This window comes from Lolium rigidum, chromosome 2 (genome assembly GCF_022539505.1).
Source record: "Lolium rigidum isolate FL_2022 chromosome 2, APGP_CSIRO_Lrig_0.1, whole genome shotgun sequence".
NCBI lineage: Eukaryota > Viridiplantae > Streptophyta > Magnoliopsida > Poales > Poaceae > Lolium > Lolium rigidum.
The window spans coordinates 39,488,096-39,560,184 of NC_061509.1; the positions used below are offsets into that span (position 1 = coordinate 39,488,096).

A 72,089-nucleotide genomic window follows, 5' to 3' on the forward strand; every position below is an offset into this window, starting at 1 on the left:
GATCCTTAGGCAAATTTCCTACGTTGGTCATTTGGCTTGTACAATTCAAATTCCTACGAAGTTTACCTAGATCTCTTTGAAGAATATCTTTGTTTATCTATGGTGTAAAATTGAAGAAAGTATGCCACTCTAATTCTACCACTTCCGTGTTTCAGAATCTTGCGAATTAAAGAGACACTCAACACCGTCAACGGGTACGACACGACTTGAGGAGATTTCAAGGTGACTAGGGCTCCCAGCCGCCTCTCATCACCCGTCGTTCTGCCTTGCTTCTGTGGCCTTCAGGCCATGGAGGCGGGGTGGATCTCGGCTCCCGTAAGCGGGAGAGGTCCGCTCCCATTGTTTCTAGGGTTTTAGTTTGATGGGACGACGCTCAGGTGGTGGCGGCGACATCTTCTCCAATAAAGTCTCCTGGGCTTCAGCCCCATCTCGACCGCGGCATCGAGAAGTTTGTAGGAGTGGTGTGGTTCTCGAGGTTTTCTTCTGGCTGTGGGGGTGGGGGTTGGGGGGATCTCCGGATCTTCATGGAGCTTACTTGGCGGTTAGTCCTTCTTCTTCGCATCCGGGATGGATGTGGTCTTCTTGGCCCATTCGGCGACTTCCCGTCCGCAACCAACAACGTTAGGCCATCTCAGGGACGAGCGGTGGCGCGCTGTCGACACGTTTTAGAGGTTGAAGACGAATGACATCTTAAGGATTTCGTTGTAATTTTTGTTTTTCTTGAGGTGATTTATACTGTTCGATGCCTAGAGTTCTATTTGCAAAAAACAAAACATTCAGTAGAAATTTCCATGGCATTAATTAGCACTCAAAGATATGGGGGAAATTGGAAAGTGACAACACATTTTAACACGCCATGTGATCTGTTTCAGAACAGCGGCAGTGCACACCATCATGTATCCATATCTATATGCAACTGCACCTTGAAGACGTCCGGGGCAGTACACTTTTTTGGTTAACAATACTACTATAATAATGAAACGGAAAGTAGCACACTTGAAAGAAAAAAAAAAGTAAAGTAGCACACACAGTTTGAGTTTCAAGGAAAAGGAAACTCGAAGTTGAAGTGCAGTCCGGGGCACATGGAGACACAAACAAAGCCAAACCGGAGACTTTCTTCAGTTGGCAGCTTCTCCTCTCGTCTTCCCCCCTGCACTACCACTACAGTCTCTGCTTACTTATCAAGCCTGCCTCCCCCTTGACTTCCCCTCCCCCCTACTCGTCTTCCTCTTCCCCTTGTCTCCTCCCCAAGCCATCCTCGGTTTCTCGTCTCCTCCCCAGTTCCTCCTTGACCCGGAGTAATAGAGGGGAGGAGAGGAAGATGGGGAACATCTGCGGCGGCGCGGGGCGGGCTCATGTGGCGGCGGATTACAGGCCCTCTAGCCCAGGTGAGGCTTACATCTGGTCTTCTTCCAAGAACTTGAGTCTGGGTTTCAGGTCCATTCTCCTGTAACTTTTCTTGTGCCTTTCCGATCCCCGGATCCTGCCCTGCCAGCCCCGGCCTGTCCTAGGCGGATGGTTTTCTTGGTTCCTGCTCCGATGTTTGTTTTGTCGTCGCGGTGCAGAAAGCCAGGAAGGAACGCCATGGTTGTCTAGGCCAAGAGTCTGTTTTAGTTTAGTTGATTTTCAGTCTGAGTTAGCTCCCCTAGCTTAAAAAGTTTGTGTTGTTTTTTCCTGTGTCGGTCAGTCAGTCTGTCTTGCTGAATTGGTTAGGGGTGGTGTTAAGGAACCGGGGCAAGCTGTTTGGTTTACTAGTTTCAGATTCCTCCGTTCTTCGTTGAGGCAGTAGGGAGAGATGAGGGGAAAGGAATTAACTGAATTAGTATCATAATATCACAGAGCCGTACTTTTCCATTCTCCATGGTTAATGCTTGCTTTGCTAGCATCTACGAAACTTTAGTTTAGAAATACCCTGTCAGGGAAAAAGATGATTAGTTTCCCCCCATTCCATGGATCATATAGGCGGCAGCTACCATATACCACGGAATCAATCCTAAATGTTTCCTATGATGGGGAGAAAACAGTCCCCAACTTCAGTTGAACTCTCAGACAATCAAATTCAGTATGTTTATTTTCGCGACTGAAACAAATTCAGTATGCTAACAACGTGTGCAAACTGTACAACAGGGACGACGACCTTCAAGACGAGCGGCAGCGTAACAACCAGCAACAGCACCACGGGGAAGCTCTCCACCGGGAGCAGCGGCTTCATGGCCTCCTCTACAGGCAGCGTCGGCACGAACGGCGGGTTCGACGAGGGAGGGTTCCTCGAGGGCCAGATCCTGGAGGCGCCGAACCTCCGCACGTTCACGTTCCTTGAACTCCGGACGGCTACCAAGAACTTCAGGCCTGACAGTGTGCTCGGGGAGGGTGGGTTCGGGAGGGTGTACAAGGGGTGGGTGGACGAGAAGACGATGAACCCGGCCAAGAGTGGCACTGGCATGGTGGTCGCTGTCAAGAAGCTCAACTCGGAGAGCTTGCAGGGATATGAGGAATGGCAGGTAAAATCTGGCCCTTCTTCGCCTTCTTTGTTTTGTTTTTTTTTTGGGATTTGAGATTCCAAGTTTCCAACTTGATGAGTATGAGCACGGGAATCTTGGCAAGCTTGGGGGTTTGACTTAGTTTTATTTGCTGCTGATGGTAATTGGATCAGCCCAAGCGTGAGAACTGCTATGAGTTTAGTTTTGTACTGTTTGCTGATGACACAGCCCGCCTTCTGTCCGCACACCACTGGCAAGGTTTTTAAAAGATCACTTCAATTTTGAATATTTTCCTGGTCATTATATGCTCTTGGAGTTATGGATCTTTGTGCTTTGTTTAACTTTTGGTGACTTGTTAGTGTCATTTTTCCAAGTGCTGACCAGAAACATATTGTTGGGGAGTGCTATGATGAGCTTGTTCACACCTGTTGACAAGAAATACCCAATAATCCACATGTTTATCACAATGTAGTTGCTTCTCTTTGTTTGGTCAACTCTGTTACATACAAATGCTACCACTAGGCTGGCAGATGCGACTTGATGCTCCTAGTGTTGTCTTACAGAATCATCACTTCGAAAGGTTACTACAGCTGCCGTATCTAATTATCATTTCTGGTTACCGACTTGCAGTCAGAGATAAACTTTTTGGGAAGGCTCTCGCACCCAAACCTTGTCAAGCTATTGGGGTACTGCTGGGAGGACAAGGAACTATTACTAGTGTACGAGTTCATGGCCAAAGGGAGCTTGGAAAACCATCTTTTCCGAAGTGAGCTATTACTGCTGATAATTTTTTCATCTTTTCTTCTTTGTATTTTACTTCAAAATAGGTTCATGAGCAGCCAATTCACTTAAAAATACTGATATTGGAACCTATTGCATTTCCTTAGGAGGATGTGCTCCATTATCATGGGAACTGAGGTTGAAGATAGCCATTGGCGCAGCTCGAGGACTTGCATTCTTGCATGCATCCGAGAAGCAAGTTATCTACCGTGATTTCAAGGCTTCTAATATTCTTCTAGATGCAGTAAGCTTTCTAATATACAATTTACCTATCTGTTATCTATTTGTTGACTTCAAATGCTGACTGTATTCCTTTGGCAGAATTACAACGCGAAGCTCTCTGATTTTGGTCTTGCCAAGCTTGGACCAACTGGTAGCAACTCGCATATCACGACGAGGGTCATGGGCACCTATGGATACGCAGCTCCCGAATATGTAGCCACCGGTATGTGTCCTCATGAATGTCATACATAGATATATATGATTTTTTTTTTGAGGTAACAGATATATATGATCTGATAATGCTGTCTGCAATTGATATATACCAGTTATCGTACCAACTGAACTGAAACGCATGCCAGATAGGTTAGTTGCCCCATATGGAAAATGAATTCTCACATTTTCTTCCAAATTTAGAGTTCTACATTAAGTAGGCTTGTCAATCATTCACGGCAATTGCTTCTCTCTGCTGGATAGTTTATTCATGATGAGCCATGTCTTAGGACTTTAACTGTACTTTTTTTGCATTTGCATCCCTGTACAGTCAGCCTGTCACCTTCTTAAAAAGAGAAAAATTAATGCACATAAAATTGCACTTATTCGTACCAATGATTTCTATTTCAAGTTAGCTTTTCATCCCATAGCTCCATTCATCCTTGTAGAATTTTGAGTTTGGAAGTTGCTATGTGTAGTTGCTTTCTTAGATGTTGATGGCTGTTCTAACTGCATGCTCTGAACAATGTCCAGGTCATTTATATGTCAAGAGCGATGTATATGGTTTCGGAGTTGTGATGCTGGAGATGCTGTCCGGCCAGCGAGCGTTGGACCCCAATCGTCCCAACGGACAGCTCAGTCTCGTTGACTGGGCGAAGCCCTACTTGGCTGACCGGAGAAAGCTGGCGCGTCTCATGGACCCCCGGTTTGAGGGCCAGTACAACTCCAAACAAGCCCTCCAGTCGGCACAGCTGACGTTGAACTGCCTTGCCGGCGAGCCCAGGAGCAGGCCCTCGATGAAGGAGGTCCTCGAGACGCTCGAGCAGATCGAGGCGATGAAGAGCCGAACAAGGGAGGCAAGAGGAGGGAGTGGGACGTCATCACGGAGCCGCACCCATGGCCACTCTGCGGTGCACCAGCGGTCGTCGCCACACGGAGGCAGCGATGGGCGCCGCGGTTCGAGGGCCACCAATGGACATGCCACCAAGGCACGGTGATCCTCTGGCGGCTCTCGGAGCTGATGATGATGATGACATTCTTTCCTGTACATGGTCTAATTAAATTAGTAATTTTTCTCTGAGGTTGTGTTGGACGACAGTGTGTGTAGACTGTAGAAAAAAAGGAAATCAGAGATGTCTTGTAATTGTATATTGTGAAGATCTAGAAATAGCAGAGGTAATAATTCTTCCATGTTCTGCGATTTGTTTTGCATTTGGTTGGATAATAGTATATCATGATGTGGAGCTGCTAAGATACCAGAAGAGACTATGCAATTCAACAGTTTTGTGTTGGTAATTGTTATCATTTCATTTGTTTGTACTATGTATATAAATTCAACTACAGCATTGGCCAGAAATGAATCCAGTGTGCAAAATCCATTTGACCACAATAACAACATGATGACATTTTTTCTAAAATGGTGACTAAACTGGGCGTTCGTGAAATATCCGAAATATCCGTTTGATTTTTTCTAAATCAGTGTGAATGATGTGATGTGGCAACCTGTTGTGAACCCTATTATGAATTGGCCGGCAGTTTTGATATTTTGAAGTCAAAGCAAGCAAGAAGTCTACATACTCCTCCTGTCTCCAACCAACCAACCAATAAGACAACTACTGCTGATCTTAGGAAGAATTGACTCAAGAAGTTTGAGCTACCATAGTAGACAAGTGAATCTATCTTGTTCTTTTGCATTGAACGAGGTTGCTGGCCCAAACGTACACCTGTCATACACATACATGATTCTCCCTCCTATTATGTTTGCAAACTCTTCAGTTTGTATTAACTGATGAATGGAAATATCAAATAGTCTTCCTACATCTACGCTACATTGTCGTTTTTTTAGCACATAAAAAGTCATAAATAAAGTACAGATTACATGGCACTTGTCTCCGCCAAATAGATGACCAAAATTAATAAAATTTGAACTTGAGCTTGCAGTATGAAATTAGTCTCTTGCTCCGTTGGGTGGCCTGCTCTGGATTCATGCATTCAAAGCTCAAACCAGTAGGATGTAGGCTTCCCTCTCACCTGATCAAACCAAGGTTTTAACTGGATCAGATATACGACCATGCACCAGGGTTTAACATGTCACGATTTTACAGTTTCTTACATACTATGGCTGCAAATACTTTATTTGCCAAATCACACATGCTATTCGATGAACCCTTAGTTAAAGCAATGGCAAAGACAGAGAAGAAATACATAACCATCAGTTAAACCAAGGGAGTTATCAAGTTAAAGTTTCTCACTAACATTCGCGCCGTATCAAAAGTACAAACCAAGAAGAAAAGAACTGTGAGATACTGATATTGCTGGATGGGGAGAATATTAAGACTTGAAGCACGGTGCTAGCAGTAGTACCTAGAATGAAGCTCAGAGATGTGGCAGCAAAAAGTGTCTTTAGACAATGATCTCCTGGATATCACTGTCTACTTCATCTGTTGTTCCTGTCTGCGCTTTTTGTTCCATGTCTTCATCCCCTGCGCCCGATGTAGCTACTTCATGGTCCTCCTCTGCATCCACTGGGCTGACTAAACAGATGGATGATGCAATCAACAGGAGGAAATAAATATGAGAAATTAGTGACAGAGCAACCAAACGGAAAACTAAGATGTAGGGATAGTCGTGTTAATTCACCTCCTGATTCAGATGACCTGCTGGTCAAGAAGTACTGCGACAGCATATCCCTCGCCCTGACAGCGTTCTCATTTGCTAACAGGCGCACTTGCTGATGGTAATTCCAATCTTTAGCATTAGCGCTCGGCATCTCTGCATCATCCTCCATATCTATGACTATGTTATGCAACTTGCAGCACGCAGCGATCATCTTAAATCTAGCTTGCAGATTTTCCGGCCACCACACATCTTCCTGCAGGCACTTCCAATTTTCTTGAAGCATTGCCAGCGCCTTCTGCGCGCAGGTTGTGGCTGCAGAGTGTCTTCTGTTGAACTCTGCCCTGGGGTCTGAGAGGTTTTCTTCCTGGTATGGTGTGAGTAACCAGGGGAGAAGAGGGTATCCTGCATCGCCAATTAAATATTCCCCAACCTCTGATCCATCTGATGCTACCTTCAGCTTGCTACCATTCAGCCAGCCACCCTTCTCGCACTCCTTGAAGAGTGTTGATTTATGCAAAATGCTTAACTGGGTAATGCTATCCCTCGAATTCAACGCAAGGGACATGAACCTCATCTTTGGATCAATCACGGCTTGCATCAGAATCCGGCCATTCTCCCCATGGTCGCAGTTTGGTCCAAATGGGATGTGAGTTGTACATATAACACCGCAGCAGTTATGCAGATTGTGGATCTTGCCAAACGTGGATTTGATCTCATCCATTTTGCTGGAGTCTGGCCAGCGCAAGTGGTGCGGTACAGCATCAACGAACTTCTCAGCTACCAACAAGACGGTTGACTCGCTCACACCAACAGAGGATCCTAAGCTCTCTGATGGCCCACTGGAGTACAGCCTTATCAGAGCAAGTGCCACTCGATCCTCTAAACACAACACCCTTCCGTCAATAAATGTATAGTTGTTCATATCTTCCATTGACGGACCAAGCACCAAGCTGCAGATGTAGTCAAATGTTTTTCTTGTCATTCTGAATACAGACTCAAATCTTTGTGCGTCCTCAAAACAAGACAAGGTTCCTATATGAGTAGAAAATGTAAAAGTGGTTACACAATCCATAACTAGCAAGGCAAGAGCTCAACTCTGACAGGGTTAAAATAGTGAGATCCAGATATCACATCTAAGCTTTAACTATCACAGATATCACTTTTCATTTGTAGTCTCTATGTAACTTGGCGAACCAGTGAGAACAACATATAATTAGCAACATGAGGAAGTGCAGCCGAATAAGAAAGTAATGTAACAGTGGTCAACATACAACCATGACAAAAATAAGCTCATATAGAAAAAAGTAATTCCCCAGTTCTGATCTTGTTGGTCGCCTGTACGCATGCTCAACGATGGGCGGCGGTGAAGCGTGTCATTCCCGCGAGGGAGGCTGAGTGGGTTGCTCTTGTCTTTGTTGGGCAGGAGACGTGAGGAGCTCGGGAGCGGCGGCACCACGCCCAGCACGCCGATGGCGGCGCGATTCTCCTCGGCGAGCGCGAGCCTGAATAGCGCCCCCGTCGCGTGCTCGAGCGCCTCCGGAGGCGCCGACCCGCCGCCCGAGCAGCAGAGCGCCTCGACGAGCGCCAGGACCGCGCCCGTGCGGACGATGCGCACCTTGTTGGCTGGCTCGAGGGAGAGGATCACCAGCGCGGCGGTCGCGTCGATGCGCGCGGAGGCGTGGCGCGGGATGAGCAGCACGCGCCAGAGCGCCGCGAGTAGCCGCGCCGTGCAGAGCGCGCACCGCCGGCGAGTTCCCCTCGTTCCGCCTGGCTGGTTCCTCACGCGTCGCCGGCGCCCATGCCCGCAGATCGACGGCGGTGCTCGTGTTGCAGATCGTCGGTGGCGCATGCGCTCGCAGATCCTGCCTCCCCCGCGGTGGCGAGGAGCCTCGATGCCAGAACGGGCGCGGGTAGGTTCCATCGAGGGCAGCACCAGCCAGGGGCAGGCGGGGACGAACTCGCCGGCGAGGTCCCGCCAAGGCGGCGCGGCCAGAGGCTGGCAAGGGGCCGCGTGAGGTGAGCGCCAGCAAGGACGGGCGCGGGCGAGGTCCGGCCAGGGGCTGGGAAAGGGCTGGGTGGGGCGAGCGCCAGCCAGGGCGCCGGCCAGGAGCTGACCATGGTGCTCACGCGCAGCGCTGCCGCCTGGTGCTTCTCCGGCCTCGCCGCGCTGGTTATAGAGGCAGTTGTCATTTTTTTCATCTTAGCCCATTTTTTTCCACAAGATCTGCACGGGGTAAGAAAAGGATTTTGGTCAACGCCAGTTTTTGCTAACGGAAGTTAACAGAGACACGGCCGTTTGAGTGCCAGTTCAGCTCTGACAGTAAGGCCGTGATGCTAATCCGTTGTTTACCCAAGATTTGGTTGATTTGTTGCTCCCTGTCTTAGAAGTTGTAGTTTACTACTGCCTCAATTGTGGTAGATTTATGTAATTTACTCAAAGTAGGGAGTATATGCAAAATCAAGTGTAAGGTAGAACACATTTACAATAAATGAAATAAACAGAGCAAATGGATAAATTAAGATGAGCAAGCGGATCAAATTTACCTGCTGACATGAAAGAGCGGCTGATATTTGTCTCCAAAGTGTAGGGGTTGGCTGTGTACAAGACATACCATTTCTTTACCATATCTCCTTCACGTGCATATGCCTTCACACACTCAATGTGGCTGAACTTGTCCCATTCAGGGCCAAATGGTCCCGCGGCTATGGATGAGAGCAACGGTAGGCTGCAGTGTAGCTCCAAACACCTTGGACTTATACCTCCCATATATTCTGGGAGTGTCTCCATGTCTTCATCTTTGAGCGAGAGGCTCTGGAGTGCGGGAACACCCTCTAGCACCTTTAGCTTTGGGCAGTCCTTCATGATTAGTATTTGCAATCTGGCAAGATTAGTGACCCTCTCCAGATCAGGAAGTGTATTTACCTCCAGCCTGACCACGGTAGCAAAGTTCTTTATAGATGTGAGAGCCTTGACATACCCTATATCTAATTTATTTAAAGCCTTTGCCTGGGAGGATAGGCCAGCAGGAAGACTAGTCAATTTGCATGACACAATAAAGAGTTTCCGCAAGACAGGAAAAGCTTGCACTGCCCTCCACCCACTCCCACTCCTCCCATTCCACCATCCCTATTAAATTCATCTCATCCACTTTAGGAAAAGCAACTGGCACACGGGAAGGGGGCAGATTTTGGTGATGGTTGGACTGTAGGAATTCAAGTCCAACTCGCTTAATGGCTGGAGCACGTCTGATCTGAATGTACTCCAAATACGGGAGCTGACACAGGCCATCAGGAAGTAGTGTGCAACAAGCCAGATCTTCAATCATCAGAACCCTCAAGATCTTGAGCGGCACAACTGTTGATGACATCATCCATGTTGGGAACCGTCGGCCAAAATACCCGTCGATGAGAAGAACATCTATGTTGGGCGGAGGACACAGCTCATCAAACACCTTCTCAGTTTTTTCGTGCTCTTCCTCAGAGACACTGTCTTCCTCTTTAATATTCCCATCATCTCCCAGTCTACTATGCCATCTTAACACTACGGTGGCAAGATGCACCTTCTCGCCAAGCTTTGCCTTTGCTGCAGATGATGGCGTAGTTACATTCTCTAATCCGAGTAGTCCAATGGCAGTGAGCTGATAAAGAGGGCCCAACTCTTCCAGACTGCACCAATCACCATCCTCTATTGCCGGAAATCCATCTACTATCCTCAAATTTGTTAGACGACAAAACCCCCTAGGTATGCCAGCTATACTTGTATAACCCATGTTAAGATACCTTAGCTGACTTAACTGTACAATGCTATGAGGAAGTTCCACAAATTTCTCGCTTCCACAGAGGCTAATGAACTGCAATAATTTCATCTTTCCAAGGTTATCCGGTAGAGAAGATATATCAGAGTTCTCCAAGGACAAGAACCTCAAGTGCTTGAACTCATGCAAAAATTCAGCCAATTCACCAACCCCAGTTGAATCTGCAAATAATGTTCTTAAACTTGGAAAATGGGCCAGCAAATCTCCAGACTTCATATTTATATTGCCAACTAATATTAGTGTTCTCAACATTGTTTGTGTTTGTAAAGAACTCCAGTCTATCCCATCTGACTCCGATGATTTGTTCTCTAGGGATAACCTAAGAAACTTGTGTGCGCTAAATTTACTTCCAATATTTGTTTCTCCACTATGAGCCACTAGTGCCTCATCTCTAGACACAAATTGAGCAAATGAGCGAACAACATCATGCATGCTGCAAACAGATTGATCAACGTACTTTGGATTTGGCTCTATAAGGTTCCTCACTATCAGCTCCTTGTAGTACTTGGATCCTAATTCTTCCAAGTTGTTTGAGGTTCCGTGAACAAATCCTTCACCAATCCACATGGCGATAGTTACATTTTTATTAAAAAGTTTAGTTTTAGGGAGAAGGGAGAAGTAGAGAAGGCATTGTTTGATGCAAGAAGGCAAATCTTCATAGCTTAAATATATTGCATGGTTTAGCTCTTCAGGCATTTCATTGACCGACCATATAGAGTCATCCAGAACCATTTTCCACTCATGGTGTTTTTTTTCTTTCTGACACAGGAGTCCTCCCAATACTTTGATAGCAAGAGGTAAACCATCACATTTTGCTACAATTTGCAACCCAATATCCTTGAGTGTATCTATTTCATGTTCATCTGTTTCACAAGAGACTATCTGCGGAAGTTTAAACCAAACATGAATCAATAAGGAGTCGTTTGCCATAAGAAAAAAAAAAATACTGGTATGTTAGCATGGAGTCAGTTCAATTTTAGCTACAATAAGTTCCTATAGAAAAACCTAAAGACAAACTAGAAAATAATGCACTACCTAAACTTATTTGTCATTTGAATGAATTGGTGTCGGGAATAAGGCTGGAATTCTAACCACTCGTTCAAGCTCATTAAAATAGCGAGTTAGCTCGGCATGTGGTCATTCATTTATGGTATTTTTTAATGGAAAATTCATATCATGGTATTGATTTCTAGTTTACTCTATATCGAAATATAGTACATACTAGTTATATATTCGCATTTTTAAAAATAATTTTTTTTTCGAAAATCTAAAAAATGTTCAATAAAACATGTTTATCAATTGTTTTGGAAATATGTAATAATTACACAAGTTAAAAGGATATTTTTCTAGAAATACATTGACATAATTAACCCATGGTGGAATATATATTTCAAATATGTATAATTTTTTGCAATGCAGTTTTTTGGAAGTTGCATTCGCAGAACGCCATACATGAGAATTTCCTATACGGAAATGTGCCATGATCTGTGAGGGAAAAACAGGAACGGGATCCTCTGACTTTGCCTCCCTCTAACTTTCCTGACTTTGGGTCACTGACAGGCGGGTCATTTGGACCCGCCTGTCAGTGACCCAAAGTCAGGAAAGTTAGGGGAGGCAAAGTTGGGACCCACCTGTCAGTGACCCAAAGTCAGGAAAGTTAGGGGGTGGCAAAGTCAGAGGATCTGGTTCCGGCAAAACACTAGTGCTGGTGCAGGTTGTGCCAGTGGAAATGGTGAGGTCACGGTCAAATCAAACCATCTGACTACATTTTGACGTTTTCAATCGGTCTGTGAACAATTACGAAGTAAACACCAAAAGCATGTTTCATGGACAAGTACTAGTCATATTAGTCTCGCAGGATCTGTGAGGGCAAAACACTAGTACTGGTCTTCCTCGGAGCAAGATTTTTTTTTTGGGAAAGCAGGGCAAGAAATTCGAGCGTGCAGTGCTTTGCTGCTTTACTCTGGGCGCTGGTTTGCTCGGGGTTGAGTTCCCCAGGGCTGCCGATTCTTTCGGGACACGAAGAACGACGGAAGCTGGAAGGGAGGCCGAGGCGAAGTGTAGCAAGTATTTGGAGGAGAGGTTTGTAGCGATGTTAGCGGGCGACGAGGAGGGGTGCCGCGCGCGGGCGGGTGCGCCGCCGTCGGCGAACTCTCTGTCTCCGGCGGGATCTCGTTTCTTCTGCCTGCAGGAGGAAGACGATGATCCCGTGGAGGACGCTCGGGCGACGGCGGAGGAGGCGGCTTGGTCTGCCCTAGGCCTTGAGCCTGAGGTTCGGCAGATCGGGCGGTCGCCGGCGTTGACCCAGGAGGAGGTGGAGGCGGATTTTTGGACTAAGATAGGCTACCCGACCAGGGAGTCCAGGACTTGGTCGCGTGCGACGGCGTCGAAGGTAAGTTCTCCGTTTTGCAGGTCGACGGAACGAGCTAGGTCCTTGTCGCCTTCAACACGGATGAAGACCAAAGGAACGTCATCAAGGGCTGCGTCTTCTTCGCCTGTGGGTTTGAGGATTGCCCGCATGCCGCGGATCAAACCATGGCGAGGTCCGCTACCTCGCCGTCGTGTGACGCCGGCGCCCGTGTTCGGGGATTTCCTCTCTGCGGCCTCACCGCGGCGGCCGGCGGGGAAGGAGCTGCTGCGTCCTTCGATAGGGAGAGCACCTCCGCCCTGCCGTGTGTTGCCTTCGCGGCGATGTGGGGTGGCGGTGTCGAGCTCGGAGACGGCTGCGCGATCGTCGGAGGAGGAGGCGTCGATCAAGCCGCATTTCACGTCGCGTTTCGTATCGGCCTCGATGGCGCCCACAGCTTTCCTTGCTCGGCCGCGGGCTGAGTGGGTTGGGCTTTGATGGGCTGTCAGGGAGGCGCAGAGTAGAGGAAACGGGGGACACATGCAATCACGTACCGTGATCGATGCCCCCTGTCCCTCACATCGCGCCGCCGCCAGACTTTCCCAGTCGTACGCCGCTGCTGCCCTTTCGTCATCGTCGCCTTCGTTCGCAACGCCGCCGTCGACTTCCGCTGCTCCCACTTCGTCATCGTCATCGCCGCTCAGCTCCTCTTCGCGCCCCGCCGCTGCCGCATCATCGTCGCCGACTTCGTGCTCATCATCGCCGTGCTCCGTCTGGACGTCGCCGCCCGCGTACTCTGGGCAGCGGCGATCGTTCGCCGAGGTGGTCACCGGTTCCCCTTCGGCTGTGGAGATGGCCGGGGCTGCGAGGCCTCCGGCGCCTCCCGGGGAGACGGCGACATTGGCTACGCCCGCGTCTACGCCCGCGTCCTCGGCAGCTGGGGCGGTTCCCTCTGGGGCAGCGTCGGCCGTCGCTCCGAGTCCCTACATGGGACCCCCTGGCTTCCAGGGGTGGCCGGCGGGTGTGCACATGCCGCAACCCGCCCCTGCGCCGAGACAGCCTGCCCCGTACATGGGTTCTTCCGCGGGATATCGTCCGCCTTTTCGTCCACCGGTGCCTCAGCCGCCGGTGCAATTTACGCCGCCTCAGCAGTACCAGCACTTTCAAGGTCCGTATCAGTATTCTGTTCCTAACCAGCAGAATATGCTTCAGCCTCCCATGCAGCAGCCAGTACTCCAGCAGCCACTGCCGCAGCCTGGTCAGGTGAAGAAGAGGCGGAAGAACAAGCCTGCTGTGGCTCAGGGGCAGCCGGCGCCCCCGGCTGGACAGCAGCCGCCACCCTTGGTGCAGTCTGTACCACCCCTTGGACAGTTGGTGTCAGCTCCGATGGTGACCTCTGACCCTGTGCAGCCTATGGTTACTGCTCCTGAGGTCGTTGCACCAGTGGCGAAGCAGAAGAAGGCGGGAAAATGTTGGAAGTGTGATGTTAATACTCATGCTACTAAAGCTTGTAAGGCTATTCATTATTGTCTGATTTGTGATTCAGGGGCACATCCCACTATTCGGTGTCCGGTTCTGAAGTTGCCTAGACCCACGAGCTTCTTTGTTGGTTGCGGTAATGATGCCACACTTGATCTTCAGATTCCAGACTCAGTGTATAAGCCACAGTTGATCTCTTCTGGAGCACCCACAGCTTTAGTGCAGATGTCAGGGGAAGGGGTTGTATCTGCAGCTGATGTTCAGAGTCTGATGGCCCGCATGTGTCCAGGGAACCCAGAGTGGAGATGGGAGGCGGTGCCCCATGGGGCTAATGCTTTTCTTATTGGTATTCCTACAGCTGATGACTTGTCTCGGATTGATGGTATGCAGATGAGTGTACCCAAGGTTAATGCTCAGGTTCTAGTTTCTTCTTGGGTGCATCAGGATGTTCAGCCTCTTTTCGTTATGCAGCCGGTTTGGGTGCACGTCAGTGGAGTACCGGATTCTGTTCGACATTTTTTAGGTATCTTGGCAGTGGGTTCTCTTATTGGCACCACTCTTGATGTTGATTTGTTCTCTCTTCGGAGTCAGGGGATTATTCGTGTTCTTGTGGCTATGCGTGACCCTTCGGTTCTGGAGAAGAATAATGGCTGCCTGGAGGTGGTTGCTCTTTTACAGCTTAGTGGTTATCGTTTTCGGTTCACTCGTGAGGCGGTGGGGTTCCAGCCAGACCCTCGGTTTCGACCTTTTTTCTGGAAGGAGGGAGGGGATGATGATGGTTCACATGGTTCAGAGGAGGACAGGCCTGATGAGGCACCTGCCGAGGCGGCACCTGAGGCTGCTCGTATGGATGTTGATGGACATCCCCCGATGCAGTCTGGCACGTCGGCGGTGCAGCCTACGCAGGTGGCGTTGACTCCTTTCAACCACTCGCCGATGACGGATAGAGGGCGGCAGATTGTGGCGCGTGCTAGAGTCGAGGCGCCACACTTGGTCGCCTCACCCCCTGTAGCTCCACGGGAGCCCTCACCCTCCAGAGTTCGGATTTTTATGCAGGGTCGTACTCGTCCGGTCTCCGTTCCACCGAGGGGGCAACAGCCACTGACTCCGTCTCCTTCTTCGACTCAGACGGGTTCAGTGGTGTCGCCGACTTCGATGGTGCAGCGGGCCGCTGCGTCCTCGCTGCATGCGCAGCCGACTCCGCTCACCCGCTTGGCTGTGCCGCAGCCAGCCACGGCGCCGCTGCTGCAGCCGGTTGGTGGCTCCACGCGGCGCGCGCCAGGGGCGGCCTTGGAGAGGCTGGCCTCGCTGCCGCACCAGGCGGTGACGCAGCCGGCCTCGGCGTCGCCATTGCCGCCTGCTGGGGACCCCGCGCCACCGGTGCAGCAGGCCACCTCGACGTCGTCTTCGCCGGGACAGGCGGTCTCGGAGGGCGCCGCATAGGGGGACCGGCTGGAGGTGATGCCCGAGCCTGCTTCGCCACTGCCACGTCCTAGTGACGCAGTGGTGGAGGAGATGCGGGTTTGCGAGCACCGGACTCCGAGGACTCCGCCCCCTACGACGGGCATGTCTTCCGAGCTTGTGGCTCCACCGGCTTCTTCGTCGCCACCGTCTGCGTCGCCATCTACCGCCTCGCCGCCGGCCAAGGCGGGAGAGATACAGGGGGCTTCTTCACCCGCTACCCCTGTATCGGCTTCTACTTCACCAGATGGTTCTCCGCCGCGCTCGCCCACTCCATCGCCAGCCTCCTTGCAGCAACCTTCACCCACGGTCCCTCCTCCAGTCGTTCAGCCGACGGTGAGGAGAAGTGGGAGGTTTGCTCTATCGGAGGATGGGGCGGGGGCGACGGATGAGGATGTCATGCAGAGAGCCATGCGATGCAAGGCGGAGTTGAACCTTGACACGGCAGGTATTAAACAACCGCCTAAGTCTTTTGTTTCTTTTTCAGATACTCGTATTTCTTCTAATTTGAGTAGCCTAGGGGTTTCCTTGGGTTCTAGGCCTGATGAGATTTCTGTTTCGGCTAATGTGTTGAGACAAACGGAGCTTGACCGTCTAACGGTTGCTCCGAATGTCTCCACTGGGCCTGAAACGACAATTATAGACGATGATGATGATGATGACATCCTAGATGGTCAAATTCTCTCGGCTATAATTGGCAACATTTCAGAAGTTGATTTAGAACACGCGGAGCTTAGTTCTGATTTACAAGCGTCCGAACGTGGTTCTCGATCATCGGCCGGAAAGAAATCTCGCAGGTATGGTAAGAATTCTAAATCTAAAATAGTTTCTCGATGAATGGCATGTTCCGGAATAGCAGAGGTCTTCGTGACTTGGCTAAGCATTCCCACATTGCTGATGGTTGTAGAGATTATGATTTAGATTTTCTTGCTATTTTGAAGACAGGTAGGCGGAATTTCTCTCAAAGTTTTCTCGACCGTTTGTCAGGCGGGATTAACTTTCAGTGGTTTTCTCGCCCGCCCCGTGGTAGGTCTGGGGGCATTTTACTCGGCGTCCGTGTAGACACCATGACCGTTTTGGCTAGTTCTGATGGAGAGTATCACATTAAACTCGACATTCAGAATAAAGCAGACGGTTTCGTATGGAGTCTGGTCGCTGTGTATGGTGCCGCCCAGGAAGTTTTTAAGGCTGACTTTTTACGTGAGTTGGTAAACCTTACAAAGGATAACCCTTATCCGATTTTAATCGGAGGTGATTTTAATTTGTTGAGGTTCCCTCATGAGAAAAGTAAAGGCCGCTTTGATGGTCATTGGTCTTTCTTGTTCAACGCTGTCATCGATAGCCTGGATTTAAGAGAGGTGTTTATGATCGGTCGGCGGTTACTTGGGCAAACAACTTGCCGGAGCCCACATACGAGAAACTAGATCGTGTGTTGATGGATACCGAATGGGAAAGTAAATACCCTATGGTGTCAGTCCGTGCACTAGAACGTATTGAAAAACTGTCTGACCACGCTCCCATCCTTCTAACCACTGGAAATCCCAGACCCGTTTCTAAACGGCCATTCAAATTTGAACTTGGCTGGATATATCGAGAGGGATTTCATGATATGGTTAAAAGGGTTTGGGAAAGACCGGTCGGGGGAAGTACACCTATCTTGAGATGGAATAATAAAATGCGGTCTATGCGCAAACATCTCTCTACGGTTGGGCTGCCCATACGGCTGGTATTCTTAAAAAAGAAAAGACTCGCTTATCAAATGTGATTGATGAGCTTGAGGCTGTTGCGTGAGATTAGACCACTGTCTACACATGAGATTGAACTTAAAAATCAATCTAATGAACAGATGGCCGGTCTTCTCCGCGAAGAGGAACTCAAATGGTATCAACGATCCAAGGCTCAATTCATCTTGGAAGGAGACTCAAATACGAGGTATTTCCATGGCTTAGCCAATGGGAGACACCGGAAAAAACGTATTCACTCTCTTATTCAAGATGAAGGGTTGATTGAAGGCCATGAGCAACTCAAGTCTTACATTACTAACTATTATAACGGTCTGTTTGGTCCTCCGGAGGAAAGTAATTTTACTCTTAACGAGGACCTAACGGATGATATACCCCAAGTTTCTTTGGAAGAAAACGGCTTGCTAACCGCACCTTATACTCGAGGAAGAGGTTAAGAAGGCGAGTTTTCCAAATGGAATGCAACAAAGCACCGGGTCCAGATGGTTTTCCAGCAGAGTTTTATCAAACCTTCGGGATACTATTAAATCGGACCTTCTAGATTTGTTCAGTGATTTACACATTGGACAACTAGAATTATTTCGTCTAAATTTTGGTGAAGTTATCTTGTTACCGAAAATTAATGAGGCAGAAAGGATCCAACAATATAGATCCATTTGCCTATTAAATGTAAGTTTCAAGATTTTCACTAAAGTGGCCACCATTAGACTTAATACGGTTGCGGATCATGTGGTTTTACCATCGCAAACAGCCTTTATGCAAGGACGGAATATCCTTGATGGAGTGGCGGTTTTGCATGAGACGGTACATGAGATGCATTCTAAGAAATTAAATGGGGTTATTTTAAAGCTTGATTTTGAGAAGGTGTATGATAAAGTTAAATGGTCTTTCCTTCAACAGACACTCAGGATGAAAGGCTTTTCGCCTGAGTGGCGAGCTCTAATTAATGATTTTGTGTATGGTGGTAGTGTGGCTATACGGGTCAATGATGACACCGGACACTACTTCCAAACGCGAAAAGGGTTACGCCAAGGGGATCCGTTATCTTCGATGTTGTTTAACATCGTAGCGGATATGTTGGCGATACTCATAGAGCGGGCCAAGTTCGATGGTCAAATTGAAGGGGTGATTCCACATCTAGTTGATGGTGGCTTATCTATCCTTCAATACGCCGATGACACAATTCTTTTTATGGATCATGATCTTGAAAAAACTCGAAATCTGAAATTAATTTTAGCAGCTTTTGAGCAATTATCGGGATTGAAAATTAACTTCCATAAAAGTGAATGGTTCTGCTTCGGTGATGCCCAAGACGATGTAGCTCTGTATACAGAGCTATTTGGTTGCGGGCAAGGCCAATTTCCGATTCTCTATTTGGGTATTCCGATTCACTATCGGAGACTTACAATTGCGGAATGGAAATTAGTGGAAGAAAGATTACAAAAACGCCTCAGTAGTTGGAAAGGTAAACTCGTTGTCCCCGGGTGGAAGATTGGTACTCATTAATTCAGTACTAACTAATATGGTACCGTATATGTTATCATTCTTCATCTTACCCAAAGGAATTCTGCACAAACTCGATTATTATCGATCCAGATTCTTTTGGCAAGGGGACAACGAGAAAAAGAAATATCGACCGGTTAAATGGAGTATAGTTTGTAGTCCCAAAGATCAAGGAGGGCTTGGAGTTCATGACTGGAGGTCAAGAACTCAGCGCTTCTTGGGTAAATGGCTTTTTAAGCTACTTATCGAGGATGGGATTTGGCAAACTATACTTGGAGAAAGTACATCGGCTCGAAGACATTATCTCAAGCGGTTTGAAAACTCGGGGATTCACACTTGGGCTTGGTCTTATGGCGACAAAAAATGTCTTTTTTCGACATGGGACTTTCTCCATTAAGAATGGTGCACGGATACGGTTCACGGGAAAATGCTTGGCTCGACAATGCACCCCTATGTGAACAGTATCCCGCTTTGTATATAATTGCGCGTCGCCAAGGTGATACCATTGCAAGCCGTAATGGCTACCTCACCCCGAATGTGACGTTCGACGGGTTTTACTAGGACAAAGGCTCGTGGCATGGAACAACCTAATTCCGCGGCTTGGAGATATTCAATTATCGCCGGAGCCGGATGAATTTCGATGGAACCTCCACGTAGATGGTTCCTTTTCTCGTAAAATCTTTATACAATGCGATGCTTTGCTCTCGATTTACCAGTTGATAATAATAATAAAAAATTGGAAGATGAAGATACCATTAAAAATTAAAATTTTTGGATGGTATCTTCGTCGAGGGGTTATTCTCACCAAAGACAATCTTGTTAAGCGGAATTGGCACGGAAGTACACGATGTGTCTTTTGTCATCATGACGAAACAATCAATCATTTATTCTTCCAGTGCCAGTTTGCGAGATCTATATGGTCAGTCATCCAAGTAGCGTCTACCTTGTATCCCACGACTAGTGTCGCTAATGTCTTTGGCAATTGGCTTCATGGTATCAACTCAAGGTTTAAAATGCTTCTTAGGATGGGGGCGCTAGCGGTTATCCGGGCGCTCGGCTATGTAGAAATGACAAGATCTTTAATGACAAAAATTGCTCTTTGTTGCAGAGTTATCTACGTATGCACATGTATTCTCCGTTCGTGGTTACCTCTTCAGCGGGAGGAGAACCGAGACCTGTTTATGGAGGTCTGTACACGGTTGGAGGATACGGCGAGGGATACTTTTTCCCTACATTGGTGGCAGCATAGTCTACGGATAGAGGCTCCACCTAGCTCTTAGGCGTTATATGATTCATTGTTCCGATATGTATTTCGCCTTTTAATTTTTATTTTATGCAACTTTGGTCACTTGAGACAACAAAACGGCTGTGTGCATCCTGGTTATGCAGAGGCTGGATGTAATTGCTTCTTGAAGTAATAAAGCATCCTTTATCGAAAAAAAGGAAGAAGAAGAGACCTACCACGCTAAGGGCATGTTTAATGCAAGGCGCCTACGTATATAGACGCTTGAGCGGAAAGGAATGGATCGATTAATCCTCGCGCCCACGCTAAGAGTCCACCGCTCCAACGTTGCCCTCTAATATTTCTATGACAAACGCAATTCGCTTTTCAAGCTTCAAGGAAAAAATGGGTGCAGCTTCTTGCACCGACGCCTGTAGGTAAGTGCCTGCAGCCGGGATTGTACATCAAAACTACCGGCCGGCTGGGAAAAATTTTCTAGCGCTTACACAGGCGCTTAGGGCATCTCCAACGCGGCGACCCGCGCGTCCGGATGGGTCCAGCCGGACAAAAAACACGGCCCAACGCGGCGACGCACCGCAAATGCGGATGGCCGCGGCGTCCGGAACGACGCAAACCCGGCCCAAATCTGGGCTAGGTTTGCGTGGCCACGGATGGCACACAGCGTCCGCTCTCGTCCGGGCGCCGGGCTGCTCGTTTCCCTTGGGGCCACCTGTCGGTGATCAGGGAGGCTTTTTATTGTGGACTGGAGGGGATCTGTCCCTCCACTCCAGTCCCCACTCCACTCCCCGAGCGCAACCGCCGCCATGGCCCCGAAGCGACGTTTCGCTCCCGGAGCCAACGACGACGAGGCCAGCAGCAGCCGGCGTCCGCCGCCGGTGCTGCGGGCCGGCGGGAACCGCGGCGGCCTCCACATCGGAGAGGCCGCCCGCGGAGGCGCGAAATTGCCGCCACCGGCCCCGCTGCTGCTGCTGCCCAAGCCGGAGTCCTCCGAGGAGGACCCCGACATCGCCGCCGCGCTGCTTAGATCGGCGGCGGAGGAGGAAGCGCAATGGCCTCATCTCCAAGAGGCCATTCGCACCTCCGCGATAGAGGAGGAGGCCCGGCAGGCAGTCGAGGACGCCGAGGCCTGGGAGCTCTTCGCCCAGGCCCGCCGGGAGGTGGAAGCGCAGTGGCGGCGCGAGGAGCAGCAGCGGCAGGAGGCCACGCGCCGCGAGGAGGAGGGGAGGCGCCGCGCGGAGCAGGGGAGGCTCCAGCGGGCCAGGCGCCAAGCCTGGCTGGAGAGGGAGGCGCAGCTCCGTGCTGCTGAGGCGGAGCAGCGGCGGGCTCCGGACCCCCACTCACCCTGGGAGGAGGCCCTGTGGTCTCCGTGGCCGGAGTCCCCGGCGCGGTCGAGCCACAACAGTGCCTCGCCGCCCGGGGACGTCGTCGACGCCGACACCGACGACGCCCACACGGCCTAGGCGGCGCACCGGCGGCCGCCGCCGCGACCAAACCCTAGCAGGGTTTTTACTTTAAATTTAAGCCCATATAGAGGGCTTCTTTTGGTAGTTTAAATTTGCCCAAAATAGGGCATATGTACAAATTTGCCCAAAATAGGGCATATGTTTAATGAAACTTTGTTTAGGTTTAAATTTTTTCCTTTGTTTTTGATTTTCTTCACAAATGCGCTGCGTGCGCGCGTTGGGCGCAGCGTGCGACCCAAACGGACACGCGGACGCGGGCCGCTGTCCGGGTGTCCGTTTGGCCACCCAAACGGCCCAAAACGGACGGCCCAGCACGTCCGTTTGGGTCGCTCGGTTGGAGATGCCCTTAGTGAAGAAAAAATCCCAAGCGCTTTATAAGGTTGCAGCTTTCAACGCAGATAAGTAGTCAAGGGCTCTAATTAACATGAGGCCCACCTATTCATTCACCCACCAGCCAAACAATTAGCAACAAGCTTCGGCTCAACTTCAAGCAGCGACAATAAGGTTAGGCCATGATCAGAGTGCACTTGGGCATAATTTCCTAGCGCCCCTCCAAGCGCTCCCGTTGTACATGCTGTTCTAAGATCATGGACTGCTTCAAAAGGTAATAATGCATGTCGATCTGGAGTCATTCTCCTATGCTCGAAAAGTTCCTCACCGGTTCATTCTTGGGGTATCAGATATTTACCTCGTGGTTCCTTCTGGTCCATCGTGAGCGCGAAGAGGAGGTACCAAGCTACAAGGACAACATGGTAATTTCGCTCCTTAATTTCCACCTAGAACTGGCACGATTTACTCGCATGCGATCGCTTCTCCCTCTTGTCTCCGCCTCCATAACTCCATCCCCTATATAATCCAAATTTGTCGACCTCCAAGAGGCTCGTGGGCGAGAGGCTGCGACCACCAATGCTCTAAGGTCGCAGCAACGCTTGGGACACCAAACAAGGTGGATCTTAGGGCTCTCCAGCAATGACTGGGTCTCCAATCTGAGTTGGCACCACACATGAGTCATTCGCTGATGTGGAAATGGATCCCACATGTCAGCCTCACATATTATTTCCATCCCTATATTCGTCCTCCAGTCTGTTCCCCCTCTTTAGCACGCCGGAGTGCCACTGCCATGTCCGCACCGTCGGGCTCTGCCCCAGCCGCGACCATCCTTACCGGAACCGCCCCCGATCCAACCTTGCACCGTCAAAATTGGAGAGCCCGAGCTTGGATAGACCGAGAGCCCCCCCCCCATTTGATGCATTGGATGCCGATGTTCGGGATATCGGAGCAGCGGGAAGCCGAGACAGTAGGAGAAGCTCTCTGCCCGGACGCGGGTGATTGATATCGGGAAGTAGGGGAACGTTATACACATCGTGGTTGGTTCATCCGCATATATACGGCCATGGAAATGATGATAGAGGCAACATTTAGGGCATCTCTAGTGGGGTGACCCAAACAGATAAATTGGGTTTTTTGTGTGTCCGGAACATAAAAAGCAACTTCAACGGCCTCAGGGCGTCTTCAACGGGCTGGCGCAATCGAACGGCAACAACGACCGCATGCATCCATTTGCGTCGCTTCGCGGACACGAAAATGGTAACTTTTTATTGCGCGTCCATTTGTGTCTGGCGTGCCACCAGCGGCCCGACGAATAATTTTCTTTACCTAATATCCCCTTCTTTTTCATTTAAAAATAAATAGAAACATTACATAAACTACTACATAGTTTGAAATATGGTTGAAACCTGGCAAAAATTGAGGAAACCTAACTAGTGTAGGTACTTAGGTTTAGCCTTCTTCGCTACGAAGAAAGAACATTCTCAGACATTCAGTCACCTAGCGGCCAGACGCATATTGACTAAAATTTGCGTCGTGGATGCATCTATGCAGACGATGCCCGCCCGGTCTTGTGCCCTAGGTGGCCTTCTGTCTCCTCCCATAATTATTGCATGGCCCATGTGGGCCACACAAAAGGCATCTTCCATTCTCTCTTTCATCCGGCCCATGTGTGCTATCTTTTAGGGTTAAAAAATGCTTCGGGCTGTTCGGGATAGGGGCAGACACATTTTTCGATAAAGAGCATATATTAATATCGTGAAGATACCAATTACACCCAGCCTCTGCAACAACATCATGCCCTAATGGCATAAAAGGATGCAGACAGCCGAAAAAAAGAGAGAAGAATTACAGAAAAGAAAAGTCCCGCTACAGAGATCGAAAATTTGAAACAACAACACTGACACCACCAAGACAACACCAGAAGATCAACTTACGCCTCCAAGAAGGAAACAGTGCACAAACGCTGTCGTCTCCCGATCATAGATCTTAGGTTTTCACCCTGAAGAAAGTCCTCCCTCTCAAAACAATGTCTTCAACAAGAACATTGCCAGGCACAACCAATTAAGGCTAGACCTTGGATTTTCACCCTGAAAGATAGAACTTCGAACTTCTCATGTGCAGTAGCCCCCACATACAAGCTGCTGTTTGAAGTCACGAAACTCCAAGCCAGTTCCATCTCACCACCAAGATTCGACCACCATTACTCTTCCACCAATCTTGACTTTCATGACCTTCTCCGCCAGCACCATGGAAAGAAAACAAGCTCCATGATATTAATAGCCAGCAGAGCTTCGAAGCGCTCCCTCTGAAACCAAACGGTCAGATAAAAAAACATGGGTGCACTCGACCGAAAACACCCAATCCAGCAATCTTCAGGCATTGATCGCACAATGAATTTCGCCGGTAGGACCTTCCGGAACAAGACAATCCAGCAAGCTCGGTTGGAAGAAGCTTCCGAACGATCTTCACTTGGCGCGAGAGAAACCCTAGGACTGCCACCTTTAAAAGGCAGAACAGCAGGCCCCCTCGCCGCCGCCCGCCGGTCGACCTCATCGGCGGAAGAGGAGGCCACCACCGACCACAGACCCGTCGCCGAGTCGTCCGCCGCCACCCCCAAAACCGAACGTGAGCCGCCGGAAGGAGCGGGCGCAGAGGACTCACCGGCCACCACCAGGCACGACCACGTCAACGAAGAAGCCGGATCCGCAGCCTTCGGAGTCACCCGCCGCCGGCCGCATCCCCGAAGCCTCACCCGGCCACCACAGCCCTTGCCAAGGCAGCCGGCGTGACGCGCCGCAGAAACAGCCGCCCGAGGCCGCCGCCCCGGATCCCACCCTGGATCCCACCACGCTGGCCAACGACCAGCCCCGCCGCCGGCCGATCTCACCACCACAGATCCGACGCCGCCTCCTCGCGCGCGACGCGAGAGGGACCTGCCGCCGCCGAGAGCTTCACGAGCTTTGCCCGCACGCGCGCGCCGGCGGCGGCAGGGAGGAGGGAGATTGGAGGAGGGGGAGGTAGTGGCGGCGGCGCTAGGGTTCCGCCCGAGTCTACATCATTACCATTTTCGTGTGTCTGCGCCCGATATAAATGGACAATCATGTCCAAAAAGCATCGGACCGCTCGAGATGCCCTAGCACAAACTGCATGGTTCTCCGTTCTCGATTTATTGCGATGAAAAAAATGGGTCCAAATTGCGTCGGGCAGATATTTTTCGCGCATGCGCCGCTGCCCACCCTCGTTTGGCCCCCCCCATTTGTTAGGGCATCTCCAGTGGGCCGACTTATCTGGTCCTGACGCATCTGATTCGGTCCGTGCGGACAGATGGACCAGCCACGTATGCTCCGGCGGTGCGAATGGACCGTCCCATCCGTCGCGACCCATCGACACAATAAATTTTGGGAATGGATGCATCGGCACGGATAGCATGCGTGTCCTCCCACGTGACCCGAGGGCCCACATGGCAGTGGCCCAACGGCTTTCTTTCTGTGGCCATCAATGGAAGTAGGCTGACTCCGCCGCTCCTGCTCTAGCCGCACCACCCGACGCTTACGCTCCTACTCTGGCCGTGCCGCCTGCCGTTCATCAATGTCGTCGTTTCGTTCTACGCACCGGCATCCAATGCTCTGGCCGTTTTTCAGCGGTCCATCAGCAACCATTTTCTTCCACAACCTCACTTCTTCCATTCCGCACAACCACCACCACGGGCATCTTCGCAGCAATGGCTGGCGGCATATGCTCGAGGGGAGGGCACCTAGGATGGCCTCCGGGCCGTGGGCGTGGGCATGGCCGAGGCCGAGGCCACGTCTGAGGTTGCTGAGGAAGGAGTGGCGGGAGGCTAGAGTCAGCCACCACCGTCCCGGTCGCCATCACCACCGTTGTTGCCCGACCCCATGGCCATCGACCTCTCCGGCTTCGAGGTCGGCGTCACCATCCACCAGGCCATAAACTGGGAGAGGGTGCGCCTGCCCCAGAGGTTTGCCTCGATCGTCGATGGGCAAAAGCCCCACCATGTCCTCCTGCGTTTGTCCGGCGGCGGGACCGGTCTATGGCCCGCGGAGGTCATGTTCGACGACAAAGGGCAGATGTTCCTCCATAACGAAAACATGAAGATGATGTAGTCTTCTACGAGGTGCTATCAATTTGCTTCAAGCAAATTTTATCTCCGAATATGTATGCAATTTTAGAATTTTCTATATAATTTAGCAGGGCCGAGCCGGCAAAATCCGGGGCCCTGTGCAAAATTTTAAAATGAGATCCTATCTTACAAGAAACTTTAAAATATTCAACAAATATAACTTATATGTTTTAATATCTTACACAATAATTAGAAATATTAAGAACCATACCTATTCCACTCCTTTTGTGCTAAAATATCGATTTGCTTAGAATCAAGAGAATTCCAAGATCTTGAATCAAATATTAGAGGCCACAAAGAATCATCAAGATCAATATCATCTTCCTCTACCTCAACATTATTTTCTGTCTCTGGCAGACCATGTGTACCATCATTGTAAGGAATAATATCCAATGCAAGCGTTGCGTGACCAACTGGCTGACTGTCGGAGGACATTTTGTTTCTTTTATAATAAACTTGTCCATAGCCCCATTTTGAGATTGAATTAGACTATGTTTTTTTCTTTTCTCTTACACTTTTTGGCACTAGAATCGTGTCCCATTGATTCTAAAACACTACATACAAAGAATAAAATAACAAAGTAAAAGATCACGCGGATGGGGCAACACTGATGATCAGCGCTCAGATACCTCGCTGGCCGTTGTCATCCGGCGTCAAAGACGGAGGCCTGGCCGGTCGAATCGAAGAGACGTTGCTCCTCGTTGTTGCTGGCTCGTCTTGCTGCCTTTTCATGGATCGATCGGAGATGAGGCGAGCCTCGCGGAGGAGAAGAGAAGAGGTAGTCCGCGTCGCTTCCCGAGGCATTCCTGGCGTTAGGCGAAGACGGTTCGCATGCTGGCGGCTGCCTCGTGAATCACGTCTGGCGAAATCGCGATGTCGCTTCGTCTTGTCTCAGGATCGCTGAGTTGGAAAACGTTCGCGTGCAACGTTCCAAGACTGAAGGCCCAGGTAAGTTTCCTTCCTATTCTTCTTTCTATTTTTTCCTACATAAATATATGGGCCTATATAGAAATTTGGGGCCCTGTGCAAGGTGCACACTCTGCACATGTGGCCGCCCGGGCCTGTAATTTAGATTTGCACAAACACCGAATCGAATCGAATGAGTCAGCCGATGGGCGCACTATTCAGGCCGGCCAGACCGACGCTGAAATTATATCCGCGTTGCGGCCCAAGCAGACCGTTTGGGTTGCTGTTTTGGATCGGCCCGTTGGACCCATATCCAGTGTCAGATTTTCCTCCTCCCCTCCTTTTTCTTCTCTTCTACTCACCCGCAGCCGCCCGGCTCCTCCCGATGCATCGTCAACACTCGCCCACCGCGCCATGGTGCCCTCCTCGTTGCCTGGACCAAGCAGGATGCCGTCATCCGCCGCCCTCCTCCTCACCGGAGATGGAGCAGCAACCGCCACGCGGGAGCACAAGCTCGTCGAGCAGGGACTTGACAGGTTGACAGCGCGCAGGAGCTCATCGCGGCGGCTTTCCTAGACGAGTTCGCGCTGCGGCATGCAGCGGCGAGCCGGTGACAGCGCAGCCGGCGCAACCTCGAGCGCCGGTCGACTTTGAGTTATTCCTCGCTGCAGACGGAGCATGCTTTGGACATCGTCCCGTAACAGCCGAGAATGGAGCATGCCGATGAGCTCTTCTTCCGGGCTACGCTGTGTCCAGCATGCTTGATTTTAGGAGAGGGTCACCCGAGGCGGTGGGAACTTTGCTGATGTTACCAAGTAGAGGGTGACAATACTGGAAGATATACATGGCTCCTTTTCTCTTTTTTTACACAGAACGATAAGACTTTTTCACTAAAAGATTTGTTCATATGTAGCATGTGAAGATGTAATATGTAGCATGTGAAGATGTACACGTGAATATTTTTTGTTTACAATTTTTTAACATTTTAAAATGTGTCAAAGATGCATTTCAAAAGTAAAGGAAGCATATGCACCCAAGAACCAAAACATCACTCACCTTGCTAGTTTCTTGCATTTATACCATATCGCTAGTTAACAAACAAAATCTGGATTTCCATTTTATATGGCGATTAGATATATTTAAAACATATAAAAGAAAAGAATAAACCTTTGGAAAGTCTAGCCTAAATTTATGAACTATTTAACTACCAACATACAATCTAGATTTTTTTTCCATTTCGAAAAAAAATCTAGCCTGTAAAACAATAAAATTTAGTTGCGGAGGAGCCAAGTTTTCCACTTGATCAAACCCTAATTTGATGTCTATTTTCATAATAGCATGCCTTATTTACTTACTGTGTATAGAGGTTCTGTGGACGTGTTGTGGCATGCCAATAGTGTCGGGTATGGATCCGTCTTGTATTCACAAAGAAAAGAAATAAAAAATACACTAATAGTATATATTTACTCCAAATTAAGCTAAGAGCTAGCCGTTTCCAAAGATACTTTGAGTTTTGTGAAGTACCTGTTTCTTGAGCAATGACCAGCCATCCTCCTCCTCTAGTTTGTCAATGTGGTGGTGGGGAAACATAGCTTTCATCCCTCGGGCAACTCTTTCATCTCTAGTAGTGACGAGGATTCGGCTACCTCGAGCAACAACATTAGCCAAGTGACTTCCAAGCATGTCGTCCCACGCTCTAGGGCTCCACACATCATCCATCACTATAAATAGCTTCTTCCCTGTCACGGTAGTAGTAAGGATTGGCTGAAGCACAGCCAACACCGCTCCACCACCGCATTCTCCTCCTGCGAGCGTGATCATTGTCTTCATCAGCTCATGCTTGTCAAAGTTCTGGTTGATGCTTAACCATATTGTCTTGTCGAACTCGGCATTAATGATTTCATCATTGAATACTTTCTTGGCAAGAGTGGTCTTTCCGATTCCGCCGACCCCAACAATGGCTACCACCATGATGTTGGTGTTGTCCACTTTTTCAGTCAGCATTATATCAATGATTGCTCTTGAGTCTTCTTCAATCTTCTCTCCGACTATACCTGACCGATCATACTCCCCCGACGTCTCACGGCTGCGAATAGCAGAGTGAGAGGCATGCACCCTGCTGTTACGATCCTCATAGGAACCAAGATTGAGAAAGTTGAAAGCATTGCCTCGCTCCTTGATGGTGCCGAGCTTCTTATTGAGCTCCTTGATGCGGGTGCCGATGTTGTGGGCATGGGCTGGATTCCGCATGCAAAAGAGCAAGGGGTTGAAGCACCCCACATCTACGGTGGATTGACCTTGCTCCATGGCCTTGAGTTGGCATAGGTCGAGGATGTCAGCAGCTTCGTACATGGCACGCTTGAGCCCTGCCACCCACTCTTGCATGGTCTTGTCAGTGATGTTTCTCCTATCAACATCAGCGAGGAAGTTCTTGAGGTCCCGAAGCTTGGAGTCCATCTTGTTAATCTCATCTCCAACTCCAAGCAGCATGTGCACCTCTTCGCTGGCCATCTCGGTTAGCATGTTTTGCACGTAAGATGCAAAAGCATCCAGGACCATCCCCATTTTCGCTGTGTTTTGCTGTAACAAAGATAAACCAACATATCATTATCATTCCTCGCCACTCGATTCAGCTAAGGATTAACTACCAAAAATAGAAAGAAAGGCACATTTGAGTGCTAAAATGGGAGCACAGGAGGAACAAGTTATCAAGCATGAGAAAGAGTAAAAGAAGAGAGGCGAGCTACCTTGTAGAGCAATAGATGCAAGCAAACCCAAAAGAGAAGAGCTTAGGTGCCCTTCTTCAGGTCTTTCGCCGCCGTAGCCGCTCAACCATGTCGCCTACATCGCTGTTGCAGCTCTGCTGCTACTGCAAGTACTGTTTGTCACCATCACGGTGTCACCATGGAGTATCACTGTATCAGGGACGAAGCACGGTATCAAGCAGAAGGAGCAGCAGCAATGCAGCGTTGGCAGCAGATGTGAGCAGCAGCCAACAAGGAGCGTAACAAGCAGGTGGAGGCAGGACGGAGTGAGGAGTGGGGGAGAGTGAGGGCTGAGGAGTGGGGGTTACCTTCTCATGGGAGATCGAGCAGGGAGAAGCAGGGGTTTGAGTTTGACGGTGAAGATCATCCAGTGGCTCTCGGTGAGTGGAGCCATCCATGTGCTATTCCCACCGGAAAGATGAGCTGCACTAGCTTTAATCAAGTACATACATACTACCTCCATCCCAAGGCTTTAAGGCTTATATTTTTTTTGGAAAAGTTAAACGAAGTAAAATTTGATTAAATTTTTAGAAGAATCTATAAATAAATATGATATTTTGTATACCATATGAAAATATATTTCATTATCTATCTATTGATATTGATTCTGTACTTTTCATGTTAATATTTTTTGATAAAAACTTGGTCAAACTTGATATAGTTTGACTTTCTGAAAAAAAATAAGCCTTAAGCCTTGGGATGGAGGTAGTATTGTATTATACGTTGGCTAGTCTTGCTTAGTCTATAATTACATCGTGAACGGAGCCATCCATGTGCAATTCCTACAAATTATGCTAGATCTAATCTTAGCTGGTTAGTAGCGTCAGAACGGTCACAAAGGAAGATATGTGCGAGCACGTGACCGGCACCGGAAGATGAGCTGCACTAGCTTTAATCAAGTATATATCGTCAGAGCAAGCACCATACAGGCATGAATTGTTCATCAGATTAGAGCACCAGCAGGCAACTAGCTGCTACACTACAACCGACGCCACCTCTAATCAAAACATGTTTTAATACCTCGGCATAAGGAAGTTGCAGCCTTCACCAGAAAAACTGTGAAGTATAGTTTACGAGAATTACTCTTATTTGCACCCGGATATAGGACTCGCCTGAGTCAAGTCCAGACTCGTATGACTTTTTTTTCCATCAGCAGCCGAAAATTTCAAATTTTAGTCTTCCAGAAATTACTTATGTTCATTTTTGAAATATCAGAGATGTTGACAGCTACATTTTTTTTAAAATACAAGTGTTGCAATAACACCTAAATTAACCAGAGATGCTAACTCAATCCAATTCACCAGGTAAAATTGCAATCCAAATTTTAGACCTGGACACTAAGCATCTAGATGCTAAAACATATCAGCAGAAAGAACGACAAGTGGCAAGCAATTCGCGAATTTAACAGCTGCAATAGCATTAATACAGTTAAATGCTGTAACTCGTTGTGCATTCCAACTAAGCAGTCTATTGTGACTCAAACGTTGTATCTAAATATTCAAATTTCTTTAACGGCAGGGATAAAAATTGAGAAGAAATTCATGCAAGCACACCAAGTGCCGATGCATATATTACGATAAAGTGCCTTTTTTAAAATTACAACACCGGAAGGACATGAAAAGTTTTAGGAAAATTGCAATCAAAAGTTTAGACCTGGAACTAAGCATCTTGTAGAGATGCTAAAACAGTAATTCTGCAAGAAAGGATACTGAAAAACGTACCAACAAATGTATGCAATGAATGACTACTTGGAAAGCAATTCATAAACAGAGAAGCTGCAGTAGTAATATTGCAGTAAAATATGGTAGTTCAATATATACACACCCTCATAAGCAGTCGATTTTGACTGAAACAATGTTTCTAAATGTTCGAATTGCTTTAACGGGGTTGACAAAAAAATCGAGCACAAATTCATGCGAGCACATGAAAGTTCCAGGAAAGTTCTCATGATAAAATGCCAATTCTTTGAAATAACAACACCCGGAGGACATGAAAGTTCCAGGAACCAAACAATGACAATGTACATGTGCCAAAGGCACTTTCCACATTATACTGAAAAACAAAGTCTACATGGAGAAAAGCATGTATTAGGTGCCTCCATGTGTGAAGAAATAAAAAAATAAACTTAGGACCAATGTCAGATGTAGGGCAGCATAAACAATAACCTGGAAATCTGAAGCAAGAAAAAAGGTAACTTGGACCAATGTCAGATTTAGGACTGCATAAACAATAACCTGGGAATCTGAAGCAATAAAAACGTAAACATGGGACCAATGTGAGATGTAGAAATTCATAAACAATAGGATGGCGGCTGATGGTGCGGCACGATGTCGAGCTGCGGTGGCACGTTAGCAAGCACTGTAGGTGAGAGGACGATTGGCCAGCGGCAGTCGCATCAACTACATGGAGGTTGAATGGTGCGCGGAGGCAGCAGTGAAACCCTAGTCGGCCTCTACGCTGGATGTATCAAACAGGGAGGATGCCGGGAAAGGACAGGCTGCCGTGAGAACCCATGGGCCGGTCGACCGGGTGACCGCATGTTCAATGGCTTTGTTTCTGTGCTACTCATTGTGGGCGAGCCGTTGCTACTGCTCACGCCTTTCACCCCGGCGTACAGATTGTAGTAATTAGGCTGCATAAACAATAACCTGGGAATTTGAAGCAATACAGAAGTAAAAAATGGTACCAATGTCAGATGTAGGGCTGCATAAATAATACCCCGGGCCTAATTATTCATTGGATTATGCACAAACAAAATAGAAAAAGCTACTTGGTTTTAAGCATCAGAACTCCATTGGTGGCAAATCATCCATCTAATTTCTATATCAAGAACAGGTGACTTTTTTGTTTTCTAAAGTTTAGTAAATAATGCTTGCCACCAATTTCTTATGCCAAAATTTTAGTGCCGCAGGTTGGAGATTTTGTACTGTCGGTATGGGGATATTAACCAATTCATGTTGTTTAGCACGTAAGTAGCATATTTTAACTCTTGTTTAGTACGTAAGTAGCATATTTTGACTGAAACAGTGCATCCAAATATTAGAATGAATTGCTTTAGTAGCTGGGATGAAAAATTGACCAGAAATTCATGTGAGCATGCTAGTAAGAACCAAGACATATCTCATGATAAAATTACAGCCTTGTTAAATAATGAACCGAGAAATAAATCCTACACAGAGAAAAAAACTTAAATCATGTACCTGCTTCTGAAGTAATAAAAGGAAAATCTGGACCAATGCCAGATGTATGATTGCATCAGCAATATCCCAGGAAGAACTGTTATATCGGATTTTGGACACCCCAAAACGAGAGAAAAAAGCTACTAGCATAATGGTGGCTAGTCTTGCTTAGTCTCTATAATTACACCGTGTGAATGGAGCAGTGCACATGACCAACACCGAAAGATGAGCTGCACTAGCATTAATCAAGTACATATCGTCAGAGCAAGCACCATGCAGGCATGAATTGTGCATCAGATTGAAGCACGAGCTGGCAACTAATTGCTGGACACTACAACCGACACCATCTTTAATCGAAACATATTTTAATACCTCGGCATAAGGAAGTTGCAGCCTTCACCAGAAAAACTGTGAAGTATAGTTTACAAGAACTACTCTTATTTGCACCCAGATATAGGACTCACCTGAGTCAAGTCCAGACTTGTATGACTTTTTTTCCATCAGCAGCCGAAAATTTCAACATTTACTCTTCCAGAAATTCCTTATTTTCATTTTTGAAATATGAGCGATGTTGACAGCTAGAAAAAAATTTAAATACAAGAGTTGCAATAACAGAAAAAATTAACTAGAGATGCTAATTTAATCCAATTCACCAGGTAAAATTGCAATCCAAAGTTTAGACCTGGACACTAAGCATCTAGATGCTAAAACAGCAAGGATTTTTAAAATTGCCAACACACAGACAAGTGGCAAGCAACTCATGAATTTAACAGCTCGAATAGCATTAATGCGTTAAATACTGTAACTCATTGTGCATTCCAAATAAGTAGTCTATTGTGACTCAAACACTGTGTCTAAATATTCAGATTGCTTTAACGGCAGGGATAAAAATTGAGCAGAAATTCATGCAAGCGCACCAAAGACCCAAGGCATATATTACAATACAACGCCTTTTTTTTAAAAAAAAATGACAACACCGGAAGAACATGAAAAGTTTCAAGAAAATTCCAATCAAAAGTTTAGACCTGGACACTAAGCATCTTGTAGAGATGCCTTCTGCAAGAAAAGATACTGAAAAAGTACCAACAAATATGTAAAAAGAATGACTACTTCGAAAGCAATTAGTAAACAGAGAAGCTGCAGTAGTAATATTGCAGTAGAATACAGTAGTTCAGTATGAACCCCTATAAGCAGTCGATTTTGACTGAAACAATGTTTCTAAATGTTCGAATTGCTTTAAAGGCAGAGACAAAAAAAGAGCACAAATTCATGCGAGCACATGAAAGTTCCAGAAAAATTCTCATGACAAAATGGAGAGTGGATTTTGTACTTACACACATGGGTGTGGCATGTGGGTGTTTCCGTCACCGTCCATATATTCCACGAGATTCGTGATAACAACACCCGGAGGACATGAAAGTTCCAGGAACCAAACAATGACAATATACTGAAAAACAAAATCTACATGGAGAAAAGCATGTATTAGGTGCCTCCATGTCTGAAGTAATAAAAAAATAAACTTGGGACCAATGGCAGATGTAGGGCAGCATAAACAATAACCTGGAAATCTGAAGCAAGAAAAAAAAAGCAAACTTGGGAGCAATGTCAGACTTAGGGCTGCGTAAACAATAACCTGGGAATCTGAAGCAATAAAGACGTAAACTTGGGACCAATGTCAGATGTAGGGCTTCATAAACAATAGGATGGCAACTGATGGTGGCGGCTGATGATGGCGGCACGTTAGTAGGTGAGAGGAGGACTGGCCAGCGGCGGGCGCGTCAACTACATGGAGGGTGAATGGCCCGCAGCGGCGGCAGTGAAACCATAGTCGGCCTCTCCGTTGGATGTATCGAACACGGAGGATACATGGAAAGGAGAAGCTTCCGTGAGAACCCATAGGCCAGTTGACCGGAGGTTGAAGCAATACAAAAGTAAACTTGGTACCAATGTCAGATGTAGGGCCGCATAAACAATACCCCAGGCCTAATTATATATAGGATTATGCAGAAAGAAAAAAGAAAAAAAGCTACTTGGTTTTAAGCATCAGATCTCCATTTGGTGGCAAGTCATCCATCTAATTTATATATCAAGCCCAGGTGACTTTTGTTTTTTAAAGTTTAGTAAATAATGCTTGCCACCAATTGCATATGCCAAAATTTTAGTGCCGCGGAGTGGAGGTTTCTTACTGTCGGTACAAGGATATTACCCAATAATGTAGTAAAATTACTGCTGCTTAGTACGTAAGTAGCATATTTTGATTGAAACAGTGTATCCAAATATTAGAAAGAATTGCTTTAGTGGCAGGGATGAAAAAACCAGAAATTAATGTGAGCACACAAGTAAGAACCAAGACATATCTCATGATAAAATTACAGCCTTGTTCTAAATAATGAACCGAAAAATACAAAGAGAACAACTCAAATTATGTACCTTTGCGTCTGAAGCAATAAAAGGAAATTCTGGACCAATGGCAGATGTATGATTGCATCAGCAATATGCCAATATCCCAGGAAGAACTATTATGGATTCTGGACCCCCAAAACAAGAGAAAAAAAGCTATTCAGTTTTGAGCATCACAGAGTTCCATTTGGTGGCAAACCACGTGTCAAATCTCCAAGTCAAGCAAGTGTGCCAGATAAAATCTAAGTCAAGGAAAGGTGAACTTTCTTTTCTGAATATTAGCGGTCATGCTTAATTAGCACCAATTGCCTATGTCAAAAATTTATTGGTGCAGGTTGGGAGTCTCATCTTTAGAGTACCACAATACCTCCAAGGTTTAGTGGTTATGTAGAGCGAAATTAAGAAGCAAGAGTACATAGTGTCTTACATATCTTCACATTCGTTGTCGTGTTTGTCCGTAGTGTTTCTTCCTGTGCTAATCTTAGTCTTAGGGAAGGTTTTGCAAGCCATTGTAGCTCGCCCTGAACTGAACATCAATCATAAGGGGCATGAAATTTAACCGAGGTACAAGCATACATAGTTCGAAGCCCCCGAACAAGCACACAAATTCAGAATCAAATCTGAACCACTGAAGGAGGTCATTAGTTTATCTGCTAATTTGTAGAGGGATTTTAGTTTACCTAGAGTTGAGAGTCTGAAAGCAAGCAGAGGCGGGGGCGGGGGAAGAGAGCCCACCAGAGGGAGGGAGCGATTATGTAGGGAGGAGGCAGCGCGTGGTGCCGGTGCCGGCCGGCGGCAAGGGGGGCGAAGAGCGACCACCACCTCTTCAATGTTCGAATTTTTTAATTTCTCCGAATAGTAGGTTGCATAACATCCAAGAATCTGAAAATAATTTTTTTTTGAATTTTCTATCATTTTCTTTTGTATTTTACAAAGCAAAAAAGGCGATCCACGGGGGGGGTGTGCAGGGTGCGTGGGGAGTGAAAAATGCGGAAAAACCTTTAGTCGCGGTTGGGGACACCAACCGCGACTAAAGGGTACCTTTAGTCGCGGTTGGTGTCCCCAACCGCGACCAAAGGTTTTTCCGCCGGCCGCATCCTTCCATAGCCCTTTACATCGTGTTTGGCAAAGTCAGGGTAGGGGAATGGGAGTTAAGTGGAGGGAGTTCGTAGGAGGATTACTTATGGGAAACGGATGTTTAGTCCCACTCCCATGTTTGGTCTGCGATGAGAATTCCTAGTGGGACTTTGAGAGGCGTTTTGCTTCGAGAGTTTAGGCATGTAAATACATGCTAATGTTTATCCTAATTAAACACCAATTAGAGTTGCCATTTTATCATATCGTGCAGGAAACATGAAGTAGGATGAACATTTTATGTATTAGATACGTACGTACATGTGCAAAGAGCAGCGAGGTACTGCCGGCCGGCAGCGGCGGCGAGTCACAAGCAAGACAGTCAAATTCTCCTTGCAAATCAATTCACGGACCATTTGGGCTCAGTTCTTTTGGCGGCTTCTCCGAGAAGCTATCCTCCCTCAGCTTCCTGGAGAAGCCGCACCAATAATTTAGGGAGGCTTCCGGACTAGTCTAGCCTAGACCATTTCGGAAGCCTTTCAAATTTTCGTGGGCGGCTTCCCTAGGAAGCTGGGGGAGGACAGCTTCTCGGAGAAGCCGCCAAAAGAACTGAGCCATCGTATCAATACATCTATTGCTCAAGATCTGCCATATAAGAAGGTCATATTCTACGTCTGGCATGGCATATGAATAAAGAAGAACGAAAATAAAAAGGGACTAATAAATCTTAACCGCGCGTGAACATGCACAACGAGTGGAACGTTTCTTCTTTTGTTCAATTCCCAATCCCCACTTCAATTACCAGGCCCCCCCTTGGGAAGAAATCTGCGGGAGTTGCCTACCTCAACTCCCCTTCCCCTTCCTTTCTCAATTCCCATGTCTTCCAACCATACAATGGATTTTAAGTCTCATACATGTTTAATTCCCATTCCCCAGTGTTAATTCCTTCCAACCAAACACGTTATTAGTCCCGGTTGGTGTTACCAACCGCGACTAAAGGGGTACCCTTTCGTCTCGGATGGAGCATTAGTCGTGGGTTGCCTCCCGAACCGTGACTAAAGCCCCCTTTAGTCGCGGTTCGAATATTTTCGCGACTAATGGGGCTGGACGGAAGCCCTTTTTTCTACCAGTGCTAGGGTTTGGTTTATATTTTTTCTTATATACAGCTACATGGTTTAAGCTACATGTTTTGAAGATTTTACTAGTTTTAGTTTGGGTGGCCCCGTTGGGTGTACCGCGCGACTTACTGGACATGTTTTCGATTTAGGTGACTGCCAACCTACCATCCGTACATTCCACAAATTAAATGGCATGTTGAGAGCTTTGTTCGGTTGTGATCGACAGCGACATGGCAACAAATTAAGCATGAGGCGCACTAGCTTTTTTTTTTTGAAAATTATATATTAAAGCTAGCAAGCCGCCTCATTAAAAACCTTCCAGTCCCCTTAGGTACCCTGGTAAGGAAAAGAGTGCGTCAGAAACTTGCAGCCACCAATCACACACCATTACAATCAGCCTGTAGGCTGTGAACTAAGAAAGCAGGTGGTTCGAGCATCCCAGGAAAACAACCCATCTTGAATACTTGCAAATTTTGCACAAGAATGAGCTGCCTGGTTAGCCTCACGACGAGCATGACATAAGCTAAAAACTGTGAAAAACACACTCAGCTCACTAATCTCATCTAAAACATTCTTGACCATAGAACGATCAGTCGCTCTATTATGCCAAAGATGAACCAGATTTTCAGAGTCCACTTCAAAGACAACTCTACCAAACCCTCTGTCCCTTGCATAAGTAACAGCATCTCGTAGAGCAAGAGTCTCAATGATCAGAGGATCAGAAATACCACGGTACGTTTTACCCATGGCACCCCTATATAACAAACCCTCACGAGCAACTACACCAGTTGCAGCCAAGTTATCGCTGGCATTGAACGCCCCATCTGAATTTATTTTCACAAAACCATCTGGAGGTCTCTGCCACTTAGCAACCGGCCTAATAGGCCTAGGATTCTCCCTTGGAAACTCTAGAGTCTGCAAGGTCTCCTTCACCAACTCAATCGACTTGGCTGGATTATAGCCAGCTTCACCATGAGTAAGATTATTTCTTGATGACCAAATTGAGTACATCACTCGAAATTATAATAGCTCTCTCCTTTTGGCTGAAAGCTTTCTCGCAAAGTATATCTTTCGCCCAAGTTAACGGGTGTAGCCTTGGAAGCTTAATCAAAAGAAGTTCCTTAGCCGCCTCCCGGAATAACTTTGCGTGACTACACTCAATCGGTGCGTGCATCACATCTTCGATTCAGCCTTACACGAGCACTGAGTGCTATTCTCCATTATATGTCGCCGTGACAAAGTCCTATAATCAGGTAAAATACCTCGAAGAACTCGCCACCAAAAGACACGCACCTTTGGCACTACTGGAAGTTTCCACAGCCTTTGCCACACATCACCATCATTGTCAGATGAAGACGGCACAGAAGCGTCATTTCTGGCCTCCTCCGAATGGCGTGCCTCCATCAAGGCTCTATACGCTGATCGCACAGTATATATCCCAGATTTCTCCTTCGACCACGCTAACCAATCATCACCCACTGAACTTCTTAGAGGAATACTCATTATCGAATCAGCATCAGGAGCAAAGAAAAGCTCACGAATTAGTGGCTCATTCCACTCATGGTTTCCTGTCATCAACTCATTAACCATGACAAGATCAGTGTCTTCCAACCGGCCCATCGGCCTCATTGTAGCAGTGTTCGGTAGCCAGTTGTCCTCCCAAATTGAGATTGACTGGCCCGAGCCTACTCGCTTTATAAGCCCCAGTTTCAAAGCCTCTCTTCCCGCCAAAATCGCCTTCCAGGTCCTAGATGCTGCCCTTGGGGCGAAGCAACCATCAATTCCTGGTTATGAAGATATCTTGTCCGTAGGACTTGAGAGCACAAAGAATCCGGTTTCATAATAATTCTCCAAGCCTCGTTTACCTAGCAGCGCTACATTAAAAGCCTGCATATCACGGAATCCCATTCCTCCTTCGATTTTGGAACAGCCAATTTATCCCGGGCTAACCAATGCATAGATCTTTTATCTAAATTTCCACTCCACCAAAATTTTCCCATAACGAAGTAAACTTCTTACATGAGCCTTTGGATAGCGGGAAACAACTCATACCGTGGATCGGCTTAGCTTGAATCACAGATTTCAATAACGCTTCTTTACCTGAATAAGAAAGATTCTTTTCAGCCCATCCATTTACACTACTTCTTGCACTTTCGTAATATACTCAAAGGCCTCACTAGTTAGCTTTCCAACAGCAGTAGGCGAGTCCCAAGTATTTCTCACTCGAAAGCTTCGGTCCGAATGTTCGGATGTTGCTTCACTGCCACTCTATTAGTCTCCGATGTGCAAGGACTGAAGAAAATAGCACTCTTCTCCTTGTTAACTTTCTCGCCCGATGCCAAATGATATATATCCAGAATTTCATTAAGTCTAGCAGCACTAGCACCATTCGCATTAATGAAAATCAAACTATCATCAGCGAATAAAAGATGAGAGATCCATGGTGATCTATGGCACACACGGACACCCCTATCAATAAAACCAGAATTGTAATGATGTATCAGAGCCGTCAAACCTTCTGCACAAGCCAAGAACAAATAAGGGGACATTGGGTCTCCCTGCCTGATTCCACGTGAGGGGATGAAAGGCTCAAGAAGACCACCATTCACTTTAACTGAAAACTTGACTGATGATACACACTTCATAATCAACTGCACTAAACGAGGAGGGAAACCAAGTTTTGACAGTATTGCTTCAACAAAGGGCCACTCCACACGATCATATGCTTTCATCATATCTAACTTTACTGCACAATGACCCTTTTTGCCCTTCTTTTTTCTCTTCATTGCATGCACACACTCAAACGCAACCAGAGCATTATCACTAATCAATCTTCCAGGCACAAAGGCACTCTGCTCCTGGCTAATAGTGTATTCGAGAACTGGCCTCATTCGGTTCGCCACACATTTAGTAGCTATCTTGTAAAGAACGAGTGCATAACGAAATAGGCCTATATTGTTTGATGGACTGGGGATTTCTAACCTTCGGAATAAGAGTTATCGCCGTATCATTAATCTCCTCCGGCATATCACCTCCATTAAGAAAACCAATCACTGCAGCACAAAGCTCCGGACCAACTAGTTCCCAGTGCCGTTGATAAAAACCAGCAGTGAAACCATCAACACCTGGTGCCTTTGAAGGATGCATTTGAAAAAGAGCCTTCTTGACTTCCTCTTCCGTAAAATCAGCGTCCATATTAGCCTTGTCTTCTTGCAGCACCTTTTCATTTACCAAATCAAGAAGCCCCTGCATTTCGAGAGCTCCCTCCGAGGTATACGAGTTCTTATAGAACCCCGAACCTCCTCTTTGATCTCCTCAACATCATCACACCAAGATCCATCCTCACGCTCGGAGGGTAGAGATTGAATTTATTCTTTTGCGCCGAGAAGCAAACGCATGAAAATAAGCGATATTGCGGTCACCCGACTTAAGCCAGTTGACACGGGATCTTTGCTTAATCCAAATTTCTTCTTGAATAAGAACCTCATTGATGCTCTCCATGATCCGTTTCTCTTCCAAAGATGGACCACGACCCACAGAAATCCTCCGTACCCGGTCTAGCTCCCTTCTCAAGTTACTCGGTTTCTTTTTGAAATCTCCAAAGGTTGCTCTGTACCCCAGGACGACAAACCACTCTGCAAACTTGCAAGTGTTTTTGAAAACCCCTTCAAGCCGACCCCTCTCTCAGCTCTCCGCCAAAGGTCCACTACCACTTTATCATAATCTCCATGGGTTTGCCAGACGTTCTCATATTTAAAGGCTTTCCTCCCCAAGGGACGATGATTGATGTGCTTCCTTAACTCAGTATGGATCATACAATGATCAGACTGAACTACACTAATATGCTTAACTTTAACAACCTGGAACATATTCAGAAGAGCCGCATTACCAAAAGCCCGATCAATTCTTGCCTTGACATTAGCACTCCCCTCCTGTCTATTATCCCACGTATAAGGCAATCCCGAAAAACCAAGATCTTGTAGACCACAATCCTCGGTTACTTCTCTGAACGCCCTCATCTGCCATTCTTCCCTGTCATGCTCACTGAAATGCTCAGAGCTATACAGTGTTTCATTAAAATCACCACTGCATAGCCACGCATGGATTATTCATCACACTGATCTGTTAGTTGTCAGTTAGCTGCTGAACAGTATATTTGATGCCACTTCTATATTAACAGGCAAGCAGTCACCAGAATGACTGTATAAATCACTTTCAAAACATGCATGACAAACGTATATTTTATAGTTGAGTAACATAGGGAAAGGTTGAAGCTTTCGGCCGAATAATTTTGAAGTGTAGTTATTCTTAGCTGTCCCTACATAGACCTGTACCTGAAAAAATCGAGATTATTCCTTGTGTCTGTAGATATGATATTCTACTCCTGGTTATTGCACTTTTCTTTTTTTTTCTTTCTTACAAATATGAACCTGAACAACTTGTTCGAATATAGACAAGGAAGATTTGTAGCAAAGCACACCTAATAGACCAAATAATGAGGGTAGCAGGTGTAGTTTACACTGAAATTGTCTGTTTGCTCGGAAGCTAGCTATAATAAAAAAACCTTTCGATCTACCTTGACGGTTTTATACTAGCTAATTTATTTGATGGTTCCACAAAATGAGTTCATATGCACCCGTGAGCTAAGCTAGATTTCCCAACACGGAGGTGGTGTTTGACTCATAGGTGCATATGTAGCTATTATAAAAAAAGTAATTTAAAACAAAATTTAAAATGTTAAAAAAAATTCGAAATAAAATTTTAGGTGTACATTCTAACATTCTATGTTCGTACACAAGTTTTCGTGGAAAAACAATATTTTATGTGTCATGTATAATAAAAGATAAAAAGAAAATGTTCAATACGTAGACGTGTTGGAGCATATGCAATATGCACCCGTGAGCCAAGTTGAATTTTCCAACTCGCTACACATTACCTTACTATAGTAAAGGCCTGGTAGACACCCACGGGAAAATATCTAGTGATACCACACCTTAAATGATACCATGATACCACTCTTCAAAATTTGAATTGTAAGTGTCAAAAAATTCGAAAATAAATTTGTGGCTGTTCACAAGATGTGTGTTTACATTCTACAGAATTTTCAGACCCAAACTCAAAATACACAAACAGAAACAAAAAAGACAAATACTATGTGAATAGTGCCATTTTGTGCTTTTGTCTTTATGTGACACTATTCATGTTGGATTTCTCTTTTTTGTTTCTCTAAGGGTGTTTCGAATTTGGTCATACAAGTTACAGGACATGCAAACACACATCTTGTGAACATGTAAAATTTTGTTTCCGATTTTTTTGACACTTACAATTCAAATTTTGAAGAGTGGTATCATGGTATCAAATAAGGTGTGGTATCACTAGATATGTTCTCAGACACCCACTCACAGAAGACAAAGACAAGGAATCTCAACAGCCCACATGGTTTTCAGATGCATTGCTATCAAGTAGTAGTATGAGTTAACACATGCGCCTACCTCAGCAATAGAGTATGGTTAATTAGCAATAATTGCTTACTCTCATCTACCTGCCCCTACCTCCCACTTGGAGGAGCAGGAGTTAGCACATGGGCCTGCCTCCCTTCCACTTGTACTCCATTCGTCCGCGAATAAATATACATTTAAGAAATACGGAGTTGTAAATAACTTAGTTCTCTCTCATCTTTTATGAGTCTATTTTATTAATTGAGTGAGAGCAATGAGGATTGGTGGTTGAGGTGGACGAGAGAAATGTAGATTGGAGGATGGAGTTGGGGAGACATTATGAGAAGCAAATTATATTAATTAACTACATTGGTAGTGTAGATATTCACTTTTATAGGACAAATAAAACTACAAGTACACTTATTTGAGGATGTAAGAAGTACAAAACATGTACTCCGTACAAAAGATTATTTATTTTCACAAAGTTGAAGCCTTCAGCAGAAAAACTGTGTAAGTATAGTTTATTATATTCTTAGCTACAACTATATATGTGCATATGATCCACTGCCCCATGGGCGACTATAAGGTTCATGTTTAACTTCTTCTTACAATTCTTGTTTTCATTTCGGAAATATTAGGTTTGGTGAAAGCCATAGAATTCGTGGAAATAGATACAGAGGTTCACTGCGAGATTTACAATGTTATGAGATTCATACAGAGGTGAAAGTGCTGCTACACGTACGATAAAATTCGTCCGATCTGTGTACGATGTAAAACATGCATCGTTGATTGCAGGCCTGGGAAAAATCTCCGCGGCCCAACTGCACATCGTACCAAAGTCGGATGGATTTTATCGTACGTGAAGCAATTCCGCAGAGGTGAAGTGTGCATCATTTAAAATTTACAAGATATACCATTTATTCCTTGTGTCTATAAAGATGGTATTCCAGTCATTCCGTGCTGGGATTTTTTTCTTGTTTTCTATCAAAAACTCGAAATCTGGTGACATGTAACTAAAAGACTTGCATCGCCTGATGCAGAGGCCGGGTTCCTACTCCCCTTTTCTAAAAAAACGTAAATAAAAACCTTATTTTCCGTAAAACAAAAAAAAAACTTGTTCAGGTACAGATGTGAAACAGCAAGTTTTGAGGGACCCAAGTGTTGTCTATTCTGAAACGGTCAGTTTGCTCGGTCAGTTTTGACGGCGGCAGGTTTGGCATGAGGAGCTGGCCTACCGTGCGTGGAGGCCGGAGCGGCGGCTCCGGGAACAAGGCGTGTTGTTGGTATGCCCTGGCTGCGTGGGCGGCAGGGTATGTCTCCGTGGCGTGGGCGGCGCCCCTGTTGCGGTGGTTTGTGCTCGTCCGGGGTTTGGGCTGTCTTTGACAGTGGCGGTGTTGTAGGTCTCCGGACGAAAGTCTTGCCCGACTCCGGTCGGTGCCGGCAACGACGACGCTCGAGGGCGCCGTTCTCCTCCTTGGAGGCGTTGCCGTGGAGTCCTCACACACCTCCGCCTATCATTCCGGGGTGAAAACCCAAATCCAGCTCGCGCCGGATTGAATGACGGCGGCGTCTTTGAACGTCGTGACCTCCTTGGAGGCGTCATGTTTTGGAATGTTTGGGAGCCACCTCCGGCATTGCCGGACTGTCGCTTGGGTCGACGTTTTCGTGTTCCGTCGGTGCGCGAGTGCCGCCGGCTTGCTTTGCGGCCTGCCTCACCCCTCGAAGCTTGAAAGGCCTAGCCGTCTCTCTCGGCTCGACTTCCTTTCCAGGGACGTGGACCGGGCAATCGCGGCGCTCGCTGTTGCCGTCGTGCTCGATGCCATTCGGCGGCGCTCCGGACCTGGTTTATCCAGGTCGTGTGGCCAGTGTGCGGGTTTACGCCGGTTTTCCCGAAAAACTGTGCCGTGTGTGGTTTTCTCTTGTCTGGTTTTCCTTATAAACCGGACACGGTGTTGTGTTTGTATCGGTTTTCGGCCAGTTTCCCTTATAAACTGGCCAAATTTCCCTCTTCTTAATGAAAAGGCAGAGCTCCTGCCGGTTGCTCCAAAAAAAAAAACCAGAAGAATCACTTCAATTATGTTTGATGGTTTGAGGTTTCATACGTAGAGGAGAAAACAGAGGCTGTCCCAGAACCTAGAAAAAATCATGTGGTTTTGAGATGCTAGGCAGGATGCTGCTATCAAGCTCGATTAATTAGCACTAATTGTTACCATCTTCCGTCTGCCCCTGCCTCCCACTTGGAGGAGTACTGGAGTAGAGTGAATTTGGGCAACTATAAATGCATTATGTTGTGAATGGATTAATGATGTAAACCATAGCGTGGGAATATAGAGGAGAAATTGCAAATCCCACCCACGAACTGAACTAGCAAAACTAAACCCAGACAGACGAATCTGCTAAATTAAGGATGATCAGCAGGTATGAATGGAATTAAGGGAATGTTAATGGAGCCTGGGTCAGGCAAACATGGTCTGGATGTGGCCTTACCCTTCGGCGCAGCATCTCGGCTTCGTGCTGCCACGGACAGAGGACAGTGGTGGAAGGTGTGCAGATGGCAGCAGCACCAGTAGCGGGATTCCGTCCTCCAATCCCGGAGCCCTCCAGTCCTGGACATGTCGAAGCGGTGTCCTTCGGCCGGCGATGGAGAAGCCGGCGGCGTCGGACAGCCCATCACCTGCATCCGCTCCCTACCCCACTGCACAGCGGCGCCACAGCTCGAGAACCCTCCGCTCGCTGCGGCGGCATGGCGGCCCCCGCGCACAACGCCACAACTATCCATTCGACCAACGTCGCTCCGACCTCCATCGGCGCCGCCGTCGACTTCCGCCCATCGTCGGGGCCGCAGCCCGCAGAGGGCAAGTCCAGCCACGGCCTCTTCGGGCGTGGTAGCCTGGCCCATCCAGGCCCACCAACCCGCCAACCCGCCAAACTACTTTCTTTTGTTTATCACTGAAGTTGGATCTTATACTGCTCTTTCATGTACACTTCCTCCTCTTCCTCCTCGCTCTGCTCTATTCGTTTATTCCTTTCGCCTCCCTTGTTCAGCTTGATCTGCCCAATCTTATGAGCGACTTTATTCTTCATCGAGGGCATGCTCCTATGTGGCTAGGTGCATGACATTGTCCACGGTCAAGAAGTCGAGCACCAGGTGTGCTGCTTGGCGGTCTTGTTTTCTCAAAGTTAATGCCAGCGAGCTGCACCTCAAGGTGGAAGCATGCAACTCGGTATTAGAACATTGCAGATATAATGTCCCGAAATCAATAGATCCTCTTAGACCTCGAGTCATTCGAAGATTGCACTTTCGGGATTCAAAGTGGGAATCACAGTAGCGTCAGTGCTGGGTGATGGTAGGCTAGGAAGGCTCTGAACCCAACTCAAATTAGCCTTCAGTTGCAGCTTCTCGAACAACAACTGATTGATGGATATAGTACTTGACCAGCTAGTATTTTTCCGATCGATCATATTTTCCAAACCACTTAACATAGGTGTCCCTCTCTCTATGCGTTTGGCTGAGACAGTATTTAGCTAACTCGGTGTGTGTTGATTCGGTCGCTACTCGCCGACCACGAAGATGCAGGTCCAGTCGCGTTTAAAATTTAAATTATAAATGCATCATCTATCAATAGGCAAGATTGTATTTACAATTTTTTTTTTTGAGAACCCGCAACAGCGTGCGCGTCATTGTATTAAGCTGACAAGAAACGCCAAGAATGGCAACAACACCACACATGCCTTTTGGCTTACAACACACTCCTACAACACCGACGCCCAAGCACACCTTGCCCAACCTCAACCCAAGAATGGCGAGGCGGCGGGGCATAGAGTCTCCAAACCGCGTCACAACCAACTCCAACAACACGACCAACTTCCCAACCTGCCCAGACCAACGTACCACATCATACGCCTAGAAGATGAAGCGCGCGATTGGCAGGGTGTGGCCAAAACTTGGGAATGGATCGACAAGCGCGTTGGCGATGGCGTACATTGCGCTCCAGAGACTCACACCTAGAGCAGTAGCAGACACCGGCGAGGCTACCATCACCGAGAGCCATCCCTCGCAGCCAAAACAGCGCCTTCACGAAGGGGACGACGCTGCTGCGCCGCCGCTGCCCGGTCCGGCAAGTCAGACCTAGGGTTTCCCCTGGCGTCGAGGGTAGAAACGGTTAGGACCCAAAACCACGCCTCCAAGGAGGGAGATGGCACCCACAGATGTCACCGTGGTCCGCAACGGAAGAACCGAGCAGGGTTTTCACCCGGGCCAAAGACCGCCCAACGGCAAGATGGGGACGCGCCAAATGCCGGCCTGAACCACCGAAGCAGGAGGCAACTAGGGGTCGACGGAGAAGGGCGAAACGCACCAAAAGCCACCGCAGCAGCCAGACCGAGACCGAGATGGTCAGATCGGGGCAAGAGGCACACCGCCGCAACCGGAGCAACAGCTCCGTCCACCACCGGCACTGGAGGACGGACGACCACCACGACGACCGCCGACGAGATCCCAGCCCGCCGTCGCCTGGCCGGCCGCTGGCACCACCACGGAGCCCAGCAACCGACGCCGAAGGCGCCACCGCGCAAGCCCGCCAGCATAGCCCAGATCTACAGGCCCACACAGGCCCAGATGGGCTTAGCAGGCTGGAGCTCACAGCCATGGCAACGGGGGCGCCTCCACCGCAGGGAGGCCGCGCCACCCACCAGCCGACGCCATGGCGCACTCACCGTCGAGCTCCGCAGCGCCTCGCCGCCGAACGTCGCCGGGAACCATGCCGCCGCCAGAGGAGCAAACGCCACCACCGCGCGAAGGAGAAGGCCCCCGCCGCCGCCGTCGCTGCCTGGGCTTCGCCCGGCGGGTCCTCCGGCGGCGGCGGAGGAGGAGGAGACGAGATGAGGGGAGTCTGAGCGCCGGCGGCCGGGGTCGCCCCCCGTGTCGCCCAGAGCTAGGCGACGCGGGGGCTCGTTTCTCTCCTCCTCCCTCATTTACAAATTCGGTTTTGTATCATATTGTCTCAGTAAAGGAGGTGCAGACATCAATATGAGCATACAGCTAGTAAATCAATCAAGATAACAACAAAGCAGCCGATTGAAATCAGCCCCTACGTCTCTCCCGAAAGCATCAGACAGCCTCCTTTCATCCCCGTCTCCTCTGTCGGTAAGAAAGGGAAAAAAAACTACTCGTAGTATTTCCTTCATCGACTGTCATTCATTGACAGTCGATCGATTTATGTTTGGAGTTAGGGCATCTCCAGCGGCGCGACGCATTTCGGACGTCGAAACGGACGCGTCGTGTCCGTTTGCGTCGGCCGAAATGGTCGAAATCGTCCGGGCGTCCGTTTGCGTCGGGGGGCGGCTCCAGCGGCGCGACGCATAATTTTTTTTTTCATTCATGCAACCATAATTTATGTTAAAAAAAACATAAAAACGCCATAAAGGCGTGCTAAAAGTTGATGCTGCCTACTGGTCGTCGTCGCTGACGAGGTTAATGAACTCCGGCGTCGGCCATGGAAGCTCGTACGCCGGCGGTGGAGGAGGTACCGCCGCATGGGAAGGAGGGCTGTGGCCGGGGATCCCACGCCGGAGCAGCAGGGCGGAGCGCGGTCGTTGGAACGCGTCGGCGTAGCCGGAGGAGTCGCCGGCCTCCCTCGCGCAAGCGCCGACTCCCGCAGCTGGATTGCGAGCCCCTCCCACAAAGCGAGCTCGTTGAGCTCGTCCTGCGCGCATGGCCGTGCGCCATGGCAATGGCCTCATCCTCGAAAGGTCCGGTGGCTGGGTCTCCGGATCCCACGCCGGCCCGCCGTCGTCGTGGTCGTAGTCGACCATGTGGACGTCCTCGTCCGCGTCCTCCTCGTCGTCCGCGTCCTCGGCGTCGTTCTCTTCTTCTTCTGCGGCGATCTCTCGGTCGAAGAAGTCCACGTCGCCGAGGTAGCCAGCGCGGCGGCGCGCGTCGAACTCCCACGTCCCGAATGAAATCCAGTTGTAGGAGTTCAGCGCGTCGCCTCATCCTCCCGCAGATCCGGCGGCAAGATCTGCCGGCGGCGGCGCGACCTCGTCCCGCCGCTCTCGCCCTCGCGGCACGGGGGGGACCGGCACGCGCCGCGAGTTCCGGTACCAGCCCCTCCCGGCAAGTTCGCATCCGGCCATGGCACAGGCCGGTTTTCCTCCCATAGCTGCGCACGAGCTCAACGCGGACGTACCGGCCGACCCTTGCCTTCTTGCCGAATGCGAGCCGCTTGCCTCCTGGTCGTTCTTCGTCTTGCGGAACGGCCAGCATTTCTTTCCCATGGCGTCGGTGGGGTGGATACTGTGGGATTTGGCAATGGTTTGGTCGTCGAAATGGACGCCGGCAGCGTCCATTTAAAAGGCTCCGACGACATATCGCCTTCAATGGCCTGCCAGTGCAACGTCTACTAGCTGCGCACGCTCGCGGAAGCCGAGGCACGCCATTAACGCTGCCCTGCGAGGCTGCTGCAGCGCGCCGCCCGAAGTAATGCTCGCGAAGACGAAGCGATTGTGCCGGCCGCCAGGCGGGCCGTGCGAGGACCGAGCGGACACTTTGCGCGTTCAGCGCGCGTCGCCGAGACGCAAACCTGGCGCATATTTGGGCCAGGTTTGCGTCTCTGCGGACGGCCCGGTCACTTTGCGTCGCGCCGCTGGAGGTGGTGCACGACGCATTTTCGGTCATGGCGGACACAACGGTCGCTCAGCGTCCGTTTCCGCTGGAGATGCCCTTAGCGCAATCCACAAACAGGTCCCTGGACACGGGCCCATCTGCCAGGTCCTCCTCCTCCTCTCTCCCCGGCACTTCCTCCGCCGCATCCCCACCATCGCCTCGCCTTTGTCGAGCCAATCGTCGCGTCTGGCGGAAGCTGGACCACAGAAACTTCCAGGCCCGCGAACGGCGGCGGCCAACGGCCGGAGCTTCTTGTCGCCAGCATACAGAGGACCTGAACCAGCAGCCTCCGCGTCGGGGAGCGGGGGAACCTATGGTACCGCGACCACGCCGTCGGCCTCATCACCCGCGTCAACATCCTCGCCGGCCCTCCCGGGGCATACTCTTCTCTCAATCTCCAGGTATAAAATCAGTTCATCTGTATCAGTTTAGACAGTCATCTCTCTTGTTCTGTAAATAGCCACGCTTTGATGACTTACTATCTGGAATGCACTTGGAGCTAATAACTTCTATGATTCAATAAGGCAAGATTTCAGCCTCAAACATCTGTTATGCCTGCAAATTATTCAGTATAAATTACACAAACAGTCTCCATGCATTCACGACAATTGCTTCTCTCAAGTCTCAAGTGCACCCTATTGAAGTCAAAGCAAGCAACAAGTCTACGTTCTGCTCCTTTCTCCAACCAACCAACAAGCCAACTACTGCTGATCTTAGGAAGAATTGACTCAAGAAGTTTGAGCTACCATAGTAGACAAGTGAATCTATCTTGCTATTTTGCATTGAATGAGATTGCTGGCCCAAACATACACCTGCTATTATGTTTGCAAACTCTTCAGTTCTGTAAATAGCCACGCTTTGATGACTTACTATCTGGAATGCACTTGGAGCTAATAACTTCTTTGATTCAATAAGGCAAGATTTCAGCCTCAAACATCTGTTATGCCTGCAAATTATTCAGTATAAATTACACAAACAGTCTCCATGCATTCACGACAATTGCTTCTCTCAAGTCTCAAGTGAACCCTATTGAAGTCAAAGCAAGCAACAAGTCTACGTTCTGCTCCTTTCTCCAACCAACCAACAAGCCAACTACTGCTGATCTTAGGAAGAATTGACTCAAGAAGTTTGAGCTACCATAGTAGACAAGTGAATCTATCTTGCTATTTTGCATTGAATGAGGTTGCTGGCCCAAACATACACCTGTCATACACATACATAATTCCCTGCTATTATGTTTGCAAACTCTTGAGTTTGTATCAACTGATGAATGGAAATATCAAATGGTCTTTCTGCATCTACTCTACATTTTCGTTTTTCAGCACATAAAAAGTATTAAATAAAGTACAGATTACATGGCACTTGTCTCTGCCAAATAGATGACCCAAATTAATAAAATTTGAACTTCAACTTGCAGCGTCAAATTAGTCTCTGGCTCCATTGGGTGCGCTGCTCTGGATTCATGCATTCAAAAGCTCCAGCCAGTAGGTTGTAGGCTTCCCTTTCACCTGATCAAACCAAGGTTTTAATTGTATCAGATATACGACCATGCACCAGGGTTTACCATGTCACAACTATGGCTGCTAACTTTATTTTCCAAATCACACATGCCATTTAATGAACCCTTAGTTAAAGCAATGGCCAAGACAGAAGAAATACATAATCTTCAGTTAAACCAAGGAGTTATCAAATCAAGTTAAAGATGCTCACTAACGTTCGTGCCGTATCAAAAGAACAAACCAAGAAGAGAACTGTTTGATACCGATAAAGCTGGATGGAGAGAATAATAAGACTTCATAGCGCTAGCAGCAGTACCTAGAATGAAGCTGAGAGAAGTGGCAGCAAAAAGTGTCTTTAGACAATGATCTCCTGGATATCGTTGTCTACTTCATGTGCTGTTCCTGTCTGTGCTTCTTGTTCCTTGTCTTCATCCCCTGCGCCGGATGCAGCTACTTCATGGTCCTCCTCTGCATCCACTGGGCTGACTAAACAGATGAATGATGGAATAAACAGGAGGAAATAAATATGAGAAATTAGTGGACAGAGCAACCAAACGAACAAACTAAAATGTAGGGAGAGTTGTGTTAATTCACCTCCTGATTTTGATGACCTGTTGACCGAGAAGTACTCCGACAGCATATCCCTCGCCCTGACAGCGTCCTCATTTGCTACCTGGCGCACTTGCAGATGGTAGTTCCAATCCTTAGCGTTAGGGCTCGGCATCTCTGCATCATCATCCATATCTATGACTATGTTATGCAACAAGCAGAACACATCAATCATCTTATGTCTAGTTTGCAGATTTTCCGGCCACCACACATCTTCTTGGAGGCACTTCCATTTTTCTTGGAGCATCGCCAGCGCCTTCTGCGCGCAGGTTGTGGCTGCAGAGTGTCTTCTGTTGAACTCCGCCTTGGGGTCTGAGAGGTTTTCTTCCTGATATGGTGTGAGTAGCCAGGGGAGAAGAGGGTATCCTGCATCGCCAATTAAATATTCCCCGACCCCTGATCCATCTGATGCCACCTTCAGCTTGCTACCATTCAGCCAACCACCCTTCTCGCACTCCTTGAAGAGTCTTGATTTATGCAAAAAGCTTAACTGGGTAATGCTATCTGTCGGATTCAACACAACGTTGATGAACCTCATCTTTGAATCAATAATGGCTTGCATCAGAATGCGGCCATTCTCCCCATGGTTGCAGTTTGGTCCAAATGGGATGTGAGTTGTACATATAACACCGCAGCAATTATGAATGTTGTGGATTTTGCCAAACATGGATTTGATCTTATCCATTTGATAGGAGTCTGGCCACGAAAAGTGGTGCTCTGCTCGCTTCCGCACATCATGAACGAACTTCTCAGCTACCAACAAGACGGTTGACTCACTCACACCAACAGAGGACCCTAAGCTCTCTGATGGCCCACTAGAGTACAACCTTATCAGAGCAACTGCCACTCGGTCCTCTAAACACAACATCCTCCCATCAATAAATGTGTAGCTGCTCATATCTTCCATTGACGGACCAAGCACCAAGCTGCAGATGTAGTTAAAGGTTCTTCGCTTCATTTTGAATACAGACTCAAATCTTTCCGTGTTTTCAAAACAAGACAAGGTTCCTGTATGAGTAGAAGATGTAGAAGGTGGTTACACAACCCATAACCAGCAAGGCCAGAGCTCAACTTTGACAGGGTTAAAATAGTGAGATCCAGGAATCATATCTAAGCTTTAATTATCGCATATATCGCTCTTCATTTTCAGTCTCCATGTAACTTAGGGAAGCAGTGAGAACAACAGATAATTAGCAACATGAAGAAGTGAAGCGAAATAAGAAAGTAATTAATGTAACATTAGTCAACAAACAGTCATGACAAAATTATAAAAACGAGATAATTTGAGAAAACTTAGTCCAATTTGCACCACTAGTAGGAAACTAGCTACAGGTGGGATGATATTCTGTGGCGCACCAGTTTTGCGTGCGCCACAGAAAAAAATTTCGTGGCCCGCACCAGAAAGGGTGCGTCACAAAAATAGCGTATTTTTGTGGTGCACCAGACACACATGCACCACAGAAATATGGTGGGCCCCACCTCCTGCCAGCCTAATTATTGATTTCACTATTTCTATGGCGCACATGACCACGTGCGTCATAGATGGCGCACCAGCCAGGGTGCGCCATAAAAATAATATTTTACGTTGCGCACATGGGCTGGTGCCCCACAGAAAATACACATTTCTATGGCGCACATGAGCTGGTGCGCCACAGAAGATTTTTTTACTCCCCACGCAACTCCACCCCCACCCACCGTGGATCGCTTTTTTTTAGCACTGTAAAATACAAAAACAATAGACAGAAATTTCAAAAAATAAAATCCTTCGAGATGCTCATGTATTATGTCATCTAGTACCACTAAAAATTAATAAACATGAATTTCGATTTTTTTTGCAAAATCACGTTGCAAAATCATCAAACTGGATTCCTGGTTGCATACGAACTCGAAAAAAAAACGCACAATATATCAAAATGACCGGGCCCGGGTTTACCCGATTAGACAATTTTAAGATTCTCAAAATTCAAAAAGAGTAAAAAGATATGGCAAAGTCAAGATTTTTCCTGCAAAAATTAAAAATTCGAAAAAAAATCTGCGACGCACCATATGCCCATGTGCCACAGAATTCTCGTGCTAAATTTTGAATTTTAGGGGCGTTCTCCTCCTCCTCCATTTCTCCTTCTTCTCTTCTCCCTTCTCCTCCTCCTCCACTTCTCATCCTTCTCCCCTTGTCTCCCTTCTCCTCTTTCTCCTTCCTTCTCCTCCTCCCCCTTCTTCTCCCACCTCCTCCTCCTCCTCCTCCTCCTCTACCCACACCCGACAACCTCCTCCGCCTCCGGAGACCACCTCTGTAAGGGTATATTGCCCCTATGTGTGGTTTTGGTAATTAATGACAACCCCTATGGACTAATATTTTCATTGAGTTTATATGAAGGAATATTCCATAGGTACTACTTGTAGTCCATGTGTTGGATTCAAGTATGGACGCCATGAAGATAAAGATATACCTTGAGTATTGGCATCAAGATTATCGATTTGAAGATATATATGTGATATGATCAAGAAGAAGAAATGAAGATGGAGTTCTTATGTGGAACTCAATATTAGCTATGCTCTAGCTTATGTGTTAAGCAATGAATGATCAAGATCTCGAGTGCTTGATTCAAAGTGAAGAACTCAAGATATGGCTCTAAGTCGGTGTCACGATAGGTTCATGAGTTGAGCTATGGTTGACTAAGATTTAGAGCATGCAAACAAATGAAGAGTTCTTTATACACCTCAAGATAGTATGATAGAGCATGAGAAGATACAAGGTTGACAAATACAAAGAGTGAAGAATAGATTCAAGTTTGATCAACACATGAAGCATGAAGAATGTGACACATGAAGTCATGTGGTATGATAAGCCTTGTCAATTATGCTTCATGAACTAACCCATCATATATGTATCCTTGTGTTGTCTATATGGGTTAGGTATCTTTCCATGGGCATGCACTGAAAGTGAGATCTCATATAGCACATGGGAGGAGGACATCAAGTGGTGATCGTCATCAAGGTTGAGTTGGCAAGTTCAAGTTGAGCATCTCAAGAGGATCACATGATTGAAGCTTGTCGTCCATTTAGCGATAATGGACATGTGAAGATGTAGATCAATGGAGCTCTCCCATCATGGTGTATGGGGGAGCATTTGTGAGTCTTCACGAAAAAACAATGATCAAGTGAGGCAATCCGGCTTGAGTGGAGCTTGAAGAGTTATCATCAAGATCAAGCGGGATTGTTGACGTCAGAAACCCACCGACGGGCAGCGACGGGTCAACACGTAGAGCCGGGAAGAGCCTAGAGCTGCGGCTGGCTGAGACCCCTCCGAGCGACGGCCCGCAAAGCACTTCTGGTCACACACCCGATGCTGATCGCAAGGGCGTGCCACCTGACCTATACCTGGTCAGGAAGGTGATGGAGATGCCTCGCTTAGTTTCCTGCATGGCATACACGTAAACATTAAATACGAGCCTCGATCGGCTCTCAGGTTATCCTGTTCGTACGGGGTGCACGAATATATGGTGGTCCTGCTTGATCAAGATATAGCTAATTAGATCTACGACGATTTAGGGTTTTCACCGCATAATCGGATCATCCTACTCCAGGTTGGGTCTCGCGGCCACGCACGGTGCTCATAAGCCGATCCTAAACAAGGCCTAAAAATCAACACGAAGTTGATCCCCGGAACATCCTGTTTAGGACTTGCGAACGCCACCCTACGTGCCGCTGGATCCTCCCCCCCTTTGTAAGGCCTAACTATTGCAGATATTAAACTAAAACCTTGTAGAACAAAGAGCAATCGTAACGGATCAGATCTACTAAATAGTGATCAAGCGGGGTGCCGCCCCCACACCTGAGATAGGCGTGAGGGCGGCTAGATATGCAAGGGTTGCACTACGCTAGCATGTCTAAACGAAGAACTATGCTAACCCTAACACATCTATGATAACTACGTTGCTCGCCATCAAAAACGCTTCAGTACGAGCAACGCATGAACAACGTGGAGCTTGTGCTGCCTAGATCGCAAGATGCGATCTAGGCAGCATGTCGCTTACCGATAGAAACCCTCGAGACGAAGGAGTTGGCGATGCGCCGAGATTGGTTTGTTTTGGGTTGAACGTGAGTTGTTGTTTATTCCATAAACCCTAGATACATATTTATAGTCCAGGGGACTTTCTAACGTGGGAATAATCCCCACCGTACACGATACAAACTCTAACTTTTAATCTAAGATATAATCTACCATAGTTAAAGATACACGGGCAATCTAGCCCAAATTCCTCATGCAAGGCCGCTTCAGAGATCCTCCACGTGTAATCTTCCAAGCCCATCTCTCTTACGGCCCACTTCCTGATTTGGCCAAAATCTGGTGATAACACATGCCCCCCTGGTTTTGGCAATGATAATTCCAAAACCACTCCGTTTTTTCTCTGAAGGGTCATGTCGTGGCAGAGCAGAGCTGTTGCAGTATCCGTTATCATTATGCCCTGTCTTCTCGCACTTCTCTGCAAAATTCGACAGCTCTGGCGTCATCTCCTTGAAAACTGTAATGGCAGTAATTCCTACCAGGCTTCTCATTATTTAACCGCGCCGACTGATCAGCTCTCTTTATCCCTTTCCGCTGTTCCAGCCATCGGCACCCAAAAAACCCTCTCCTCCTGTAGCAATGTCTTCTTCTTCCTCCGCCTCGTCGGGACTTTCCTTCGAGTCCTTTCCCTCCCACGAGCCGACACCAGAACCGAGCCCACAAGAGGTTCATGCGGCCAACACCCGCCGCGCCATAGAGGCCGGGGAGGAGCCAGACCATGACTTCTCCATCTGGTCCGAGGACGACAAGTCCTCGATGGGCGGGGAGAGCGACCTCCGCTTCCTTGCCGACGGGGAATCGGAGGAGGAGAGCGATGACGATCGCTTCTCCTGGGATGACTTTACCTCCTCCGAGGAGATGAAGGAGGAGGAAGAGGAGGAGGAGGACGACGACGACAGCCCCTCCGACGAGCCGCCGGCCAAGCGCCACTGCCCCTGGCCAGGGAATCTCAGTGACTATGACAGCGATGATGACGACGACGACGTGGAGGACGAGGACAACGAAGGTCCTGCCGGCGGCCGCTACAGCAGCGACGACGAGCCCGCCGGGAGCAGCGCCGACAGCGCTGACGAGGGTGACGACGAGGGCAGTGACGGCCCGTAGAATAGGACCTCTAGAATAGGATCGCAGCGAGTGAGACGGGGCAATGTATCCCCTTAGTACTCCCTTTTGAGAGCAATCAGCTCTTCTATGTAAGAAATCTGGTTTATCAATGGAGAAATTCCCCAATTTGATTTTGCCAATTTCTTTTATGCCAATTCAGCCGATTCCCTTTTATACTGATCCCGCCGATCGTCACTTAGTCAATGCCTAACGAGCCGATGACAACGCATCGGTCTCTCAATGTCCCATTCTTCATCCCTTTGACGTTGGAGCGATCGTGAATTTGATCAATGCCCGAGAGCTAACGTTAACATATCAATCCTTCACGATCCATCTTTTGCTTTTTCCAACTGACGACTTTGAGCTCTGGCGGACAACTAGGCAGATCGACGCTCTTACGAGAGCCCCAGAACCACTGCCGAAACGACTTGATGCTGAAGTCGATACCTCTGGGTTTTCAGATATTCAGTGATACTCTTCGAACCTGCCCAATCCCCTTTTAAAAAGGTTATGATGGAGGGCCACCCGATGAAATCCCAATCGGCTTCTTAAGAACAGAAAATCCTACGCAATCAGTTGCCCCCCGAGCCTTTATCAAGGCGAGCATATCAGTGGACTAACCACATGTGTCGCCATCGGTTCCCAAGTCCTGATGCAGAGCCAGCCGATTTCAACAGAATCGGCTTTCCAGAGCAGAGAACCTTCAGGGCGAGCTGCCCCCCGAGCTTCTTCAGTCTACTTCACGCGCCTTGCAGGTCAGATCGGCTCCTTCCCTTTGGTGGACTCGATACAACCTGGTCATGATCTCTCGAACTGCCTCAGCCGAAGAGAGAATCCGGGGGTCTTTGGAGAGAGGATCCACTTCCTGCTCCATTGATCTTCTTGAGTCGATGGCCACGTATCGGCTTCGTTCCTTAGTTCTGAAGTCGATGCCCTTGCATCGGCTAAATTTTTTTTTTTATATTTGGCCGATTTTTCTTAATCGGCCCCCAACGTTTCACTGCACGCATGTTTGCACATGTTTATCTGCACATGTTCATCTGACTATATGCCCCCCGAGCCGAATCTGCCAAATGACTGCAGATATCGGCTTCTATGGTTAGTCAAGGCACTGCATTTCCACGTCGGCTCCGTAAGGATTCATGCTGACTTTCATCTGCCAACGTGGCCGCTGCCCAGTGGATCGTTGCTGAACACAAGCAGAATATGTGCTGAATATGTGGTGAACATAATTTTGGCCGATTGCTGGAATCGGCCTCCATATCCATTAGAGTGCTGACTGAAGGTTCTATAATGTTCCTTCATAATTTTTTGGGGCCGATCACAAGGATCAGCCTCGCCTGATTTGCTCATTAGTTTAATCTTGCTACTCGGTCAGGCTGGATAAAACCAACCCAACCTCTGACTTGATGTGCCTGCTGTCGTCCACCTTGAGTGCATCGTATAATCGTGCAGCACTAAGCTCCGTCGAAAGGACGAGCACCACGTTTGTGCCAGCCGATGTGTCATCATCGGCTTTCCTTTGCTTGGGGCGCCACTCCATTTTCCGTGGACGACCCTCTTCATCCAGAGTTCGCTGAACTTTCGCAGCCAGATCAGGTCGTGCCTTCCTTAGCGTATGCAGGTATAACCTTTCAGCTTCCTCCAGGCTGCGCAATCGCTGAACCCTGCGTTTTTGTGAACGGCTGAGTCCGTCAGGGCACCACCTTGGACGGTGGTACCTGTCTTCTTCTTCTTCTGGTCCCTCGTCTTCGGAGTCCTCAAGATCTGCCCACCGAGGGGACTCAGCACGTTTGCTCTGTGGCGGGAGAGGCCCTAAGCGCTCGAACACAGACACGTTGGCTGCCTCCTTCTTCTTCTTGTTGCATTCTGGGCAATTGCCGATTGTGGGCAATCGGCTCATTCCTGAATCCCAGCAGTGTCTGAAGAAGGGGCAGTCCCAGTGTCTCGCGTTGTCATCTTGCTCCCTTGATTGTTCCGTGGCACGGCGCTCGTGCTCCTCCTCATCGCGATCATGCCGACGATGTCTTCTGGCTTCTCTAGCCAGACGATCTCCTTCATCATCATAGCTGGACCGTCGGCGTTGGTCATACTGACTCACATATTTGTTGAGGAGGTGATCAGAGAGGGGTCGCTGGTATCTTATGTTTTTCACCTCTCCTCCGTAACGTAGCGCTTGCCATCATGACGGAGCCGATCGCGTGGAGCGGCCTCCTCTGTGTCCTTGCTACGAGAGCAGCTGCCCTCGTCTCCATCTTTGCCAGAGTGGTTCCCAGGTCCTACCATGTTGATGCTGAACGAGGATCCTGGCTGGCAACCTTCAGGGTAGGTGAACTCTACCATGTTAACGGCGGGGAAGGGCTGGGTATCGACCTTCATGGCGTCTTGGTTGAAAATTAGACGCCCCTTCTCTATCGCCGCTTGGATGTGCCGACGCCACACCCCGCGGTCGTTGGTGGCATGAGAGAGCGAGCTGTGCCATTTGCGGTATGGCTTTCCGTTCAGCTCTTGCGCCGTGGGGAATTTGAGACCTTCGAGGAATCGTCAAGCTGTTTCTCCTTGAGCAGGAGGTCGAAGATTTGCTCGGTCTTGGTCACGTCAAAATCAAATCCCTGGGCGGGCCTCGGTGGCTTTACCCATTTGCATGACACGGGGGTTCCTCCCCGAGTCCATTCAGCCATCGCTACCTCTTGGTCTCCCGCGAGAACTTCGTCTTCCTCCGCATCGACCGGGACTACCGCACGCTTGAACTTGTCTTGGTACGAGTCCGGGTGGCGCTGTTCATATGCTGATAGTTTCGAACCATGTGCGCCGGCGAGGATAATCCGCTTGGGAGGCCATGTCCTTGAGCTGCGTTGCAAGGCCTCAGCTACGCCAACTCGACTGCTTCTTTTTCAGTTATACGAACCAAATAACATCGGTTCCTAAGATTCCTGAAGCGCTGGATGTATTCTGTCACAGTTTCTCCGCGCTTCTGACGTAGCTGTGCTAGATCGGCAATGCCAGACTCGGAAGCCTCTGAATGGTACTGCATATGGAACTGCTCTTCCAACTGCTTCCAAGTCTGGATGGAGTTTGGTGGCAAAGAGGTATACCATCCAAAAGCCGATCCCGTGAGGGACTGTGAGAAGAGCCTCACGCGTAGCTTATCCGACACTGAAGCCAGTCCTAGTTGTGCCAAATATCGGCCAACGTGCTCGATGGAGCTGGAGCCATCTGATCCACTGAATTTGGAGAAATCAGGGAGCCGATACTTAGGTGGCAGTGGGATCATCTCGTACTCGTCGGGGTACGGCTTGGAATAGCCGATTGCCCTTCTTTTCGGCACCATGCCGAACTGGTCTCTCGGTATAGTATCGATCCGATCCACTGTGGCTTGGCTGTAGGAGTTGAACTCTGAAGATTCGCCGGGGTGGCGTACTTAGCCAGCCATGTTTGCTTCTCCAGCTCTGAGCCAACTGCAGGAGCTGAGCTCTGGGGGTTCGTCGGGGTGGCGTACTTAGTTAGCCACGTCTGCTTCTCAAGCTCTGTCGCTGACGTTCCTCCTGTTTTCCCAGAAGTCCCTGATGTTGTGGCCTAGTTTGTGAGTGCCCAGTTGCCACAATCCGGCACATACGTGCACGCGTATCCATGAGGGATCCCCTTAGGCGCCTCGGTCAAGAACTGGTAGTCACCAGGGTCACCACCGATCTTGTAGACGACGAATGCCGGTGTAGCCGGCACTTCAGGTGCTGCCAACGCATATGGCAGCGGTGGACGGGACTGGAGTGACAACTCTCCTTGATGCGTCCCGAGAGCTGGTCCTGACGGCGAGTATTGGTGCCTCATGATCTCCTGGATCACGCGAAGAGCGACACGCTCCAACACGTTGACCAGGTTCTCAGAGTGGCGGTGTAGCGAGTGAGCCACCAAGTAGTTGATCTCCTGCCGTAGGCCTCTGGTGCGTTCCTCCGACGGGGCAGAGAGGTCTATCCCATCGAGTGCACCTTCTGGTGAGAATCCCTTCCATCTGATGCCATGGGAACGGGTTCTCTGAAAAGAGCCGATGAGGTCGGCTTCGAGGGTGGCCTTGATCTCGTCATATCTCTTCTTGAGCTCGTCGGGCAGCTCCTCGTAGGTGACTGGCGTGCCGTCCGCCATCTCAGATGTAGATGGCGATGTGGTTGATGTAGATGATTGTCCCACCGGGCGTGCCAGAATGTGTTGACGTCAGAAACCCACCGACGGGCAGCGACGGGTCAACACGTAGAGCCGGGAAGAGCCTAGAGCTGCGGCTGGCTGAGACCCCTCCGAGCGACGGCCCGCAAAGCACTTCTGGTCACACACCCGATGCTGATCGCAAGGGCGTGCCACCTGACCTATACCTGGTCAGGAAGGTGATGGAGATGCCTCGCTTAGTTTCCTGCATGGCATACACGTAAACATTAAATACGAGCCTCGATCGGCTCTCAGGTTATCCCGTGAATCGGCTCAAGGAGCCGATCCACCCATGATTCGTACGGGGTGCACGAATATATGGTGGTCCTGCTTGATCAAGATATAGCTAATTAGATCTACGACGATTTAGGGTTTTCACCGCATAATCGGATCATCCTACTCCAGGTTGGGCCTCGCGGCCACGCACGGTGCTCATAAGCCGATCCTAAACAAGGCCTAAAAATCAACACGAAGTTGATCCCGGAACATCCTGTTTAGGACTTGCGAACGCCACCCTACGTGCTTCGCTGGATCCTCCCCCTTTGTAAGGCCTAACTATTGCGGATATTAAACTAAAACCTTGTAGAACAAGGAGCAATCAGTAACGGATCAGATCTACTAAATAGTGATCAAGCGGGTGCCGCCCCCACACCTGAGATAGGCGTGAGGGCGGCTAGATATGCAAGGGTTGCACTGCGCTAGCATGTCTAAACGAAGAACTATGCTAACCCTAACACATCTATGATAACTACGTTGCTCGCCATCAAAAACGCTTCAGTACGAGCAACGCATGAACAACGTGGAGCTTGTGCTCGCCTAGATCGCAAGATGCGATCTAGGCGACATGTCGCTTACCGGATAGAAACCCTCGAGACGAAGGAGTTGGCGATGCGCCGAGATTGGTTTGTTTTGGGTTGAACGTGAGTTGTTGTTTATTCCATAAACCCTAGATACATATTTATAGTCCAGGGGACTTTCTAACGTGGGAATAATCCCCACCGTACACGATACAAACTCTAACTTTTAATCTAAGATATAATCTACCATAGTTAAAGATACACGGGCAATCTAGCCCAAATTCCTCATGCAAGGCCGCTTCAGAGATCCTCCACGTGTAATCTTCCAAGCCCATCTCTCTTACGGCCCACTTCCTGATTTGGCCAAATTCTGGTGATAACAGGGATGCACAAGGCAAAGGTATGGTCTTGCTAGGTTTTCCTTTTACTGGTCTTAAGGTGGTTATTGGGAGACCGGGTTATAGGATAGATAGCCGCACTATTAAGAGGGGATTTCGGTTGGGTAACTTGATCACATCGTCTTAGGGAGCTCAACCCTTTGAATACTTTGCATATCCCTATTAGTTCTTGGTGTTTATCTGTGTGAGGTTCTTGAGCCCGTTGCTAGCTTTACAACAAGCCCAAGTTCATCGAAAGCAGAATCCACATGCATCTTCTATTGTGTTTTCAAGTTTGGACGTCTTCACCGTTTCTTGACGGTGCGAGACTCCCTCTCTAGAATCATCTAAAAATATTCTGTGAGGAGTCTCCATATTTTTGTTGGGGTTCTATTTGTCGTTATCTTTCCAAAAAAAATTGGTTTCATATCAATCGGAGTTCGTGAGCATTTTCTATTTTAAAGAAAAAGGTTTTGACCTGAAGCAGTCCGGCCCACCGACCGGCACCGCCAGGCCTGCCACCGGCCCATCCGGTGCGCACCGGCCCTGGCGTCGGTGCCAACCGGGCACAGTCCAGAAATGTTTTCATCTTTGCCCAGATCTGGCCCGGCCGAACCGGCCTCTGGTCCGGATGGTCCGGCTCCTGGCCCGGCCGAACCGGCCCGTACGCCGGTTGGGATCTTTTGGCCACCATTGGCCTGCTGCTCCCCGTCCGGCCTGTGCGCCGGCCTTTCTGGCGCCCAGCCCGATGGACCGGCTGGCTGGCTGGGTCGTTTTTATGCCCGTTTTATTCCCCAACGACTCTATTTTTTCTTAGGCTATAAATATGCCTTCTTCCACCTTGGGATTGTTAAGTTCTTCCACTCTCTCTCCTCCATTGTTGTCTTTGAAGAACTTGCCCTGTCTCTTGATTCCCTCCATGATTCTTGCTCATTCTTGAGGGATCTAAGAGAGGAGATCTAGATCTACAATCCCCACCAATCCATTTCTCCGCTAAGTGAGGGGAACCCTTTGGATCTAGATCGAGTCATTTGTTGATTTCCTCTTTGTTCTTTCTCTCTAATCTCATCCTACCATTTGTTGCTTTGGTGGGATTTGAGTGTGAAGGATTTGAACACCTTTGGTGTTCTTGCTTTGCATCATTGCATAGTGTTGAGCTCTCCACCACGATTAGTTCGAGTGAGAGACTGTGAGCTTATTACTCTTGGAGGGTGACCTCCTAGTTGGCTTGGTTGCTGTCCCGGTGACCTCTTCCTGGAAGATTGTGAAGAGGCCCGGTGCGCACCTTGCCTGGTGCGCCACAGAAATAAGACTTTCTGTGGAGCATGTGTCTGTGCGCCACAGATTTTTTTTTATTTTTGTGGCGAAGATTCTGTAGCGCACCGCCCATACGCCACATAATAGCCTTTTTGAAGCGCCACTAATGAGACTTTCCCTACTAGTGCACCCATCCCTAATGATCCCCCGTTCTGGTCCTACACATGTGGCCTCTCCAAACCATGTCTGCTCAACGATGGCGTCAGCGAGGTCTAATGCTCTCAGGCCACCAATGGGCGGCCGTGAAGCGGCTGAGTTTGTCGCTTCTCTGATGAAGGCCGCATGTCTTTGGGTCTGTTTGTTTGGACTTCTACTTCAGCTTTTAGGGTTCAAAAACTGTGGCCCAAACAAACAGCAAGAAATAGGAAAGCACTTGTCCACCGCGCTTCGGTAAAATGAACTACGAACGGAAAAGCGGGTCTGGACCTGCTTCCCGAGCATTGAGCTGCTTCCGAGTCCCACAGGACGAAACTAGCCCTTCCAATTCGAAGGAATTACGGAAAAACTGCCCTCCCGTATATAATGAGGGGCTCCCGTGGAAAATTCGCTCGAATCGCTCGGCCCCGTGCCATTTTCCCCGCAGACCCCCCGCACCCTGTCCCTGGCCATGGTGAAGCAGAGCTAGGGTTTCCCCCGCCGCCGTCGTTCCACAGGGGCCACCGTTCCCCGCGGCCGCCGCCCAGCCCGCGCCGTTCCCCGCCCCCCTCCTCCATTCCTTACCCGCGCGGACGCCTCCAAGTCGACAGGACCCGTGCGACCGCCTCCAGCCCCCGCGCCGAGTCGACCTGCAGGCCGCCGCCATCCAAGGCCTTCTCCCCCGTGTTGTTCTCGGCCTAATAGAACTCGCATCGTCGCCGATTCGGCCGGGTATCCACGGGTCGATCTCATCTCTGACCGCCGGCGGCAGGATCTCCTTGAGCGCCGGCGCCTCACCGTTTCTTCGATGCCGACCACCTCGGCCGCCCTGTTGCGCTCTTCTCCGGCGCCGACCACCTCGGCGAGCTCGTCCCCGTCAGCCGCCAGACACATGCGCCACCGCCTCGCCATTCCCTTGTGCTTCTCCGACGAGTACTGCTCTGACAACCTTGCCGGTTCTTCTTCTCCGGCGAGTATTGCTCTGACCCCTCCCGTTCTTCTCCGGAAACCACCTCTGCCTCCTTGCTCCTTGTTGTAGTTCCCACGGCCAGCGCCAAGACGAGACCCGTCCCCCTCTTTTCTTTGTGATTTTTTGAGGTGATGAACATGGATGCACAAAATTGATGCAATGTATTGATCTGCGTTACACTGAATACTGTGAGCCGATTAGCGTGGAGAGAAGTAATATAAATGCTCTCCTATTATCTTTGAATATATGTGATGTTTTATATTTAATATAAAAACGTCAAAATCAACCCTTAAGCATGACAATAATGTTATAAACAATCAGAAGTAGCTAATTCGTGTGAAATCAATATTTAAACAACTTCTTTAGACTTCAGGGTCATTTCAGACATTTCATCTTTCATATCAGCAATAGCAGCCATCAACAGCAGTCGTGCCAAACATCAAATCTCTGCTTCTCCACAGCTCACCAGCTACAACTGCTTTTCAAAAGCTGCAGCCCAAACAAACAGGGCCTTTGTCACTTGTGGTCGTTCACTGCTGTCCACTATGCCTCACTGCCCCTAACCGACTGCTTGGTCAACTACCGTTTCTGGCTTCGGATGGATCCAAAGCAAAGGCTGTAAGGCATCTCCAACAGGCCGACGCAAACGGTCGATGTACGACCGTTTGCATCCGTGCAGAACGGAAATGCGTATGCACTCTGCTCCAGCGGGGCAATGCATCGTTTCTGGGGCGTCCGCAGCGATGCAAACGTGGCGCAAATATGCGGCACGTTTGCGTCTCTGCGGATGCTGCACGGTCACGCCTAGCGTTCGCTCGCTTCCCCATGGGCCCGCTTGGCAGCGAGCCTGTATCAAGGGCATCGCTTCCGCGGCCAGCGCTTCCGCGGTCAGCGCTTCCGCGTCTACGCTGCAGCCTTCCCCTTCAATGTCGCGGCTGCCTGTTCTGCGCGTGCACTGGCGGGCGGCGGCTAGGCTTCTGCGTCGCCTTCAATGGCATCGTTTCCCGCGCGCGGCCGGCCTTAAAAGTCGACCGGCAAAGTTCCTGCCCTCACCTACACCTCCACTCCCACCTCCACCACTGCGCGCCGCCGCAGCACCATGGGGAAGAAGAAGAACGACTTCGAGGCGTCCGGCTGCGGCACCAAGAAGGGGGAGCGGATGCAGAGGGTGCCGCTGCCCGTCAACATGGGGAGACTGATGCACGGGAACTGGACGCCGTGCAACGCCTGGTCGGGCGTGCAATTGCCTGGCGGCTGGCGGCTCAGATTGGAGCGCCGAGATACGGCGAGGGAGGCGGTACCTACCGCCGGACCTCCGCGCCAATCCCGCCTATGCCGTCGACTTCGACAGCTGGCGCACCTGGCTCGTGTCCGAGAGGGATCGGAGGAGGAGGGCGGGATTCATGGGCAACATGGACTTTCCCTTCGACCGTCCCCCGGCGCCTCGTCGTCGTGAGCAGCAGGCGCAAACGCTTATGCAGTACGAGGACGACGACGAGGACGACGATGACTACATCGAGGTGCTGGTGTACCACAACGAGGAGGTCAAGGACGACAGCGATGACTACGTCGCGTGCATGTTCCAGGAATGGCAGCTGGCCATGGCAGAGGGCCGCAAGTTTGAGTACCCGGACAACATGATGGACGGCGAGATCGCGAGGCTCGACGTCCTCATCTCCGAGAACGACCGACCTGTGCAGCCGCCGCTGCCCTGGTACGCCACCGGCATCATGCCGCCGGGCCTGTCGGAGGTTGTAGCCCTACGACTGGCGCTACGGGACTTGGCCACGCCACAACCGATGCCTCCACCTACACCGTACAACCCATGGGGCCCCCGCCTCAGCACTGGGCCCCTCAACCTCCGCCACAGCCCTGGGCTCCTCCACCTCCGCCACAGCCCTGGGTGCCTCCACCTCCGGCACAGCCACAGGACTGGGCTCCTCCACCTCCAGCACTGCCGGCGCACCCGGCGTACGTTCCGCCGGTTCCCAACTGGTCGTGGGTGGTACCGGAGCTCGTCGTGCTCGACAGCGACGAGGAGAAGCAATAGGCGCAGGCGTTTAGGGTTTTTTTCCATACGTTCAACTATGTAAATTATGTTTTCATGTTATAAAAAAGGAAATTTGAGAAAAAAATGAGTCGTGCCGCTGGAGCCACCCCGATGCAAACAGACGCGCGGTCGATTTCGACCATTTCGGCTGACGCAAACGGACGCACGCGAACATTTTCGGACGCTGAAATGCGTCGCCCCGTTGAAGATGCTCTAATTATCGCTTGCCCGGCCCTGGCATGGTGTTGAATTTTGTTCATGTTCAACCTAAAAAACATGGCAGTAGCACTGCGGCTAGAAGGGGGACGACGTGCAACCAGAGGTGAAAGGGGGAATGGTAATTCCTTTAGGGGACAAACTGACTCGATGTAATTAGCCAATAGTTGGATAGGACTTGCAGCTCATTCAAGGGGAATGACTGAATGAGAATCTAGGGAGTATATTCAAAATCAAATGAAAGGTAGAACACAAAGGGAATAAATGAAATAAACAGAGTAAACGGATAAATTAAGATGAGAAAGCAGTGCAAATTTACCTACACACATGAAAGATCGGTTGATATTTGTCTCCAAGTAGTAGGGGTTGGCTGTATACAAGACATACCATTTCTTTACTATATCTCCTTCACGTGCATATGCCTTCACACGCTCAACATGCCTGAACTTGTCCCATTCAGGGCCAGATTGTCCTGCAGCTATAGATGAGAGCAACGCGAGGCTGCAGTGTAGCTCCAAACACCTTGGATTTATACCTCCCATGTATTCCGGGAGTGTCTTCATGTTTCCACCGTAGAGCAAAAGCGTCTGGAGTGCAGGAACACCCTCTAGCACCTTCAGCTTTGGGCAGCTGGCGATTGTTAGCATTTGCAACCTGGGAAGATCAGTGATCCTCTCCAGGTCAAGAAGTGGACCTACTTCCAGCGTGACCAGGGATGCAAAGCTGGCTACATATGTGAGACCCTGGACAAAGTGTATCATTAGTTTATTTAAAACCTTTGCCTGGGAGGATAGGCCAGGAGGAAGATTCATCAATTTGCAGTGCTTTAGCAGAAGTTTTCGCAAGACAGGAAAAGCTTGCACTTGCTCCTCCCACTCCCACTTCTCCCATTCCACCATCTGCATTAAATTCATCTCATGCACTTTAGGAAATGCAACTGCCACATGGGAAGGCCGTGGACTTTGATGATGGTTGGACCGCAGGAATTCAAGTCCAACTCGCTTAATGACTGGAGCGCGGTTGATCTGAATTATCTCCAAATAAGGGAGCTGACACAGGCCATCAGGAAGTAGTGTGCAGCAAGCCAAGTCTTCAATCATCAGAACCCTTAAGATCTTGAGGGGCACAACTGATGATGACATCATCCAGCATGGGAGCCGACGGCCAAAATACCCTGTGATGGAAAGATAATCTAAGTTGGGCGGAGGACGCAGTTCATCAAACACCTTCTCTGTTTTTTCTTGCACTTCCACAGAGACACTATCTTCATCTTTAATCTTTCCATCATCTCTGAGTCTACTGTGCCAGCTTAAGCGTAGGGTGGTAAGATGCACTTTCTCGCTAAACTTTGCCTTTGCTGTAGATGATGGCGCATTTACATTCTCTAATCCCTCTAGTCCAATTTGTCTGAGCTGATAAAGTGGTCCCAACTCTTCCAAACTGCACCAATCACCATCCTCTAGGGTTGGAAATCCATGTACCGTCCTCAAATTGGTTAGGACACACAACCCTCTAGGCATGCTAGATATACTTGTACCATCGAAGTTAATATACCTTAGCTGGTTTAACTGTACAATGCTATGAGGAATCTTCACAAATTGTTTGCTTCCATAGAGGCTAATGAACTCTAAGAATTTCAGCTCTCCTAGGTTATCCGGTAGAGAGGATATATTAGAGTTCACCAAGGACAAGTACCTCAAGTGCTTGAACTCGTGCAAAAATTCAGCCAATTCACCAACCCCAGTTGAATGTGTATATAGTATTCTTAAACTTGGAAAATGGGCTAGAAAATCTGCAGACTTCATATTTATATGGCCAACTAATATTAGTGTTCTCAATATTGTTTGTGTTTGTAAAGAACTCCAGTCTAACCCATCCGACTCTGATGATTTGCTCTCAAGGGATAACCGAAGAAACTTGTGTTTACTAAGTTTGCTTCCAATATCAGTTTCTCCACTATGAGCCCCTAGTGCCTCATCTCTTGACACAAATTGAGCAAATGAGCGAATAACATCATGCATGCTACAAACAGATTGATCTACGTACTTTGCGTTTGGCTCTATAAAGTTCCTCACTATCAGCTCCTTATAGTACTTGGTTCCTAATTCTTCCAAGTTGCCTGAGGTTTCGTGAACAAATCCTTCACCAATCCACATGCCGATAATGTAATTTTTATGAAACAATGTAGTTTTAGGGAGAAGTGAACAATATAGAAGACATTGTTTGACGCAAGAAGGCAAATCTTCATAGCTTAAATATACAGCATTGTTTAGCTCTTCAGGCATATCATAGACCGACCATATAGAATCATCCAAAACCATCTTCCACTCATGGTATTTTCTTTCTTTTTGACACAAGAGACCTCCCAATACTTTGATAGCAAGAGGCAAACCATCACATCTTGCTACAATTTGCAACCCAATATCCTTGAGTATATCAATTTCGTGTCCATCTGTCTCACAAGAGACTATCTGTGGAAGTTTAAATCAAACATCAATCAATAAGTAGTTGTTTGACTTAAGAGAAAAATAGTGGTATTTTCGCGTGGTGTCAATTCAATTTTAGCTACAATAAGTTCCAATAGAATAATAAACTAAAGGTAGACCACTTAATTCACTACCGAAACGATATAGTATTTTTAAACTATTTAAAAAATATTTAAGAAAAACAAGTTCATCGGTTCTTTTCAGAAATACGTAACAATTGAACACAGGGGCGAGGTTCTCGGTAAGGCGAGGTATGTCGGAATCCAATACACCGACCAAGTCGGTGCTTACCAAGCACCGCATACCCCTGGTCGGGTATTGGGCCTTGCCTATATTCGCTTTTTATATATTTCTTCGTTTTCTCTTTCTATTTTTTCATTTTTGTTTGTTTTCTGTTTGTTTTTTGTTTCCTATTTTGTTTTCTTTTGTTTCTTTTTCTATTTTTCTCAATTTTGAAAAAATCAAATCTAAATACTGCTCCAATTTGAAAACATTAAAATTTGAAAAATTTCCGTATTCAGAAAATGTTCATGTATAAATATTTATATTTTTTCATTTTTAAATAGATTTTGAAAAACATTCAAATTAAAATATGTTCATATTCGGATAATATTCAAATTTAAAGATGTTCAGGTTTTGAAAAAAGTTCAGTTTCTGGAAAACTATTCAGATAGAAAGTTAAAATTTAATAAAGGAGAAAATAGCTGAAAAACACAAAAGAAAACACAATGATGGGCCGGCCTAACTCCTAGCCTAGGGTGTGCGGTAACTTGTAATAGTCGACCAGGTCAGTGTATAGCACCTCCTGAGGTTACGAAGTGCTTTACGCCATCTCCAATGGGGTGACTCTAATAGGCGCGCTCGCTTGTCCAGTTGTATCGTTTGAGTGTGCGTGCGGACATTGGCCAGCGTCCGCCGACATTTTGGGTCGCGCGCTGCACCCAATGCGGCAAGATATGGGTTGAGGCCATAGAATTTGCCATTTAGCCTTTAAATTCAATATAAGGCATATAAAATCATAAGAAAAATATAAATAAGTTTAAATGATCAAGATTTATTCACATAAAATTATTGTCCACCTATTAAATAACAAATTACTTATTAAAAAATGTAAAATGATACAAATGGCCTATGCATTGTTTTCTTCAGGGTGTTCGTGGTTGTTGTTGTTTACAACATTGTTGCCGACATGCGTCCACATGTGCTCAACCAAATCAGCCTGGAGGTTGTAAACCGTTTGGTCTCAAATTTCGTGATGCACATGGAGGATATCCTGGAATGAAGCTGGACAACCTTGAGGAGCAAACAACTCTCACTGGCCTTTCCAATCATTACTAAACAGTGAATCATCCCACTCTACCTCAACAATCATGTTGTGCATGATTACACAAGCGGTCATCACCTCCCACATGGTTTGCACACTCCATGCTCTAGCGAGCTACCTGACGGTAGCCGAATGAGATTGGAGGATATCAAACGCCCGCTCGACATCTTTTTAGGTTGCCTCTTGCTCTTTGGCAAACGTTTCCTCCTACTCTGAATTGGCACGACGGATTGTCTTCACGAGTGTAGCCCAAGGTGGATATATAACATCAGCAAGGTAGTACCCCTTGTTGTAGTGGTGGTCATTGATCTCAAAATCCACATCAGAGGACTGACTATGCGCTAGCCTATCAAATACCGGAGAGCGCTGCAGCACATTGATGCCATTATGGGAGCCGGTCATTCCGAAGAATGAGTGCCAAATCCATGTGTCATGTGAAGCAATGGCTTCAAGAATCACTGTACACCCCTCAGAATGGGCCCTGTATGACCCCTGTCAACCAAAAGATCAGTTCTTCCACCCCCAGTGCATGCAGTCTATGCTGCCAAGCATCCCAGGAAACCCCTGGAAGTGTTGATTGACAACAGACGGGTAGTGTCCTCTGCAGTAGGTTGGCGCAGATATTCTTCACCAAACACAGCGATCACTGCTCTGCGGAATATGGATAACGCTTCCAAGCAGCCGGACTCGCTCATCCGGACGTACTCATCTACGTAATCACCGACAACACCATATGCTAGCATCCTAATTGTTGGCGTGCATTTCTGATATGAAGGCATGCCTATACCTTGACAAATGCATCCTGTTTGGCGATGAAGTAGTCATCGTAGACCTTGACACCATCCATTATCTAGCTGAACAACGGTCTGGACATCCGAAAATGGCGGCGAAACAAGGCTGGCGTGAACAATGGTTTCTGGCAGTGGAAGTAGTCGTGGCAGAGCATGTCGTGGCCACGTTCTCTTTTGCGGTCCAAGGACGGTGTGTGCCCCGGCAAGGACCCCCGGTACACGGGGATCTGCGCGACATTGTGCTCGTGGATGAGCAACCCTACCTATGTGATAAAGTCGTCATCGGACTCGTCGTATGAGGACGTGTCGATGAAGTTCTTGTAGAAGAACTCGCCGTCGCTGTCCAACATGATCTACATATGAAAATGGACAAATTAATTGACCCATTTCATCGAACACCTCGCGGGTAGGGGCAATCTAATGCCTACGTAGGACCTGCATGCAATGGTCGTCCCGGCCGACTTGCGGCCTAGAAGCACCGTGCACGAGAGCTCACCTCTGCCGGCACCTGCTCCACCCGATCCGAACATTGTTAACTCGGAGATCTGGCTGGCGGAGCTAACCAAGGCACCCAGCTACTAACTCCTTGCTGGCATAGGGCAGGACGGTGATGCTGCCGGTCACTTCTACGTGTGCCGTGCCTCCTACTCCACTCGCACAAGCACCTGTGCGACCACTACCTCCTCCCGCTCCTCCCGTACAAATGCCGCCACCGTTGGTGTCACAACCGGCGTCGTACTGGCCCTGGTCATGGGCACCATACGGCCTCCGATCG

At 48.3% G+C, this 72,089-nt stretch overlaps 1 protein-coding gene and 2 pseudogenes across 1 annotated transcript; 1 reads left to right on the forward strand and 2 right to left on the reverse strand.

Annotated features, from left to right (window-relative positions):
* Positions 1–1,214: 1,214 nt before the first annotated feature.
* LOC124691611 (probable serine/threonine-protein kinase PIX13) lies at positions 1,215–4,690 on the forward strand. The gene is made up of 6 exons (XM_047224904.1): positions 1,215–1,388; positions 2,128–2,501; positions 3,111–3,246; positions 3,368–3,504; positions 3,582–3,705; positions 4,227–4,690. Exons 1-6 carry the CDS (start codon positions 1,322–1,324, stop codon positions 4,688–4,690), a joined length of 1,302 nt encoding a protein of 433 aa, XP_047080860.1. The 5' UTR covers positions 1,215–1,321.
* Positions 4,691–6,060: 1,370 nt separating this feature from the next.
* LOC124691609 lies at positions 6,061–29,327 on the reverse strand (annotated as a pseudogene).
* A 23,037-nt stretch (positions 29,328–52,364) lies between these two features.
* LOC124691610 overlaps positions 52,365–72,089 on the reverse strand; it is a 22,669-nt pseudogene continuing 2,944 nt past the window's right edge.

Coding starts and splice junctions, on each gene's coding strand:
- LOC124691611 (XM_047224904.1), top strand. CDS start 1,322: ATGGGGAACATCTGCGGCGGCGCGGGGCGGGCTCATGTGGCGGCGGAT. Junction 2,502..3,110: donor AGGGATATGAGGAATGGCAG/GTAAAATCTGGC, acceptor ACCGACTTGCAG/TCAGAGATAAACTTTTTGGG. Junction 3,706..4,226: donor TCCCGAATATGTAGCCACCG/GTATGTGTCCTC, acceptor AACAATGTCCAG/GTCATTTATATGTCAAGAGC.